Raw genomic sequence first — 72,089 nt, 5'->3', positions numbered from 1 at the left:
TAGACATCTCGAACTTTTGTGTCATGATCCTACTAAACTCTTCACATGTAGACTCGTTAGTAGACCCAAATATAATATCATCAACATAAATTTGGCATACAAACAAGTCATTTTCAAGAGTTTTAGTGAAGAGTGTAGGATCGGCTTTTCCGACTTTGAAGCCATTAGCAATAAGGAAATCTCTAAGGCATTCATACCATGCTCTTGGGGCTTGCTTGAGCCCATAAAGCGCCTTAGAGAGCTTATAGACATGGTTAGGATACTCACTGTCTTCAAAGCCGGGAGGTTGCTCAACATAGACCTCTTCCTTGATTGGTCCATTGAGGAAGGCACTTTTCACGTCCATTTGATAAAGCTTAAAGCCATGGTAAGTAGCATAGGCCAATAATATACGAATTGACTCAAGCCTAGCTACGGGTGCATAGGTTTCACCGAAATCCAAACCTTCGACTTGGGAGTATCCCTTGGCCACAAGTCGAGCTTTGTTCCTTGTCACCACACCATGCTCATCTTGCTTGTTGCGGAAGACCCATTTGGTTCCTACAACATTTTGGTTAGGACGTGGAACTAAATGCCATACCTCATTTCTAGTGAAATTGTTGAGCTCCTCTTGCATCGCCACCACCCAATCCGAATCTTGGAGTGCTTCCTCTACCTTGTGTGGCTCAATAGAGGAAACAAACGAGTAATGTTCACAAAAATGTGCAACACGAGATCTAGTGGTTACCCCCTTATGAATGTCGCCGAGGATGGTGTCGACGGGGTGATCTCGTTGGATTGCTTGGTGGACTCTTGGGTGTGGCGGCCTTGGTTCTTGCTCATCCTCCTTTTCTTGATCATTTGCATCTCCCTCTTGATCTATGCCATCATCTTGAGGTGGCTCATTTGATTGATCTTCTACTTCATCAACTTGAGCCTCATCCTCATTTTGAGTTGGTGGAGATGCTTGCGTGGAGGAGGATGGTTGATCTTGTGCATTTGGAGGCTCTTCGGATTCCTTAGGACACACATCCCCAATGGACATGTTCCTTAGCGCGATGCACGGAGCCTCTTCAATACCTATCTCATCAAGATCAACTTGCTCTACTTGAGAGCCGTTAGTCTCATCAAACACAACGTCACAAGAAACTTCAACTTGTCCAGTGGACTTGTTAAAGACTCTATATGCCCTTGTGTTTGAATCATATCCTAGTAAAAAGCCTTCTACAGTCTTAGGAGCAAATTTAGATTTTCTACCTCTTTTAACAAGAATAAAGCATTTGCTACCAAAGACTCTAAAATATGAAATGTTGGGCTTTTTACCGGTTAGGAGTTCATAGGATGTCTTCTTGAGGATTCGGTGTAGATACAACCGGTTGATGGCGTAGCAGGCGGTGTTGACCGCCTCGGCCCAAAACCGATCCGAAGTCTTGTACTCATCAAGCATGGTCCTTGCCATGTCCAATAGAGTTCTATTCTTCCTCTCCACTACACCATTTTGTTGTGGTGTGTAGGGAGAAGAGAACTCATGCTTGATGCCCTCCTCCTCAAGGAAGCCTTCAATTTGAGAGTTCTTGAACTCCGTCCCGTTGTCGCTTCTTATTTTCTTGATCCTTAAGGCGAACTCATTTTGAGCCCGTCTCAAGAATCCCTTTAAGATTTCTTGGGTTTGAGATTTTTCCTGCAAGAAGAATACCCAAGTGAAGCGAGAATAATCATCCACAATAACTAGACAGTACTTACTCCCGCCGATGCTTATGTAAGCGATCGGGCCGAATAGATCCATGTGTAGGAGCTCCAGTGGCCTGCCGGTCGTCATTATGTTCTTATGCGGATGATAGGCACCAACTTGCTTTCCTGCCTGACATGCGCTACAAATCCTGTCTTTCTCAAAATGAACATTGGTTAGTCCTAAAATGTGTTCTCCCTTTAGAAGCTTATGAAGATTCTTCATCCCAACATGAGCTAGTCGGCGGTGCCAGAGCCAACCCATGTTAGTCTTAGCAATTAAGCAAGTGTCGAGTTCAGCTCTATCAAAATCTACCAAGTATAGCTGACCCTCTAACACTCCCTTAAATGCTATTGAATCATCACTTCTTCTAAAGACAGTGACACCTATATCAGTGAATAGACAGTTGTAGCCCATTTGACATAATTGAGATACGGAAAGCAAATTGTAATCTAAAGAATCTACAAGAAAAACATTAGAAATAGAATGGTCAGGAGATATAGCTATTTTACCAAGACCTTTGACCAAACCTTGATTTCCATCCCCGAATGTGATAGCTCGTTGGGAATCTTTGTTTTTCTCATAGAAGGAGAACATCCTTTTCTCCCCTGTCATATGGTTTGTGCACCCGCTATCGAGTATCCAACTTGAGCCCCCGGATGCATAAACCTACAAAACAATTTTAGTTCTTGACTTTAGGTACCCAAATGGTTTTGGGTCTTTTGGCATTAGACACAAGAACTTTGGGTACCCAAACACAAGTCTTGGAGCCCTTGTGCTTGCCCCCAACATATTTGGCAACTACCTTGCCGGATTTGTTAGTCAACACATAAGATGCATCAAAAGTTTTAAATGAAAGACTATGTTCATTTGATGCACTAGGAGTTTTCTTAGGCAACTTAGCATGGGTTGGTTGCCTAGAACTAGATGTCTCACCCTTATACATAAAAGCATGATTAGGGCCAGAGTGAGACTTCCTAGAATGAATTCTCCTAATTTTGCTCTCGGGATAACCGGCAGGGTATAAAATGTAACCCTCGTTATCCTGAGGCATGGAAGCCTTGCCCTTAACAAAGTTAGACAATCTTTTAGGAGGGGCACTAAGTTTGACATTGTCTCTCCTTTGGAAGCCAATGCCATCCTTGATGCCCGGGCGTCTCCCACCATAGAGCATACTTCTAGCAAATTTAAATTTTTCATTTTCTAAGTTATGCTCGGAAATTTTAGCATCTAATTTTGCTATATGATCATTTTGTTGTTTAATTAAAGTCATATGATCATGAATAGCATCAATGTTAACATCTCTACATCTAGTGCAAATAGATACATGCTCAACGATAGATGTAGAGGGTTTGCAAGATTTTAATTCTACAACCTTAGCTTGTAACATGTCATTCTTAGTTCTAAGGTCAGAAATAGTAACATTGCAAATATCAAAATCTTTAGCCTTAGCAAGCAATTTTTCATTTTCATTTCTAAGGCTAGCAAGAGAAATGTTCAATTCTTCAATCCTAGCAAGCAAATCATCATTAACATTTCTAGGATTGGAAGTTGAAACATTACAAACATGAGAATCAACCTTAGCTAATAAATTGGCATTTTCATTTCTAAGGTTGTCTATAGTCTCATGGCAAGAGCTTAGCTCACTAGATAATTTTTCACATTTCTCAATTTCTAGAGCATAAGCATTTTTTACTTTGACATGCTTCTTATTTTCTTTAATAAGGAAGTCCTCTTGAGTGTCCAAGAGATCATCCTTTTCATGAATGGCACTAATCAATTCATTAAGTTTTTCTTTTTGTTGCATGTTTAGGTTAGCAAAAAGGTTGCGCAAGTTATCCTCCTCACTTTTAGCATCATCCTCATCACTAGAGGTTTCATATTTGGTGGAGGATCTTGATTTTACCTTCTTTTTGCCGTCCTTGGCCATGAGACATTTGTGGCCTACGTTGGGGAAGAGGAGTCCCTTGGTGACGGCGATGTTGGCGGCGTCCTCGTCGTCGGAGGAGTCGCTTGAGCTTTCGTCGGAGTCCCACTCCCGACAGACATGGGCATCGCCGCCCTTCCTTTTGTAGTACCTTTTCTTTTCCTTCCTTCTCCCCTTCTTGTCGTCGCCCCTATCACTATCACTTGATAATGGACATTTAGCTATAAAGTGACCGGGCTTTCCACACTTGTAGCAAACCTTCTTGGAGCGGGACTTGTAGTCTTTCCCTCTCCTTTGCTTGAGGATTTGGCGGAAGCTCTTGATGACAAGCGCCATTTCCTCATTGTCGAGCTTGGAGGCGTCTATTGGTTGTCGACTTGGTGTAGCCTCCTCCTTCTTCTCCTTCGTCGCCTTGAATGCAACGGGTTGAGCTTCGGATGTGGATGGATCATCAAGCTCGTTGATCTTCCTCGAGCCTTCGATCATGCACTCAAAACTTACAAAATTCCCGATAACTTCCTCGGGGGTCATTTTAGTATATTTAGGATTACCACGAATTAATTGAACTTGAGTGGGGTTAAGAAAAATGAGTGATCTTAGAATAACCTTAACCACCTCGTGGTCGTCCCACTTTATGCTCCCGAGGTTGCGCACTTGGTTCACCAAGGTCTTGAGCCGGTTGTACATGTGTTGTGGCTCTTCCCCTTTGCGAAGCCGGAACCGACCGAGCTCCCCCTCAATCGTTTCCCGCTTGGTGATCTTTGTGAGCTCATCTCCTTCATGCGCGGTTTTGAGCACATCCCAAACCTCTTTGGCGCTCCTTAACCCTTGAACTTTGTTATATTCCTCTCTACTTAAAGAGGCGAGGAGTATTGTTGTTGCTTGAGAGTTGAAGTGCTCGATTTGGGCCACCTCATCCTCATCATAATCTTTATCCCCTACCGACGGTACCTGTGCACCAAACTCAACAACATCCCATATACTTTTGTGGAGTGAGGTTAGATGAAATCGCATTAAATCACTCCACCTAGCATAATCTTCACCATCAAAAGTTGGTGGTTTGCCTAATGGGACGGAAAGTAAAGGTGCATGTTTAGAAATGCGAGGGTAGTGTAGGGGGATCTTACTAAACTTCTTACGCTCTTGGCGTTTAGAAGTTACGGAGGGCGCGTCGGAGCCGGATGTCGATGAAGTGTCGGTCTCGTAGTAGACCACTTTCCTCATCCTCTTTTGCTTGTCCCCACTCCGATGCGGCTTGGGGGAAGAAGATTTTTCCTTCTTCTCTTTGTGGTGAGAAGAAGATTTCTTCTCCTTTCCTTTGTTGGAGGAGCTCTTCTTCTTCTCCCTCCTTTTGGTGCGGGACTCTTCCGATGAAGTGCTCCCGTGGCTTGTAGTGGGCTTTTCGCCGGTCTCCATCTCCTTCTTGGCGTGATCTCCCGACATCACTTCGAGCGGTTAGGCTCTAATGAAGCACCGAGTTCTGATACCAATTGAAAGTCGCCTAGAGGGGGGGGTGAATAGGGCGAAACTGAAATTTACAAATATAAACACAACTACAAGCCGGGTTAGCGTTAGTAATAAAGAAACGAGTCCGCGAGAGAGGGTGCAAAACAAATCGCAACCAAATAAAGAGTGTGACACACGGATTTGTTTTACCGAGGTTCGGTTCTTGCAAACCTACTCCCCGTTGAGGAGGCCACAAAGGCCGGGTCTCTTTCAACCCTTCCCTCTCTCAAACGATCCCACGGATCGAGTGAGCTTTCTCTTCTCAATCACTTGGAACACAAAGTTCCTACAAGGACCACCACAAGTTTGGTGTCTCTTGCCTCAATTACAAGTGAGTTGATCGCAATGAAAGAATCAAGAACAAAGAAAGCAATCCAAGCGCAAGAGCTCGAAAGAACACAAGCAAATCACTCTCTCTAGTCACTATCGTGTTGTGTGGAATTTGGAGAGGATTTGATCTCTTTGGTGTGTCTAGAATTGAATGCTAGAGCTCTTGTAGTAGTTGGGAAGTGGAAAACTTGGATGCAATGAATGGTGGGGTGGTTGGGGTATTTATAGCCCCAACCACCAAAAGTGGCCGTTGGGAGGCTGTCTGTTCGATGGCGCACCGGACAGTCCGGTGCACACCGGACATGTCCGGTGCCCCCGCCATGTCATCACTGCCATTGGATTCTGACCGTTGGAGCTTCTGACTTGTGGGCCCGCCTGGATGTCCGGTGCACACCGGACACGTACTGTTTAATGTCCGGTGTGCCAGTATGGGCATGCCTGACTTCTGCGCGCGCTGCGCGCGCATTTAATGCACCGCAGAGAGCCGTTGGCGCGGAGATAGCCGTTGCTCCGGAGTTGCACCGGACAGTCCGGTGCACACCGGACAGTCCGGTGATTTATAGCGGACTAGCCGTTAGAGTTTCCCGAAGCTGGCGAGTTCCTGAGGCCTCTCCTTCTTGGCGCACCGGACACTGTCCGGTGTACACCGGACAGTCCGGTGAATTATAGCGGAGTCGCCTCTGGAAATTCCCGAAGCTGGCGAGTTTGAGTTGGAGTCCTCTGGTGCACCGGACATGTCCGGTGGTGCACCGGACACTGTCCGGTGGCACACCGGACAGTCCGGTGCGCCAGACCAGAGGTGCCTTTGGTTGCCTCTTTGCTCCTTTGTTGAATCCAAACTTTGATCTTTTTATTGGCTGAGTGTGAACCATTTACACCTGTATAATCTATACACTTGGGTAAACTAGTTAGTCCAATAATTTGTGTTGGGCAATTCAACCACCAAAATTAATTAGGGACTAGGTGTAAGCCTAATTCCCTTTCAGGTGGCCTTTTCCCCCTTTTGCCCCTGCTTGGCCGCCAACCCTTTCCCCCCCTCCAACACTTGGCCGCCCCTCTCTCCTTTTCCCTTGGGCTGGCTGCCCTCTCCTCCCATGGCAGCCCCTCTCCACGGCTTCCTCCTCCCTCTAGATCTCCCCCCGCGCAGCAAGGATCGAGAAGAGGAGGAGCACATTGAGTTGAAGGGGAAGAGAGGATCAAGGAGATGTTCTTCCCCATCTCTTCTTGCAGAATTTCTTGGGGAAACCCTAGGTATGGATGAGATCCTTGTTCCTCCCTGTAATTATGTGCTTTTGGAGGTTGTGGGTCATGGGAATTAAAGGATTAGAGGTTGGATTAGATGTGGGGTTAGGTTTTGATCTCGAATTTAGTTTTCTGCAGAATGGCAGATTCGACAGTTTCTGTTAATCCCAGTTTTCCGTGGTCTTAGAGGCCTCAAAAAAATAAAAAGTCTATATATAAGTCGTAGATAATTTGTAGATCTTTCCGTGGCCGCGAAGAACACCTCAATCGGACATCAGATCAGAGAGTTATTGCAGTTTGATTATAGTAGTTTTTCAGTCTCTTAATTCTGTACAGAATCTGTTCTCTTAAGATTTAGGCAATTTTATCAACAGAATTAAACCTTAGGTTTGTAAGAAAAGATGTAGATAATTTCATAAGCTTTCCAGATTGTTAAATAGTGCATTCATATGAATTATGAAACTCCAGTTATGTTTGTTTTACTGTGGCTGTTTCTGTTAGCCTGACAGAAATGAGTGGGTCTGTTCACTGGTAGGTTTAATCAAGTAAATGGCCGAATTGGCTCTCCCAGCTATGGAGACTTTTGTAGAGGGATAAAAGTTCTTACTTTCAGCAGAATTTCATGATTTTTGGTTGAGTAGTTTGTGAGATATCGAATTTTGAAAGTTAACTATGATGCTGTCTAAAACAGATTCAGTCAGTTATCTTGTTAGATGTTTTAGAACTTATAGATGGCAGAATTTAATTATCCATCGAATACCGAAGTTGTAGAATATTTTGTGTAGATACTAAGGGAGTATTTGTTTGATATCACCACTGTTATAATTTTAAAGATACAAAATTAACAAACAACATTGCTGTTGTATGGCATGTGGTTCAGAGTGGGAGGTTTTCCACCAGGTCTTGGTTTCAGGTGTAGGATCGATTTGTTGATTGTTGGCAAATGTTTGTGAAATATTTGTACTAAGTTTATGCCCGCTAGCAGGTGGCTACACTCCAGATCATGCCTAGTACATTTTTCTTCTTCGATGAAGGCAAGTGAATGTAGCGGTGGTTGCTTCCGTTCTGACCTGTTATTTCTATTGCCTACACTCTAATATTCATAAGTATTGGATTCTTTCATAATTGGACTCTATGGTGATGCTTTACTTGCTTGCATTATACTGATGCTCAATCATATATTGATGATTATGATTCGAGTATGACTCATGAGATTAATTCACACCCCTGAAGGTAAATGAAGTATTATTTGAGGTTGGTATAGTATCTGAAGGTAAATGAAGTATTATTTGGGGTTGTATTGTATGTGAAGGAAGTGAAGTATATTGATAAATGCAGCATGCCATATACATTGCATGATTCACTTGCATCTGAAGTTGGGTCGTGACCTATGGTCCGACCGTACCGGTACAACTTAGCATCGTACGTTGCCCGAGGAGGGGTACGATGCGGCTTCATACCCTTAGAGGTATGAAGGCAGAGGACATATGCATTCATTGAAGTTATATTTGCATATGATGTGGTTTTATACCCTCAAAGGTATGAAGACAGAGTACCTACACTTTGTGTTCCTATGCATACATTGAAGTGATATTTGCAGGTATTGTTGACGCATGGAAGTGTTATACAAACTATTGTGGTTGTTTAAGGAAATGAGATGGTATTGGTTATATTGAGACTACTGAGTTCTATATCTACAATAATTTCTGATCTTAATTGTGATTCTTTTAAAATGTTGATTAATTCAATTTGTGGTTTAAATATCTTGTCAAAACAATTCGCTTGCTGAGATGTTTCATCTCACTCTTGCATTACTCAATGCAGGTGCTTGTTGCTCATCAAGGGAAGTGGGAAGTAGCAGCACATCCACCTTCACTCTCATAATAACGCTGCTTAGGCGCAGTCAGGATTTAATTAGAAACTTCTTGTCAAAGGATGTTGTTTCTAACTAGTTGTGCGCACTTGTTGATTTAGTTCATGTCGTTATGGTTGTCTTTCCATTGCTAGCAGATTATTAATGTCTATTATGTTCTCTTATCATGATATCTATTTATATTTTGTTGCTTCCCCGTTTATGCAATTTTCAAAGGGGATGCTGTCGAAATTTTATATATGAATGTTAGATGTGTAGTTTAGTAGCATTCTGGGTGTTTGAGGATCCCGGGGTGTTACAGGTATGAGGTATACTAACCTTAAACACTATACCTAAAACTAGAGCAAGCATATAAGAGATGATCTAACTAGTCTAAACACTTCGTAAAGCATCTACACTAATAAATATGTGTATCATTAAGCACTATGTAAGTGGAAAGAACTAGAATAGAGCATTGACTCATTTGGTTTGTTTCTCAACTCTCGTACGCTTTACATGGCCGATTAGGGTAATATTTATAGGCCCCAAGTCTAAAACTAGTCGCTGCCAAAAGGTACAACAATCTGCATATGCATCAGGCATGTCTGATGATACACAGGACATCACATCATTTTTAACACTTGACAGTTCAAATTTAATTCTTGCAATGTTTTTTGAGCACCAGGCATCTACATCAAATAGGAGTACCGGACATGTCATGTGTGCATCGAATATGATCATTGGACATGCCCGGTGTTATTTTTTCTAGCCTGGTACAGTTTCATATTTGGACCATACCTTTTAACTCTGAATTCTAATTTTGATGATCTTGGAGTTTTGAAAGCTAATGAAAGGCTCTATAACTTAGAGCTGAAATCATGTCAATTTGACCAGGTCCGAAATCATGAGATAATTTCAATTCATCTAGATTTGTCTGAATTTTGGTGGTTGCACTTTTGTCTATGTCTGTGCGTATGGTCTTCTACTTCTTAGTATCTGACCCTTAGTATGTACTGCAGATTTTTAACATGGTTTATAATGTCTTGCTTGAGATGTTGATCATTTGGATCATCGCTTTGTTTAAGTCCAAATCCACATTGTATTCATTTGAGCAAACAACATTAGATAAAATGGTCATATTGTTCATTAAACACCATTATTCAAATTTAATGGGCCATAGGGTCCATTTTTCTTATAGTGCCCGCTAAAAATGAAAAATATTTTCCCAAAAAATATGATATCCAAAATTTGAAAATGTCCTCTACTTTACTAGAGTGACTACAAGATAATTGCTGAGTTTTTCTAGAGCAAATAGGTACGGGCAATTAAAACATCCCCACGTCAAGGGCATTGTGCAGGACATTTTCTAGTCACGAGCTCTTCTGTAATTGCTATTATAAATTTGTGTATGAGCAACTTTTTTTCATTGGAGTCTTGGGATGGAATATTTCCTTTGCACTACAATTCTACTTAAGAGTTTTAGTAAGATTAATGTTTACAAAACCTAGCCTGAAGTGGAGGGGTCAGAAGGGAATAATTGTCAGGTACTGAAATCTCTACTACTTATTAAGGCTATAAGAATAGTCTGTCATTTCGTATTCTGTCACCATTCGAACTCATGACCTCTCAATCAAATGTGAGCAATAACTACCGCTACACCACATGTGTGTTTATGTCTACATCTATGACAGGAAAAACATCTACTACATCTCTCTCCAAGTCCATCTGCTACCCTTACACAATGCGTAGTAGTAGATAAGTATCAACGAGATTCTTGAATTATATTTTTTGATGAAAGGAGTAGTATTTAAAGAAGAGCCTTGCATGCAATTCTTTTGTTTGAATAATGTTTTCAACTTAAATTCCTTTTTTGAATGTGTGACATTTATTCTACATAATATTTTTTCATGAATCTGACTTATGAGTCATTTTCATAAACCAACGCCAAGGATGAATATATGTTTCTTGCTTGGAAACCCCGAACAAACACCACTAGCAGGAGGCGCTCACGTTGGTGTCGCTCATCGATGATGAGAAGAAGCTTGACGACTGTCAGTTCAACCTCTGGAAGCAGTCCTACGTGGCCGCATGAGCCGCTGTGTATGACAAGCTCCGCCGCAGCCGCCGCTTGGACGTGGTCCAGAGCAGCTGCACTGCGTTGTCCATCATCAAGCAGGGGGACCTCATAGTCGTTGCCAACGTCGGCGACTCTCGGGTTGGTCTGGGCATCGCATCCAACGACGACATCATCACGCTGTCCAGCTCATCGTCCATCTGAAGCCCAACCTGTCATATAAGTCGCTACTGACCGACCATGAATTCTTGTGTGCTGGGATGACGGTCGTTGCTGACGTTGTGTGAGTGTCCTCGAACATGATGTATATAAAGAAGTAGCGCATCCGGTGGTGCAACGGTCAGATGTACTACCTTGCTGATGAACCCAAGGTACACTTCGTCTGGCAGTTCAGCCAAGAGTCATTAGTACTCGCTATGTCACGCGCGTTTGACGACTACTATATCATGGACTGTGACATCATCTCGGTGTCGGAGGTGACGCAAAGGAGGACCGACAGCAATGATCAGTCCGTCATTCTCCTCGTCGTCGGGATAGTTTTTTGTGCTGGTCTGCCTTTAATTCTCTTTGCAAACACACAAACTTGTTTTTTTGTTTGAACAAGAGCGTATGGTGGTTTGTGCCTGATGACTGACGATGTATGAGAGAACTTCCGACAGGCGTGGGACATGCTCTCCAATGATGAGATCATGGAAATCGTGGCATATATCGAAGTCTGCATGATACTGATGGTTGCAATGTAGTGGTGAAACAATTAGATTAAAATAACAAAATTTATGTATGACCAGGATCACAAATGGATTATGAAACATTTTCTTATAACACAGATTTTGTATATAAGTTACCGTGGTATTATATGTTCTTGTTGCAACATACAGACACTCACTAGTCTTAGATGAAGTTTCAGCCATTCACGTCCCATGATAAGCAAGGGTACCCATCAATTGTCACTAGGTTCAAAAGCGACAGCATAAAACGCTGAAGAATAATAAAGGTGCTAGTACGAAAGAACCGCAGAAATTTCGTGTGCTCGCTCACCTATACTGTGAAATTTCGTCAACTTGAGATGAAGCAGAGGAGGCCAAGTCGGAATATTTTAAGAACATTCAGCTATACACCAGAATATCCGGGCAAATGCTGCCGCGGGAAGACCAACCAGCAGCCAAAATCAGGCGAAACCGGCCCGCGGTTTCATTGGCGCTCCCGTCCCCGTCCCCGTCACCGACGTCGAGATCGCTGGAGGAACATCCAACCGGAATATGCCAAGGCTGGGCAGCAGCCGTCCCGTTTGGGAGGCGTCTGCATGCATATTTTCTTACCGGTTGCCACTACGAGATCATCGATCCTTTCCTTCAACGTTCGAACTCTTTGACACACTGGATTACACTCTCGATTAGGCTGGATCGAGTGTTTAGGTCATTACCGAGAACAGCTGATTTTAATACGAAGGGAACAGTCTTTAGATTAGGTGAGATGTAGGACCATCTTCAATAGACCATGTAAATGGATGTGTAAATTACTGTTTTGTACTGTAAATTATACTGTTTATAAAGTTAAATTTAAAATATAGAGTGAAATAAGGAGTCTTCTAGAGATAGTCTAATTATCCGATCCATTGGTAGCTACATAGCTACTGACCACCCTACCCAACCATTAAATGGTCTTTATTATCGATCTATAACATATAACTAGCTCAATGTCACATCACTTTTTTACGAAGTTTTAAGTGAAATTAAACATATTGTTATATTAAAATGAAAATTCATCCGAGTACATAATTAAACAAATAAAAACTATATAATTCAAAAAAAATAAAATTATAAAATTCATAAACATAAATAAAAATTACATGATTTATAAAATAAATTTTACATTATTTATAAATATATAAATAAAAATTACATAATTTCTAAAGCTTAGAAAATTATGTCATGCATACTTTTTTGGAGGGTTTAGCTTTGATTTTTTTTACTTTAAATGGTTAAAAAATAGGTATCCAATTTATAATTCATTTGACTTTTTTATCCCTAATTTGACCAGCACATCTTATTCAAAAAATCATAATTATTGTTAATTTTTACTATAATATCGTACTATATAGTATATGTTGGAGACTTGTTCTCAAACGCTATGAATTAGGAACAAGGCAACATAAAATGTTAAATGTTAACGCCCTTCGTCCATGAAACAATATTCCCATGAGGATAATGAACCATGGACGAAGGTTGATGAGAATATAATTACGAAGGTTAAGTCTTCGTAATTAAATTCTGATAGATGATATTAGATAACATAAAATAAAGGGTATAAAGAGATAAATGAATTACAAACGAATTAAATTATATTTACGTAATATCTTGAATTATTGAATACAATTATACCTCTGCCTTGGCAAAGTTAGATTCCCGAAAAATGCGATTACAATTGTCCGAATCCGTGAACAGTAAAGGAATACTGTTCACTATTTATAGGCACAGGACACAGCCTGTGAGGAATTACAATTATGCCCCTTATAAAAGTTTACAACATTGACCCAGACCTTTATGGACTAAAAAGTCATTCTATCTTTAAGTCGGTTTGTAATCCCGAAGCTTTATGAAGAGGAACCTTCGGCTATCTCACACAAGCAGCTTCAGCCGAAAGCCGCTTCTTCCTAGAAGACCTTCGGCGACGAAGCATAGACCCAACAGTAGCCCTTTTCGCGGTGCTAGATCGTTTTTCGTAACGAGCTTGATCCGTGAAAAAAGTCTCTTAAGCTTGGGGGAGCCGAAGGTCCAAAAAACACCTTCCCTGAGCTCGTTGTCGAGAAACGATTCAGTTTCCCAGCGCGCAACGGTCCCACCTTGCAGAGTTACTGTTTGATCTCTGCGGTCCACCTTGCAGCGAGTGCGAGCGGGTGCCCGCCTGGTGTAAAAATCCTGGCGCTTCGCCTTCTTACCTGCAGTACTATATAAACAAACGAGTAGGTGTGAAGTTACCACAGCATTCATTGCTATTTGCACTGTTTTGCTGCCAAAATTTTTAACCATCGCCGAAGCTTAACTCTCAGAATCGAACGAAGCTCCAGTTTGAAGCCTGCTTCGTCAGAAGAAAAAACTTGGGAAGAAAAAAGTATTTAATTTTTACAAATTCAGAATTAAATGGCCAGAGTTCGTTCTACCGCTAGGGTTGAGCGTGAGGGGGTCGAAGCTGAAGGTTCGGAGACTGTTCCCATCTCCGAAGCGATGCAGAGGTCTGGACTGGTAACTTCGGAAAAGATCCCCAGTGATGATGCGGAACAAGCAGAACAAGCAATTGCCGAAGCAGAAGAAGAAGATATTGAGGAAACTGATCCGGAAGATGATTATCGCATTGCCATGCCAAGCAAGCCCAGCCACTTGGACTTCGGAAAGTCTACTGTTTCGAAGGCTGATCTCTCCAAGATGGTAAAGTCGGGCTTTTTTTAATGAAAATCAGAAGAAGCTTTTACGCTTCGGGGGAGAAGAGACTACCCCAAAGCCGGAGAAGGATGAAATTGTCATTTTCAAGAGATTTCTAAAGGCTGGATTAAGATTCCCCCTACATGGGATTATTGCAGAGGTACTGAAGAGGTTTGGTATCTACTTTCATCAGCTGACCCCTAACGCTATTGTTAGGCTTAGCGTTTATATCTGGGCCCTCCGAAGCCAAGCGGTGGAGCCGTTTGCGGACAGCTTTTGCCGAGTTCACGAACTGCACTATCAGACGAAGGCTAGAAAAGATGGATTGCATGACAATTTTGGTTGCTATAATTTTGCTTACCGGAAAACCACAAAGTTTCCTGTAATCAGCTACCGGAGCAAATGGGCAGCAGGCTGGAAGTCGGAGTGGTTCTATGTCAAGGTTGATGATGACAAGGAGAAGCTTGTGCAAAGTCCACTCGAACTAATCTTCGGAGAAACCCGACCTCGCTGCAACATGACACCAGAAGGTCCAACACAACAAGCATTGAATGAATTCAGAATTATTGCAGAGCATATCAGTACAAGAGACCTGGTTCAGGAGTTTTTGGCTTTCAAAGTTTTTCCTAGTTTGAAAGAATGGGAAATGCCGAAGCTAAAGGGGGAGAAGAAAGAAGGTGAACTTGTGCGTTTACCTTACTATTTCAAGTTTAAGAAATACTTTAAAACACCTTGCCAAGAGTGGCTGGATACAATTGAAGTAATGTGCAATGAAATACTCGGCAATTATTCTAAAAAAGAAGATCAGTTAATGACCGCGGCCTTCGGCACCCGTCCGAAGCGAAGACTGAATCGGGTGCTGGACGCCCTGGGTTTCGAATACCCTGACTATGAAAATCTGAACAAAGGTGCTGGGGCCAGAAAAGGAAAAGGATAACTAAGGCCTTAAATGAAGATGAGAAAGAACCATCAAAGAAGAAAATTCCGAAGAAGAGGAAAGCGTCTTCTCCGAAGCAAAAAGTGTCCGACGAAGAAGAAACCCCCGCATCACCCTCTGCCGCTGACGTGGAGGAAATTCTGAAGGTAATGACTGAATCCTTGCCTGCGAAGCTAAGTCCATTGAGGCCTCAACTGACAAAGTTTTTTCAGAAGGAAAAGGAGCCCGAAAAAATGAAGAAAACAACTAAAGTAAAGAGACAGAGGATCATCGGTGTGACAGAGGTAATTGACAAGACACCACCAAGAGCTTCAGCTCAGAAGACACCAGCGACTGAGGAAGGGACAGATATTGAAATCACACCTTCGGAGGTCGCGGCTGCCGAAGCTGCTTCAGCTGAAGATTTGAACCTGGAGAGCACAATCGAACACATTGACAAAATACTGCTAGACATGGCTACAGAAGAAGCTACCACCGCCGCCGAAGAGGCCGCAGTCGCAGCGTCGGGGAAAGGGAAGGAAATTGCTGATGAAGCTTCAGAAAACGAAACCTTCATGTTTCAAAATTTAGTTGGAGAAAAATTGTCAGAACCCGAAATAGAAGAGCTTAAAGAGTATGCCAAATCTTGCGGGTACAAGCTAGGAGCACTCCTCTTCGGAGGTATTGATGATGAGAAATTAGATTGTATCCGAAACCAAACTGGAGCCAAAGTTGTCGGTACTCTGTCAAAGTGTATCGGTTTTCCGAAGCTAGAGACGGACATTAGCCGCTACCGACGACAACATATCGTTGGTAGTTTATTTTATTCCAATTTCAAGGTGAACTACTTTTCCCTTAACTTTTATTGTTTTTAATAATGAAAACATGTCTAACGAAGGTTGTTTTCGTGCAGAGTATGCTGTTGAGCAAAGCCTTAAAAATGCAGCAAGATTTTGAAGACAAGAAACACGAAGTTATAATTGAAAATTTAGAAAGCAAAATAAAGGAGCAAACAGCTGCTGTTGAGAAGAAGAACTTTGAGCTCCAAGCAGCTGAAGGTTTATTGGCGGAGGCCGAAGCTAAAATAACAGAACTGAACACCAAGCTTCTCCGCCAATCTGAGCAGTTCGAACAAGAAAAGCAAGATCTTAATGCAAAACTTGAAGCCGAAGCTCAACAAAATTCAGATTTGAGAAAACTATTGACGAGCCTTCAAGAAAAATGTTTGGAATTTAGCAACAAATGCATTCAACGATTAAGAAAAATTTTCCACTCAGTTGGAGCCAGCAGTGAGAAATTCAGCCCCTCAGCTGAAGATTTACCGAAGTCCTTCGAACATATTGAGGGTGAAATTGACGAGCTCGACGAAGTTATAGCCGGGCACGGTGACTTCTGTGCCTGGGTAGCTTCTCGGGGCACTGCTGCAGCTTTCCTAAAAGCTGGCTGCGATCATGGAAAGATTGTCAATAGGCCAAATTTCACTTTATCACCATCAATCCTAGATGACATTCCTGATCTCGCCCGAAGTATTTCCAATAGATTTGTAAAAATGATATGGACAAAAGGTGGGCGAGAAAAGGCTGGAGACGAAGCTCGAAGTCATCTTGAACCAGTAAGAAATCATACCTTGTGCTTACCTCTTCCTTCAAGCTCGATTTTGACTTACAACAACTTAATTTATGTAGGATGACGAAGCCGAAGTCGACGATTAAAAGAATGACGCCGAAGCTAAAATCCCTCGAACATTAAATAGGAGTAGACTGTAGACAGACTCAGGAAACTTTTGAGATAACTTTTTATAAATGTAACTAAATTTGCCTTTAATTAATGTATGTGAAATGCTTTGTTGTGAACGAAATTATCTTTTTTGAGCCGAAGGCGAAAAAACACCTTCCCTTCTTTTCGTACACAGCGAAGCATAGAAAACAACATTTCTCTTTCTTCCGAAGCTCTCCTTTTTGCACGCGAAGAAGCTCTTCTCTTATGCCGAAGCAACCGCTTATGCCATGATGATGATTATCCTACATATGTCTGGATGAATGTTTATGAATGCAAATGCTATGATGTAATGTGATGTGCAAATGAATGTCCAAACATATATCTGAAGCCATACTCTTAGCCATTATTTCCTTAGAAACAATCACACATCAGCTCTGCATTCCCTTAGGAACGACTTTGGAGCTTCTTCGCCTTTTACTTTCGGCGGAATCAGCGTTGACTTTCCGCTGTAAGCTCTGCATTCCCTTAGGAACGACTTTGGAGCTTCTTCGCCTTTTACTTTTGGCGGAATCAGCGTTTACTTTTCGCTGTAAGCTCTGCATTCCCTTAGGAACGACTTTGGAGCTTCTTCGCTTTTTACTTTTCGGCACTCGATGGTGCGTTCTCAGCTTTTACATTTACACTCCTTGGGGGATTTTGCTCTTATAGAACTAAAAAAGGAAATTACATATGATGGCCCCATTAAAAACCTTTCTCCCCCTTTAGAAAGGAAAAGAGTGCCATAAAAAAGAAAAAAACATAAAAGATTACATCAAATTACACATAATATCGCCGAAGCTCATCCGCATTCCAAGATCTAGGAATGTCGTTGCCGTCCATATCCTTCAATCTGTATGAGCCGGGTCTTGACGAAGATGCTACTAAAAAAGGTCCCTCCCATTTCAACTGCAACTTGCCCACTGTGTCTGGGTTGGCCACCCTCCGAAGCACCAAATGTCCTGGCTCAATATTCTTTAGCCGAACCTTTCTATCTCGCCATCTGATTGTTTCGGCTTGATATTTATTGATATTCTCCACAGCTTGAAGCCTGATCCCTTCTAAAGCATCTTTTTCCACAGAATAAGCATCTTCAGAACCTGATTCTGCCGAGGCTACTACTCTTATTGATCCAGTTTTAGCTTCCTCCGGAGTTATTGCTTCATCACCGAATAATAACTTGAATGGAGTAAAGCCTGTAGACCTTGATGTTGTTGTGTTGTGGCTCCACACCACTTTGGTTAACTGATCTGGCCACTTTCCTCTGGGTTGATTGAAGATTAACTTCATTATTCCTGTCATTATAATGTCATTGGCTCTTTCAACGAGCCCATTTGACTCCGGATGCCTGACTGATGCAAAATGGATCTTCGTACCAATTTGATCACAGAAATCCCTAAAAGCTTCGGAGTCGAACTGTGTTCCATTATCCACAGTGATGGCCTTTGGTACCCCGAATCGACAAACAATATTCTGCCAGAAAAACTTTTGAATGGTGGCCGAAGTTATTGTGGCTAAAGGCTTTGCCTCAATCCATTTGGAAAAATATTCCACAGCCACTACAACATATCTTAGGTTCCCTTGGGCCGGTGGTAATGGACCCAACAAGTCAAGGCCCCATCTTTGCAATGGCCAGATGGGTTGTATGAGCTGTGTTAAGGACGAAGGTTGTTTTTTGATCTCTTGCACATTTCTGACAACCTTCGCACTTTTGAACTAATTCCGCTGCATCCGAAGCTGCCTTCGGCCAATAAAATCCTTGACGGAAAACTTTTCCAAGTAGCGGCCTAGATCCAATGTGAGATCCACACAGGCCTGCATGTATTTCTTTCATCAACTCTATGCCTTCGGTTCTAGATAAACACTTAAGCAACGGAGCACAAACTCCATGCTTGTACAACTCCCCTTCTATCATGACATATGGACGAGCTCTTGCCTCTATCCTCCTGTTATAAGTTTCGTCATCTGAAAGGAATTTACCCTGAAGGTAAGAAATGATTTCAGTTCTCCAATCTTCGCTATAAACAGGAGATATATTGAGGACTGCTCTTTCAAGGAGTTCCACTGAAGGTGCCTTTATTGTTTCGAAGAACACATCCGAAGGTAAAGGCAGCCCCTGTGCTGCTGACTTAGCTAGCAAATCAGCATGCTCATTTTGTCCTCGAGGGATATTTTTGACAGAAAACCCTTCGAAGGAAGCTTCGACTCTTCGAACCATATCCAGATATTTTTCAAGCTTCGGGTCTTTAGCCTTGCAACTCTTGTCGATATGACCCGAAACAACCTGGGAATCAGTTTTAAGAATGGCCCTTCTGATTCCCATTGCTTTTAGCTTCCGAAGACCCAAAAGCAGGGCTTCGTACTCAGTAATATTGTTTGTACAACTGAAATCGAGTCTTGCCGCATAACAAGTTTTAACTTTGGATGGCGAGACCAACACAGCAGCTGCTCCTGCCCCGAAGGTTCCCCAAGACCCATCGCAAAACACTGTCCATACTTCGGCATCTTTATTTGTTTCTTCATCCTGAGCCCCTGGCGTCCAGTCAGCAATGAAGTCTGCTAACGCCTGGGACTGGATCGAAGATCTATGCACATAATCAATGCAAAATTCATTGAGCTCTGCAGCCCATTTTCCAATCCGCCCAGTAGCTTCTCTATTTCTCATAATATCCTTCAACGGCTGCGAAGAAAGAACAACAATATTGTATGCTTGAAAGTAGTGCCGAAGCTTCCTGGATGCCATCAAAACAGCATATAATACCTTCTCTAATTCTGTGTAGTTTTTCTTTGATATACTAAGAACTTCAGATACAAAATACACTGGGACCTGCTTCTTGACTTGGCCATCAAGCTTCTCCTGAACAAGTGCTGCACTTACCGCTGAGTGCGAAGCTGCCACATATAATAACAAAGAAGCCCCTGGCGTTGGTGGAGTTAATGTTGTTAAATCTATTAGATATTGCTTCAGTTCCTCGAAGGCTTTTTGTTGGCTTGGTCCCCATTGAAAGACTTCGGCTGATTTCAGCACTTCGAAGAATGGTAAATTTCTTTCTGCTGATCTGGATATAAATCTATTAAGAGATGCCAACCTCCCTGTTAATCTTTGGGCCCCCTTTTTTGTGGTTGGTGGCTCCATTCGAAGTATGGCTTCAATTTTACTTGGATTAGCTTCAATTCCCTTTGTTGAAACCAAGCATCCAAGAAATTTCCCCTTCTTTACACCGAAGACACATTTTTCTGGATTCAACTTTAAGCCAGCTTGTCTGAAACTAGCGAAGGTCTCCTGCAAATCAGCAATATGATTTTCCTGTTTCGTGCTTTTTACAATGATGTCATCAACATAAGTTAACACATTTCTGCCTATCTGAGACTGGAGAACCTTCGCAGTCATTCTGCTGAAACTTCCTCCAGCGTTTTTGAGCCCCTCAGGCATCCGAAGATAGCAATATGTGCCACTTGGAGTTATGAAGCTAGTCTTCGGCTCATCTTCCTTCTTCATCCAGATTTGGTGGTAGCCTGAGTAACAGTCTAGCAAACTCATGAGCTCTGAAGAAGCTGCTGCATCAACTAAAGAGTCTATCCTTGGCAATGGGAATTCGTCCTTCGGACAAGCCTTGTTGAGATCTGTAAAATCGATACACATTCGCCACTTGCCATTGGCCTTTTTTACCATAACTGTGTTAGCTAGCCATTCTGGGTACTTTACTTCTCTGATCACCCCTGCACTGAGGAGTCTTTTGACTTCATTACGAGCACCTTCGGCCTTATCATCAGACATTTTCCGAAGCCTCTGCTTTCTGGGTCTAAAGGATGGATCAACATTGAGCGAGTGTTCAATAACATCCCTATTAACTCCGCAGAGATCATTGGCTGACCACGCAAAAACATCTTTGTTGTTGAACAAAAACCTTATCAAGGTTTTCTCCTGTTCTTCGGATAATTGAGAGCCCAACAGCACCTTCTGCTCTGCTATGTCCTCACATAAGAGCATGGGCTTCGGCTGATCTGCTGAAGCTGCTTTCTCCCTTCTGAATTTGTATTGTTCACAAGCTTCAGCTCCATCTATGTTATGGATTGCTTTTGAGTCAGTCCAATTTCCTTCGGCCCTTCTGGCAGCTTCCTGACTTCCATGAATAGCGATGGGTCCTTGATCCGAAGGTATCTTCATGCAAAGATAAGCAGGATGAAGAATTGCTTCGAAAGCATTGAGGGTGCCACGACCAATAATTGCATTGTAAGGGTATTCCATGTCAACAATGTCAAACACAACTTGCTCAGTTCTAGTGTTGTTGATGAACCCGAAGGTCACTGACATGGTGATCTTGCCCAGTGCTACAATCCGTCTTCCTCCGAAGCCACAGAGAGGATGCGTAGCATCATGAATCTTATCTTCTGGCTCTTGCATTTGTCTGAAGGCCTTAGCAAATATGATATCAGCTGCACTGCCTGTGTCAACCAAGACATTGTGGACCAGAAATCCTTTGATAACACAAGAGATAACCATGGCATCGTTGTGTGGATAATCCTTGAGTTGAAGGTCCTCTTGGGAGAAGGTAATAGGAATGTGAGACCATCTTGACTTGATGAAGGGTCCTTGCACCCCAACATGCTGTACCCTTCTCTGTGCTTCCTTCTTCTGTTTCTTGTTGGCTGGCTCTGAGGACGAACCGCCTGTAATTGGGAGCACCAGCTTCGTGTCCGAAGCAGCTCCAGCTTGATCGTTGAACGAAGCCATCAGCTCAAAAAGTGGAAGTGAGTTCACCGGAGGTGGGCGCCAATGTTGGAGACTTGTTCTCAAATGCTATGAATTAGGAACAAGGCAACATAAAATGTTAAATGTTAACGCCCTTCGTCCATGAAACAATATTCCCATGAGGATAATGAACCATGGACGAAAGTTGATGAGAATATAATTACGAAGGTTAAGTCTTCGTAATTAAATTCTGATAGATGATATTAGATAACATAAAATAAAGGGTATAAAGAGATAAATGAATTACAAACGAATTAAATTATATTTACGTAATATCTTGAATTATTGAATATAATTATACCTCTGCCTTGGCAAAGTTAGATTCCCGAAAAATACGATTACAATTGTCCGAATCCGTGAACAGTAAAGGAATAATGTTCACTATTTATAGGCACAAGACACAGCCTGTGAGGAATTACAATTATGCCTCTTATAAAAGTTTACAACATTGACCCAGACCTTTATGGACTAAAAAGTCATTCTATCTTTAAGTCGGTTTGTAATCCCGAAGCTTTATGAAGAGGAACCTTCGGCTATCTCACACAAGCAGCTTCAGCCGAAAGCCGCTTCTTCCTAGAAGACCTTCGGCGACGAAGCATAAACCCAACAGTATAGTTTAAGTATAGCTTTGAATTTTTTAGTTTTCAAAAAAAAACTTGAATAAGATGAGGCGATCAAACTTGGCACAACACTACGTACGTTCATTATTACTAATCAGTTTAGGTCGATATCAACTAAACCATCCAATGCAGCGTCGTTATCAACTAGTCGGTATCGACCGGATTGATGGATCAACAGGCCTACGGACCGAAGTGATTTGGTACCGACTCTTGATTTTTCGACCGCCTGTGCCGCCATGGATATAGCCCAGGTTGAACCCAGTCTTGACTGTAACCGAATACAGGACAGAATATGCATGTTTTAGTTTAGTTGAGGGCCGTTTGGTTCCATGAAGAGTCGTGTATCTTCCTGTATAACCACCAGCTTACTAGCGTCCACCAGCGTTGTGTATGGCTGGATTATGTAGAAAGGTGTTGCTGCTGCCATCTGCCGTGTTATCTTCACCCTTTTGAAGGTAGCATCCAGGAATATCTTTTTGTTTCCAGACGAGAACCGGATGCGTCACTGCTACTGTGTTGTTTATTTTGTAGGCAGACCCAGAATATGGTTCTGTGCAATGATGAAAAGCCGCCGAACGCGATTTTGTACTCTTGTTTTTCTCTCAGGCTCTCCGCTCCACCTCTAGTGGCAAAGTCAGATGTGTAGCTCAGAACCAGAGGCGCCAAAATATTTGCAAAATAATAATCCAACCACTACCTTCACGGCATCACAACAAAATGTTGTCGTTTATTTCTTCACTGTTATGTGGGAAGGAGAATTTGGTGCATGCATTACAAACTAGACAGCCACTAGGGCGATTTCACAGCAACGGTAAATCCACTCCCACAGTAGACGGCAAATGAACCGGACATGCCCTGCCCATTGTCACCTACGTTTACTCTCTGAGGAGCTACATGATCCGAAGTGTCACCCAAACCAAGCTGTCCATGCTCTCCCCAGCCCCAGGTGAAGACTGTTCCTTTATCTGATAACAAAACAAGCAAGATCAAGTTAGCCGGTTACATCGAGAATTTATCTCTTTTTCATCTGAAGCCTTTGGAAGAAACTTTTACCTGTTACCAAAGCAGAGTGCTCAGTTCCACTTGCTATTTGCGCCACCTGTTCTCCATCAAGGAATGGAACCGTCTCCAACACTGACAAAGAGGATGAACAATCATGAGAACTGCTTGTTGCCCTTGTGTCCGATTGCTGCCCCAATACATTTCCTAACCCAGGGAGATCACATTTCTGGTGGCGGTAAACACCAAGTGTGTACAATTCTCCAGCTGTGATACAAAATGGCAATAAATGTGAGAGCTTATCCAGAAAGTGTAGTTTGAATGAAACACGTCGCAGACGCACCAGATAAAACTAAAGCATGGTGCCATCCTAGTGCCACTTGAGAAACACTCAAGGAGGGCAAAATTTCCGAAGGTTGATCATCATCATGTTGTCCAATTAATGCTCTTCCCCAGACATACAGATGACCAGATTCTGTCACATCAAATGGAAGAGGGATTATGGTAGACTGAAGAGATGATTGTCAACAAGTACAAAACTACAAAGCTTACCGTCCAATGCAGCACTGTGATCGCCATTGGCATATATATTTACTATCTTACAATTTGGAAAACCATCAATCAGTCTAGGAACATTATATGATTTTTGGATCCTAGAAGCACATTTACCAACTTGTCCTCGTCTTGCTGAGCCAAATCCATACACTGAATTGTCTGAGAAAAAAGTACAGTGTCATCTGTTGGTAAAGCATATGGATTTTGTTAAGTATTTCAATGTACCAAGCAGGAAAGATGGTTCAATTCAATGGCAGAGCTACGTGTGGGCCATGCCCCCCCATCCCCTGCTTTTGTAGTTCTCCTGAACTCGATAGGCTATTCAGACCAACTCCGCCTATGTTGTCTCAACATAGCAGGTCCCAAGCTCTGGTAAAGTAGGGCTGTCATAGCCTTGACGAGACAACGTTAAACCTAGCCATTCTAAGGGAGACAAAACCGAACAAAATATGTTGGGTGTGACTCGCTTAGCGATGCGCCATATTGGAACCTGGGTATGGTGTTAAACAGACAAGGGTCGGGTCAACCCCCCTTGGTGACACACCATGTCGTGATCTGGGCATTATGTCAAGTGAGCAAGGATCAGGTCGCTTCTTCCGGCACGCTACATAGGCGATCACGTGTAGTGAAAAATATGTGAGGGTCTTCACATCATTGACGGGTGTGAAGGGTAAATAAGCTAGTTGAACCAACTAGAATATGTTTAGGTAGTTGAATTGTAGGGTCACTTATAGGTAAGATAAGGGAGTCAGTTGAGACAACAACTAGGAGACATGTAAGTATCTTATGTGTTCATCGCCCCCACTGCCGCCACCATCAGCACCAAGCGTCCCACCAATTTATGATCCTGATCGCCATCCACAAGATCCAATAAACAGAATTCCCATTTCAAGTTATTCTATCAATGATCAAGATATAGTTCGTAGAGCATGCATTGTTAAAGGTACATTCAAGCCTTTTACATCAATTTAAGAAAAAGAAAATTGAAATTAGAGATCAGGCTTTTAATCCTTTATGGCTTTGTGAATATAAGTGGCTTGAATATAGTATCAACAATAAAAAAGGGTGTACCCAGTGCCATAGGCTTCCCGCACTGTGCGGAGTCTATGGAAGGGTATCTTTAAGCGCCAAACCTTACCCGCATAATATGCAGAGGCTGGGGCTCGAACCTGGGACCTTCCGGTTACATATGGTAGGCTCTACCGCTACACCAAGCCCACCCTTCTATATAGTATCAACAATGAAACTGCATTTTGCTTTGTATGCTACTTTTTCAGAAACAAGAAAGACAAGGGGAAGGGGACATTTACTAGCGGTGGATGGAGAAATTAGAACAGAGATGATACACTTCAAAAACGCAAGGGTGATGTAAGAAGCATACACAATGCAGTCCAAAAGAGATATAACTTATACATGAATCCTACTGCAAGAATTGATAAACAAATGCGAAAGATGAATAGTGAAGAATTAAAACTTTACAAGATTAGATGGACTTATTCAGTTAGATGTTTGAAGTTTCTTTTGCATCAAGGTTTGTCATTCCGTGATAATGATAAAAGTGAACGCTATAGCAATAGAGAAAACTTTCTTGAACTTTTGAAAATAGCTTGCATCAAACAGTCAAGATGTGGATAAGCATGTTGTTTTGAATAATGCTTCAGGTAATTGCACATCGATTTGCCTAGATATACAGAAGCAAATTATTCAATGTTGTGCCATAGAAACTAAAAATAAAATTATTAAAGAACTTGGTGATGACAATTATGCAATTCTAGCTGATGAGTGAAGTGAACTATCACACAAAAAACCATTAGTTGTTTGCTTGTGTTATGTTGATAAACTGGGAAGGCCTTGTGAACATTTTCTTAGTGGTGTGCATGTACATGATACTAATTCTTTAACATTTAAGTAATCAATTCAAGATTTAATTGTTAGACATCATTTGACTATAAGACAAATCCATGGTCAAGGATATGATGGGGATAGCAACATGAAAGAAGAGATTAAAGGGCTCAAAAACATTGATCATGAAAGAGTCACCTTCAACTTGTTATGTCCATTGTTTTGCACATCAACTCCAACTACTTGTTATTGTCTAGGGAAATAATAATTGTGTGTGATTTTTTGATCAAGTATCTCTCTTGCTAAATATTGTTGAGGTTTCTTGTAAACCTCATGACATGATTCAAAATGTTAATCTTCAAAATGCGAAAAAAACAATTGAATGTGATGAACTAGACAGTGGAAGGGGATTAAAACAATTGAATGTGATGAACTAAATAATGCATTCCTTCGAGGGCCACTTTTTGCAATAAATATGGCGTCCAAGTTCTTGCAACGAAGGATAATTATGTGCCTTATGGAAGATCAAAATGTTTTGTTACAAACCAAACAAATGATGATCACTTTAGAAGAAAAGTATATATTGACATCATTGATCAAATTAGCCAAGATCTTGATGCTCGGTTTGATGTGGTTAATCTGGAGTTGATTTCTTGTATGGCGGCCTTGAGTCCGACCAATTCATTTGCTTCTTTTGATCCCACTAAGGTATGTAGATTGTTTCAATTTATTTGTTTCTTTTGATTCTCATATGGCTTAGGATTTCAATGCAAACTTATTTACTTATTTTGATGTCCACAAGGTACTTAGACTTGTGGAGTTTTACCCTAATGATCTTTCAAGAAATGGCATGCTAAGATTTGAAACAGAACTTGATAACTATATTGATGACTTAAGAAAAGATGATAGCTTTAAAGGCAATCTTGTTGATCTCTCATGTAAGCTCATTGAAATAGAGAGGGACAAAGTTTATGGTTTGGTATAGTCGCTTTGCAAGTTGGTATTGATTTTACCGGTGGCAACAACAAGTATCGAAAGAGCATTTTCAGCAATGAAATTTGTCAAGAACGTCAAGAAATAGGATGAGTGATACTCTTTTGGATGATTGTCTATTCACTTTCATTGAGCGAGATATTTTCCTTGATGTGAAGGAAGATGATATAATAGACTTTTATGGCCATTAGAAAGTGTAGGCCAGATAAGAAGAAATAGCATTCTAATCTTATTGAACTATCTATCTACTATGTAAGCTTCTTTGAGACAATTTTCTTATTTATGGATTTGAAGACATTTGTAAGACTATTAAGCTTTTGTATTTGTTTTTTATAAATTGGTGATTGTTATTTATGATATTAAAAAATTGACTAATTGGACCCCCTAGCTTCAAATCCTAGATTTGCCACTGCCTACAGTTGTGAACAACAAACGCCTACAACATCTCCCTCATGTGCATCACCAAAGCAGAATGCTGAACCATTGATCCTACGATCTAACAACTCTAACATCTACATATGCATCGTTTACTACTGTGCTGCATGAAAAGAACAACTAACAGCTTCGATTCATGCCACTGCTTTATGTGGCCTTTGGCAGGCATAGCATTAGCTCACTTCCACCTTGATGAGCTCATTGAGATCTTTTATTCGCAAGGAGGGACGACACCCATATAATGTAGTGCACCTCCCAATGGATGCCAAAGAGCTTCCACTTCCTTCGATCTAATGTAACGTGAAAGATAATACCAATGTGGGGTTGGGAATAATTTCTCTCAACTCTCAAGAACAATAGAACTCTAGATATGCTTTATGATTGAAACAGTGTAGATCTATGGCATTATCATGGATTTGAGGAAATGCTGAAATGAGTATTTCTTACTTTTGGAAGGATAAGTGGATTCATGGATATTCTATTATGGATATAGCTCCCCTTATCGCTGCTGCAGTTCCGAAGAAAATTAAAGATGTAAGGACTGTGCAACAGGCCCTTACCTCTCACTTCTGGGTTCATGATATCCAGAGGAATCTCTCTCTGGCTGAGATTGAGCAATATTTACAATTATGGGAGGTAATTGATTCTTTTCAGCTTCAAAATTCAAATGATCAACATGTGTGGAATTTTAGCAGCAATGGACTGTATACCTCCAAATCTGCCTATAGAGCTTTTTTCATTGGAGCGGAATCTTTTGAGCCCTGGAAAAGAATTTGGAAGAGCTGGGCAGCCCCTAAGTGTAAGGTCTTTGTTTGGCTGGCTATAAACAATAAATGTTGGACAGCGGACAGACTCAAAAAAAGAGGGCTTGATCATCCTGAAAATTGTGTTTTATGTGACCAAGAGGATGAAACTGTGCAGCATATTTTATCTAATTGCGTCTTCACAAGACAGTTTTGGCATAGTATCTTAACTCCAATTGGTCTCACTTATGTGGGTCCTAAAAGAAGAGATTCAGACTTTGCTGAATGGTGGAGAAAGGCTTCATCCAGGATTCCTAAGAGCAAAAGAAAGGGATTTAATAGTATGGTAATACTTGGGGCTTGGAATATTTGGAAGCAGCGAAACAGGTGTGTTTTTGATGGTGCTCGACCCTGCCTTTCAACCTTAGAAGACGGATTTAAGGACGAGATGAGATTGTGGGTTGCTGCTGGAGCCAGGAACCTGCACTCTCTTTTCAACCCTGGATAAAGGAGAGTCTTGAAGCCTATTGAAAGACTGGGGTGTTTGTGGGTTGTATGTGTCTGTATTGTGTGTGTGTTTTGTGGGTGTGAGTGTGTGTTTTTGTTTTGTGTGTGTTCTGTTTGTCCTGGGCCTCAGGCCGTTTTTCCTCTATTTTAATTCAATGATACGCAGCTCTCCTGCGTATTCGGAAAAAAAATAACTAATGAACTATGTGGCTGATTTTCACCATAACCACTGGGCCCATGGTTTTACTTACCTTTCAGTAGTACAAGAGAATGGCGCATACCAAAAGCAAGCTTCTCAATATGTGTTGCATTAAAGTATGCCACTTCAAAAGGAAAGTTCCTTGAGAGGTTATCACCAGTGCCCAGTTGTCCAAATGAGCCATCTCCACACATGAAGAGTTGCCCAGAATCTGAAAATAAGAACTAGAAACGACACAGTAAAGCTCATCAGCAATTGTTCATTTTTCAAATAAACACTGGTAATACCAAAGAAATATTGAACTCTTCATTAAAAAAATGAACATATGAACATATAATACATAAACTTATAGAACATTTCAAACACAAAATTGATTCTATATACAAATAAACACAATAAGAAATGAATAGTTTTAATTCCTTGCGCTGCAACAGGATGACTCCTTTGAGTGGTGGAGGTTAAGGAGTTCCCACCTCGATGGGTTGATTCAAAAGGGTTTAATTCCTTAGTGATCTTGGTGCTTGGGTTCTTTGGAAGCATAGAAATAAGTGTGTGTTCCAGGGTGCCTCCATTAAGTTTCGCTGAGGCTCTCCTCACTGCTAGGGAGGAGGTTTGGGCTTGGTGTTTGGCTAGAGCGAAGGGTCTGTCCTTCTTTCAGGCATTTGATCCGGGTTACTGGGTTAGTGTGGTGTATCTGTAAGACTTTCTCATGGGTTTCCCCCCTCCCCTTTTTCCCTCTTTAATTTAATGATATACTGCGTGTTCGAGAAAAAGAAATGAATAGGTTAGAACTGGGGACCTGTAGCGAATCCAGAATGGTTCCATCCAGCAGACACACAGGTTACAGTATGATTTTCAAGGAACTTAACCAACTTCGGATGAGGCATGTTGTCCAAGTTCCCATGGCCAAGTTGGCCATGTGTACCTCTGCCCCAAGTAAATACTTCACCATCACCTGAAATATTGAGTTGCAAGCACATAAAAATAGTAAAACTGTAAGGTGCATCAAAGAACTAACACATGTCAGCTATTTTGTTTGGAAAAATCTAATTAACCCCCTAACCTATTGATAGTTGTCTACTTCACCTCCTCACCTATAAAATCATGTATCCTACCCCTTAAACTATTGAAACCCGTCTAAATAACCCCCTAAGATGGTTTTAAAAGTGGTTTTGCTCAAGTGGCATATTAAAAAGTCTAAATAACCCGCTAACATTTCAAGAGTTGACTATATAACACCCTCAACTATAAAACCTGATATGAGGAAAAAGTCTACCTAACCCCCTCAACTATTGGTAGTTGTCTACTTTACCCCCTCACCTATAAAACCAAATATTCTACCGCTCAAACTATTGAAAATCATCTAAATAACCCTCTGAGGTGGTTTTGAATGTTTGTTGATGTGCATTTTTGAAGTTTGTATAACCCCCTAAGGCCCTAACATATCAAGAGTTGACTGCATAACTCTCTCAACTATAAAATGTGATATTGTAGCCCTTAAAATATTTAATAATATTTAAAAGATCTCTTAGATGGTCATGTTGGGAAAACACAAGCCTATAAACACTAAACAATATGCTAGTGTGTGGGATAGTGTCCAAACGGCCTAACACGACCATACAGGAGGTCATTTGAATACTATTAGATATTTTAAGTGCTACAATATCTCATTTTATAGTTGAGAGGGTCATGCAATCAACCTTTGATACGTTAGGGGGTTATACAGCCTTCTAAAAATAACACATCACCAAAATCACCTTCAAAATCACCTTAGGGGTTATTTAAACGGTTTTCAATAATTTGAGGGGTAGAATACCTGGTTTTATAGGTGAGGGGGTGAAATAGACAAACATCCATAGTTGGAGGGTAAGTAGACTTTTTTTCCTATGATGATAACCCTTAAAACATCTAATAATGTTCAAATGATACATCAGATGGTCTTGTAGGGACGTTTGGATATCATATCCCACCACAACAGCCTAAGCATCCATGCTTGCACACTAACCTATTAGCTACCTCCCTCTCCCTAATCTTTCTAGGCTTGTGCCATCGATCCGATGAGCATCACACTGTTTCCTACTCCACCTCACGACACAACTCGAGGGCATATTCAGCTCTTGCACTGTGTTTGCGACCTTGTCATCCAGCTCCTCCAACATCATCAGCCCTCTCGCTTTCTCCTTATAATGCTACCTAAAAAACTAAAGGATAGCTAGATAGAGGATGTGGGACAGGCAAGATGACGAGGGTGTAGGTGTGGTGGTTGAGCTTAATGTCGTTTATGAGTGCCAAGAGGTGGCACAAGAGACAAGATGTCGCATGTTGTTCGTTGGGCGGTCCGGCGGTGGGTATAGCGGGATACGGTGTCCAACAGCCCTACAAGATCATAGGGGAGCATTTGAACATAATTAGATACTTAAGCGCTATAGCATCAGCTTCCATAGTTGAGGGGTTATATAGTCATCTGTCCCTTGTTATGTTAGGGGGATTGTGTAGACTTTTTAATATGACATGTCAGTGAAACCACTTTCAAAAACGCCTTAGGGGTTATTTATACAGTTTTCAATAGTTTAACAGGTAGAATACATGGTTTTATAGGTGGTGGGTAAAGTAGACAACTAGTAATAGGCTAAGGGGTTAAGTAGACTTTGTCCATTTTCTTTAGAGACTGATCAACAATATACAGTTGGCTTCCAAGTAAACAGTCAACCTTGAACAAACAGCATCACTTGATACTTAAACTGTTTTATTGAAGTTGCTATGGTTTATGCTCTTGTCTACGGGTTTCATCTCTAGCCTACCCCAACTTACTAGGGACTAGTAAAAGATTATGTTGTTGTGGTAGCTGAATTTGCCACAGATAGAAACATGGCGAAGTGTTTAATAATTGTTTTCTTTCCTCTGAATGCTTAATTAATGATTACTCCACAAAATGCGGTGCATGAAATTAAGTGGTAGTTTTATTACGGTAGTAAGGTATGGAGATGCATTTAGTCTTTTCTTAAATTACATATTCAGATTCCATAAAAAGCGACTATGATAGTGTCGAAGTGTCAGTGGTGATGTGTCTACCAAGTTACTTCTAGAATTGTACCAAGTTGGGTTAATGTTGGCTTGATATACATTGGATAGCTGAGCATGGTAGGAGGTCAATCTGCCCCCAACTTGGTTGCCAAGACTATCCTATCATTGGCAACTCAAAATTTCAACTTTTAGCATAACTACTATCATCACACTACTATTTCTAGTTTTCTACAACAGTGGTCAAAACATCAAACATGGAGAAACCACTGCGAGAGTTCACTTGATCAACCCCTATATTATTACAGCCTCTTATGGTGGCAGCTCAAATAGGTGGCCAGGCTTACTTGTGAGGGCGATAGCGTGGGCGCCGCCACCAGCGACGAAAGAGACACGGCTGCGGCATCGAGTCGGGAGAAGCAGCGGCTGCGGAAGGTGGTGGTCGTCGAATCCGCCGTTCCCCAGCTGCCCGTCCGTGCCCGCGCCCCAGCTCCACGTCCACTCCACCGGCGCTTCCTCCTCTGGCTCCCGCCACCATATCTCATCTAGCGCAGCCACAGCCATCGCCTCTTTCATGTCTGTTCCCGTTCGGCTAGGGCATACACGGTCGACCTTGGAGCCGACCCTAGCGGAAAAAGCTTAAGGTCCGAGGCCACCAAAAATTGTTCGGCGTGCGCGGGTGGCGGAGGAATCGGCGGGGTGAGCGTAGCACAGCGACACCGACAGCGACAGCAGCCGCTGCCGCGCAACGCACAGCACGGCGAGCTTGAGGTAGCCTCCCACGACGAGCTCTAGGAAGGGGAGGAGGTGGAGGCTTTGCGTGGGCGGATGACCGCGGCGGCTTCGAGTGGCTCTCGCGCGGCGGACGTGACGGGTACAGGGACGGAGGCGGCGATGCGGATGGGAGCGGAGGCGGAAGAGGGGAAACAAAGATTTGACCTTTCAAAAAAAAATCTTTGGCTTCGCACCCCTTTGCCGATCTCTAGCGAGATATTTCCTCACTTCTAAATTAAACTAGGTATATAACTGTGCATTGCAACGGATAAAATACTAATGCAAGCATAGGTCATTGTTTAATGAGGTAATCAATCGGCAGAGTGACACTTGTGTATGTATAGATCATTGTTTAGTGATGTTATCAACCAAACTTCATGCGTCGGGTCGACATGCGAGGGAGGTGACATTGGGAGGCAGGCTCGGGGGAGGGGGGGCGTCGAGTGTGTGGGACCGCGAATTGCGTCGGGAGGCAGATTGGAGGGCGTTAGGTGGATGGAGGCTGCGACATGTGGAACGTGGCGCGGTTAGAGCGAGAGGCGGGAAGAGGTGGAGGAGGCTGGGTGCGGACAGTTCTGCCAAAGTGGCCTTAGGCGAGTCATGACTACGTCTGCTACCCGAGCTTGGCCTCGGATGAGTCGTGATTGCGTCTGCTGCCCGGGCTTGGCCTCGGATGAGTCGTGACTGCCTGTCCCGCCCGAGCTTGGCCTCAGACGAGTCGTGATTATGTCTCCCGCTCGAGGGTGTCCTCAGGCGAGTCGTGACTGCGTCTCCCGCCGGGCTTGGCCTTGGGCGATTCTTGACAGCCTCTCCCGCCCGAGAGTGGTCTCGAGCGAGTCATGACTGCGTATCCCACCTGAGGATGGCCTTGGGCGAGTTGTGACTACTTGTCTTGCCGGAGGTTGGCCTTGGGCCAGTCGTGACTATCTATCCCACTCGCAGATGGCCTCGAGCGAGTCATTACTGCCTGTCCCGCCCGCGGATGGCCTCAGGCGAGTTGTGACTATCTTTCCCACCTGAGGATGCCCACGGACGAGTCGTGACTACGTCTCCCGCCAGGGGTTGCCCTTGGGCGAGTCATGACTGCATGTCCCACCCGAGGGTGGCCTCAGGCGAGTCGTGACTGACTGTCTAGCCAGGGCTTGGCCTCGGTTGAGTCGTGAGTGCGTCTCCCGTTGGGGGTTGGCCTCGGGCGAGTCGTGACTGCCTATCTCACCCGAGAATGGCCTCAGGCGAGTCATGGTTGCCTATCTCGCTCAGGCTTGGCCTCGGACGAGTCGTGATTGTGTCTCCTGCCTGAGGGTGGCCTCGGGCGAGTCATGACTGCCTCTCCCCCCAGGATGGCCTCGAGTGAATCGTGACTGCCTCTCCCACCCAGGGTTACCCTCGGGCGAATCATTACTGCCTTTCTCGCCCGGGGTTGCCTCGGGCGAGTCATTACTGCCAGTACCGCACGGGGTTGTCCTCGGGCGAGTCGTGTCTGCTTGTCCCGCCCGAGGGTGGCCACGGGAGAGTCGTGGCTGCTTGTCCCACCTGGGCATGGCCTCGGGTGACTCGTGCCTATGTCTCCTGCCCAAGTGTGTCCTAGGACAAGTCGTGACTGTTTGTCCCGTGTAGGCTTGGCCTCAAGCGAGTTGTCACTGTCTCTCCCACCCGAGAGTGGCCTCGGCCAAGTCGTGATTGTGTCTCTCGCTTGGGCTTGGTCTCGGGCGACTCGTGACTGCCTATCCCATCTGGGCATGGCCTTGAGCGAGTCATGATTGCGTCTCACGCCCAAAGGTGGCCTCGGGCGAGTCGTGACTGCGTCTCCTGCCCGGGCTTGGCCTCGGACGAGTCATGATTATGTCTCCGCCCGAGGTTGGCCTCGGGCGAGTCATGACTGCATCTCCCATCCGGGCTTGGCCTTGGGCGATTCTTGACAGCCTCTCCCGCCCGAGAATGGCCTCGAGCGAGTCGTGACTACGTATCCCGCCGGGGGTTGGCCTCGGGCGAGTGGTGACTACCTGTCCCACCTGATGATGGCCACGGGCGAGTCGTGACTACTTCTCCCACCCCGGGTTGTCCTCGGGCGAGTCGTGACTGCCTATCCCACCCGATGATGGCCTCAGGTGAGTCGTGGCTAACTGTCCAGCCAGGGCTTGGTCTTGGGTGAGTCATGACTGTGTCTCCCATCGGGGGTTGGCTTCTGGTGAGTCGTGACTACCTGTCTCGCCATAGGATGGCCTCGGGCTAGTCGTGGCTGCCTGTCCTGCCTGGGCTTGGCCTCGGGCGAGTCGTGACTGCCTCTCCCACCCGAGGGTTGCCTCGGGTGGACTGTCTGTTCTGTCTTGCCTTGGCCTCGGGCGAGTTGTAACTTTGTATCCCACTGGGGTTGGCCTCAGGCGAGCTGTAACTGTGTATCCCACCCGGGGGGTTGGCGTTGAGCGAGTCGTGACTGTCTATCCCGCCCGCGGATGACCTCAGGCGAGTCGTTACTGCCTGTCCCTGTCCCGCCTAGGCTTGGCCTCGGACGAGTCGTGACTGTGTCTCCCGCCCGAGAGTCGTCTAGGAAGAGTCGTGACTGCCTGTCCTATTTTGGCTTTGCCTCGGGCAAGTCATAACTGCCCCTCCCACAGAGGGTTGGCCTCGGGCGAGTCATTACTACCTCTCCCACCCGATGGTGGTGGTGCACGCGGGGACGGTGGAGGTAGGCCGCGTGGTGGCGGTGCGCTCATCTCCTCGAGGAAGCTATCACCGCAGGAGGAGAGGGAGACAAGGAGGCACAACATATTTGTGGCATGTCTTTAATTAGATACACCTACAAAACAATTATAAATATTGCATAAAAAATAAAATACAGGCAAACAATAATCGTGTAGATTTCAAACTCATATTTACCATGTCATGGTCTAGGTAAAGTAAAACCCTTCATTCAGCACTACATATTTGTGACATGTCTTTAATTGGATATAGTTCGTCTGTTTTAGTTTCAACATCACCGTCTCGCTTTAGAAAGTTGAACTGAAAAGCATTTTCTATGTGGACACGACCTTCAAATTGACACTTTAGATGATCTTGAGATTTTATTAAATTTATGCAATAGTCTATCACTTGCAAGTGTGTAAGTTGTTGTTAAAAATACCTATCACAATTATGAGACATATATCACATCATATACTATGACCCTAATGTTGCAATACAACTCAAGCTTTTCCTCGACTGTTGTGAATGGCAAGTAAAAAACATGCCCTCCATTATTGACTATAGATAACAAAGGACGCAGTCCTCCAAGTAGATGATTTCAGACAATTTTTGATAAAATGCAGAAAATTAAGCTTCAATGGGGTATCTTTTTGGCTTCATCATAAATCGATTTTTTCTCTCTAAAATTTCTGCATTTCGAAGGAGGCTAAACATATAAAACTACCATGTAATTAATCCACATTTTCCCTCCTGCGTTTTTTTTCATGTGAACTAAACCACCTTTTCGAGTAAAATTTCCATGTGAACTAATCCACGTTTTTTTCCTGCCGCGCAAGTTTGTCATGTGAACTATTTTTTATAATGCTCAATTTTCCATGTGAACTATGCCCCCTGATGCGTATTTTTTGAGATTTTATTAAATTTATGCAATAGTCTATCACCTGCAAGTGTGTAAGTTGTTGTTAAAAATATCAGAGTGGGTAAAAAATTATACATACCAGGGTCACCAAATGAAAAACTAAGCATGAATTATCTCATCACTTAGATATCGTAGTTGAGGTTGAATATAAACCAACATGGGTCGAGTTGGCTAGTGGGTGGAAGCTTAGGCATTCTGCTCAAGGCATCCAGTGTTTTTTTGCTGCGACAATAACGGACGGGGGAGGGCAGAACGAGGGAGGGACAGAACGGGGTGGCAGCCTACCCCCTTACATTCTTCATAGTAGTAGAGACTAGATGTATACCCGTGCGTTGCTACGGACTCAACATGTTATCATACTCTTAATTTCATGTTAATGGTTTTCAAGCTCTCCAGTTTTTTTAAGAGAAAAAGAGAGATATGGATGAGCTATCTCAAATATGCTAAAACCAAAATTCAGATTTTGCTTAGTGGACAGTTTCAGGAACGAAGTCAAACTAATCCTCAGCTCAAATTGTAAAGCTATGTATAAAACAGGGAATGTGCAATATATATTTCTATGATTGGGCTGAAAAATATTGTTGGATTAAACAAAATCACACGAGTTACAAAAAGAAATTTTGAAGAAAAAAACCTAGTTGAGTAAATTGCTACTGTATCTCCACTTAGGAAATTATCGATGCAATGGCAGTGACTAATCCTATGTGCATATATAGAGATGATCCGAGGAGGCTACCTGTCTGTGCTAAAAGAAATAGGAGTGCCGAGAAAGAAAGATGCTAGGGTAAGATGGATACCTAATGCTATGCATTCTAAACTGCTTAAGTATCTGGACAACGTGACTCATCTCTGGGCTCTTGTCAGGACCAACACAATCCTATATGTTGGATAAACAAACTGCACTACTGCATGCATATGCGACATGTATGAGAGAAATGTTGTCCAAACAAAAGAGACATGTCACTCATACACCAGTGCCCCTCGAGAAAAAATACACCAGTGCCCTCACCTGGTTTATTCACAGGCTACGCTGCAGTAGTAGCTACAGGGAACAAGCAAGCCAACAACCAAGCAGCTTTTGCACCTTTTAAGACCGGCCAATCGGCGTCAAATATATCGCAATAACATTAAATACGGAGATAAGTCGATACACACCTCCTCTGCAAGGTATACAGCTCACACATCTCGTCAGGCTCCCTCCCAGCACCATCGTTAGCCGACGCCTTGGTAACTGCCTTGGGTGCTGGCCGTCGCCGGCGAGAGCCCCGTGGTGCGCTCTGGGTTCTACGCCTTCATCAGGGCCTTCCTCGTCGTCTCCCTGCTCCTGCTGGTCGTCAAGGTCGCGGCGTACATCAACGGCTGGGACCTCGCCGCCTCCGCGCTCGCCCTCCCCGCCCTCGGCCTCGAGTCGCTGTACGCCTCCTGGCTGCGCTTCCACGCCGCCTACGTTGCGCCGGGGATACAGTTCCTCACCGATGCATGCGTCGTGCTCTTCCTCGTCCAGAGCGCCGACCGCCTCATCCTGTGCCTTGGCTGCTTCTACATCCGCGTCAAGCGCATCAAGCCCGAGCCAAAATCCCCGGCATTGCCGGATGCGGAGCGCACCACGGGGCTCTTGCAGAGGTCGAAGAGACGACGATCCTGATCCTTGCTCGGTGGCGCACCTTTCTTGACCGCTTTGGCGTACCAGCTCTGCAAACTCCTCACCTTCCTCTTGAGATCGGATAGGCTGCAACTACTATTGTCGAGCTAGCCAGCGAGAGCGTCGGCCAGCAAGTCCGTTTGAGGCAGCGTGCCGTGCTCCAGGCGTTGTGCAGTCGTCGTCAATCGACCAGCTCACACATCTCGTCAGGCTCCCTCCCTTCTTTAATCTTCTGCTTCGGCTCCTTGGACTTCTTGCCGTCGCCGGCGTCGGCGGCTCCATTCGTTGTTACGCAGCAGTTGCCCATCCCCAGCCGCCGCGGAGATCTGGCAGCCCCGGAGAAGGTGAATCGATGAACCTCACGTCCAGCAGAGATCTCTGGGGGGAAAAGGACGTGGCTAGGGAGAGCGGCCGAGGAACGAACATCGCGTGCACGTTGTAGGGAACCGGAGGCTACGAGCGAGGCGAGGGGTTAAATCGCGCGGGGGGGAACTCGGTGTAGACGGGGACAGCGCGGCGGAGGCGGCGCCCGTGAGCTTCCCCGCGGCGCGGTGCGCCTTGAGCAGAAGCACCCACGTGATCTGGCGAGCGTTCTTGCCGCGGTCGGCCTTCCCCTCGCCGCCTCTGGCTCCCGGACGGCCCAGTCCGGGCTCTCCATCTTCACCACCACCGACGTGTTGTCACCGCCACCCCGCGCTTCTTGGCCCCACCACTGCGGCATTGGCACCGCTACGGTGGGGGTGGAGCTCAGACGAGGGGGCGGTAGCGAAGGGAGGTGGGGTATGAGGATAAAAACGAAGGAGGGGATGCGGGGTAGGGGGGAGCGTGCGTGGCGGACGCGGATGCAGCGCGAGCATCGCGGAGGGCAGGGGAGCATGGGTTGCGGACGCGGAGCGGAGACTGTTGCGTGGAGGGGAGCCAGGCGGGGGCAGTCTACACTGATGGCTTAATAGTTAGTAGAGAATTCGTTTTTATTAATTAATAGGTTCATATAACATTTGAGATATATGTTTTGTATATGTGTCTAGTTTTATCTTCATCCATGTGAATATATATAGACATAAAAATCAAGAGCTAAAATGATCGAGGGAGTATTTGCAAAGAGCATCTCCAAAAGTACACTAAAACCAATCTCAAAATGTGTTTTAGATAGAAAAGCAAAAAAATCCTTGTCTAACAGTTCCCTTTTGCTTCCTCTAAATTATAGGGTCCCCTATGCGAGCTCCACTCTCCAACAAATATTCATGAGTGGAGGTCTTCCCCAATCCATATTTTCTCACGAGATGACATGTCACGTAACTCGATGGTCTGCTTAGTCTGGGGTGTCAAATCCGATAAACCCATTGCCCATTCGCCCCGGGGCCCTGATCAGCAGAATTCTAGATTCCCACACACCGGCAAGGAGTCGGTGGCCTTCCCTTCGTCTCGCTGCCAATGATTCTAACCAAAGAGGCAAAAACTTACAGGCTACAAGACTTAGAAACTACAAGAAAACAAGATATTCTGCATACAATCTGAAAGTTGATGAGCCTCTTAAAAGTTTTAGGGACTAGTTATTAGCATTCTGATGTAGGCTTTTTAGGGGTTTTTCAGCAGCGGGAATGCATCTCATGGTCCCTCGTCTATGATATTTCGTACTTTTGATGCATCCTATGTGCTTTATTGTAAGAATGATAGAATTGTTGCGTCTAATGTGGGACCCAAAATCAAGAAGGGTAAGACTTGTATTTGGATTCCAAAATCTTATGTAAGTAACCTAACAGGACCCAACACGAGTTGGGGACCTAAACCCCAAGCCTAAAATCCTTGCAGGTTTATGCATCCGGAGGCTCAAGCTAGATTATTGTAGCATCCCAAAAATTCAAATCTCAAAATTTTCTCAAACTCCCTCTAAATTCAAAATGAATTTCAAATTTCATTTCAAAATGTTTGTTTGCGAGTTGATATCAGCAAATAAAATATAGTGGTCTATGTTCTCTCCAAAATCCTCCTCAAAATATTCTACAAATATTTCCCCAGTGATCACCCTCAAACTCTTTCCAGAAATACTGCCCAGATATTTCCCCAGTGATCCCCTCAAATTCTTTCCAGAAATACTGCCCTGATATTTCCCCAGTGACCCCCCTCAAATTCTTTCCAGGAATATTGCCCGAATATTCCACTGATAATTCTCCAAGTATTTTCTTCCTCAGAAATACCTTCCGAATCATTTTTGAAGTCCCCACAAATATTTTCTTCATAACTTTCCTCATGCTCATACGTATACGTATGCCTCCAGTGTCATACGATGAGCTCTACAAGCTAATTACACTTATACAAGACAAATACATGCTAACCTCCCACTAATCATCTCATCCTCCCACTAATCCTCTCATCCCTCCCCCTAATCCCCCCACCATGGCTATAAATAGAGGGGCAAGGGCCTCCTCTCATCCCACCCCAAGCCATTTCATGGCAACTCTCTTCCCCCCCACACACCCACTCCATGTTCCACACAAGCACACACTAGCACAAGGATCGTTCGATCGTTCTTCGATCGTTCGTCCCCTGTTCTTAGTTTGTTCGTTCGTTCGTCCGATCGTTCGTCCGATCGTTCATGGTTCGTTCGTCCGTTCGTCCGATCGTTCGATCGTTCGTCCGTTCGTTCGTCCAAATAATCTTTTTCCTACCGTTATGCTGCCGAAATTCCGATCGTTCGTTCGTTCGATCATTCGATCGTTCATCGTTCGTTCATAGTTCCTATTCATCGTTCATCGTTCGTTCATAGTTCCTATTCATCGTTCATCGTTCGTTCATGGTCCCTATTCATCGTTCTTCCAGATAATCTTTGTCCTGCCGTTATGCTGCCGAAATTCCGATCGTTCGTTCGTTCGATCATTCGATCGTTCGTCCGTTCCTTCATAGTTCCTATTCATCGTTCATCGTTCGTTCATAGTCCCTATTCATCGTTCATCGTTCGTTCAATACGACTATTCACCATCACTATTCACCGTTACTATTCATCATTACTATTTACTGACACTATTCACCATTGTTACTATTCAGTGTTACTATTCATCATCGTTACTATTCACCATCGTTACTGCTCATCGATGATATCTAGTAACTTTTTCGTCGTCACTATTCATCGTTACTATTCATCGATTAGCCGATCACCCCAAATTTCAACTACTCATACATCATGCTGTCCAGTCCACCTAAGACCAGCCAGACCCATATTCCAGTCATACGAACTCCGGTGACTGTGATTTTCCTTCCAGTGGGAACTTCCCATCTGGTCACCCATCTCAGGTTTCTCCAAGTTGAGCACGCTTAACTTTGAGATTCCTTCGAACCAGGCTCCCAAACTCATATTCCAATAATTCTCGTTTCTAAATTCTTATCAAACTATTCTCTATCCAACCATGTCATCCCTTAAGCATGGTTCATGTTCCAGAAGACTCCCAAAATACTCTCGTCCCATATTCTGCATATGACTCTCCTGTTCATACTAAGTCAGACGATTCATTCGTCACTATTCTCACCTACAGTGAACTTCACTGTGCTACACCACATACACCCAGCTATAAATACACCCAGCTACCCTCTCCCTCTCCACACACACTCCATACCCTCAGCCAAGGAAAACTCCCACCCACTCAGTTACTCCGCTCTGCCGACTACACGCGTAGTGTCGCTTCGCCTTCAGTCCACCCTCCTGGTAAGCACCTCCGCTCCACCACTAGTAGTATCTCAACACCACATGACACAGATTCTACTCAAGACTCTACCCATCCATATATCGCTATTCTGACCACTATACTAAATATTTGTTGCTATACTTGTTGGTTTGTATGTTGCTTGTTCATGTTGCATAGTTATCGGAGCGTTCGTGCCGTCTCGTGGAGGCCAGATCTGCAAGTCTACGCCAGGCAGTGGAGCTAGAAGCCAGTTCCGCGAGCTCCCCTTCCCCCTTCGCCGAATAAGCACGGCAAGCTCACTGGATCCCTTTGATGCATAAATTACCTATGATTTTTCAACCACAACCCTCAGCCTGTTATTTTATGCATGATATGATTTTGAGATAAGTTATTATGGCCACCCAGCCGCTTGCCGCAATCAATCCCTGATATATATGATCCAAATGATTTGAGAACAGGTGTGAGTTTTCAAAAGAAAATGCTTTTCAAAATGTGTGTGATGAAGGGTTTTCACCCTTATCACCTTGTGAGTGGGATAATCAGGGACTCCCTGGTTTAGGGGAGGGCCTAAGGTGTTGGCTCAGCTAGTTTAGGCGTGAGCAGAAGGATTGTCCCCTCATATAAGGATCGGTTTGTCATTTTCACTACCTGTTCTCTTTAATAGTACAACCACTCGAGACTGTGTGGGCAGTCACTCAATCTGAACTCGTACGGTCCAACCCCAGGGTTATGAAGGCTGGGGAGCACCGGGAGGATAAGGAGGGGGAAAGTTTTGTCCGGTTTGGACATGGTGGTGGCCTGACTCCTTCCGGATAACCGTTAAGGTTAGGACGTGCGGGGAAAGAAAGAGAGTCGGATTCGGGTCTCATTGGCCATGGGATCGCAGAGCCGAACTAGTGGGTAAAGTGTACACCTCTGCGCAGAGTTTGAAAACCTATTCGAATAGTCTGTGTCCACAGGAATGGACGAGTCTGGTATGGTATGGCAATTAATGTTTTGTTTTCCAAAAAAAAAGAGATGGTTTTGAGAAAAGTGGGTTTTAAAAGGTTCGGCGGTTGAGCCGTGAGCTATGGTGGACGGGAAGTCCAGTAGCTGTTTTTGAAAAGGAAAACCAGTGGGAAACTGCTGAGATACCTGAATGGTTTAGTCCAGGGGATTTTGTTATAATACTGAAAAACTTCTTGCTCCTTTTGGAGAGGATGCGCTTTGCAAAAATACAAAATGTTTTTCAAAACAACTCTGCATAAAATATTGTTGTTTCTGCAAAATATCCTGAGCTCCACATATTCCATGCATTATATCTGATTTCCCCATTCCGCGGGTGAAGGTGGGCTGCTGAGTACGTTTGTACTCACCCTTGCTTATTTGTTGTTTTTCAGAAAAAGGAGATCGGGTAAGAGTTACGACTGTTCCCAACCTTGCCTGTGGCTGTTGGACCGCTGAATTGCTTCACTGCGTATATCGGGCTGCTTCAGCCCCACTCTGATGATATGTCCCGAGTTGTGGACCAACTCTTAAAGTTGTTCGCCACCTTTATAGGTTTGTCTCATTTAAGCAGATCTGGAATCATCTGATGTATAAATGTGTTTACTAGCCTCCTGGGACTAGTAATTGTATCACATTTGAGTCCCAGAGGATTGGGGACGCTTCAGGTGGTATCAGAGCTGTTAGGTTGGCCGCAGGACGTAACCCTTAGCCTGATCAAAAGTTTTTGAGTCAAAACTATTTTCTTAAAAAAATTCTTGCTCTCATCCCTTCATTTCAAAAATGTTTTCCCCCTTTCCTTCTCTCAGAAGTCAGATGGAGGTTCGCTGCCAAACCAGCTTTTGCCAGAATGAAGATGGTTTCCCCAAGTTGCTGAGAGCATGCATAGTTCGCCTCGGAATCAGGAGCCAGCCAGAGTATGATGGTCGTGAATTCGTCGAGCATGGCACAGAGAAGTGTGTCGTGACTGTATACATTGGATCCAGTCCACACCATGTGGAATGGAGTGTCACTGCTGCTGGGCACAGATTCAAAGACACATGCCAAGTCGTCGCTCGCAAGGCATTGAGGGCCCTGTGTCAGATCTATGAAGAAGAAGTGGCCGACACCCCGCTCAGATTCTTTCCGCCCTTTCAGAGAAACCGCCCCGTTTGGATGGCCAGGATGCGTGCATTGGAAGAGCAGCAGCTGCTTGAGGATGACCCCATAGTCGTGTACCTCACTGCATACCTGCTCACCCTGGATGCCCAGTATGATTTCTTGGCCCGGCACCACCGTCAGATGATTGCCCGAGCAGAAGATGCAGAGAAGCTCAACCGTAAGCTCCATGTGGATCTCACCGCAGCTCAAGCCCGTGTAGCTGCCTTAGAAAGTCGTGAAGTCATTGCTGTTGAAGCCCTGAAGCAAGCCAAGGATGAGCATGTCCAGAAGCTGATGGAGGCCTACTTGGTAACCCATAACCAACGTAGAGCCCTGCGGATCCAAGAGCCCGCTTCATCCAACCCAGTTCAACCCAGGAGAGTAGAAGACCCCCAGATTCTTGAAGGTCACCCGGTCTCTACCAGAGGAGAAAAGAAGGCTTGGGAACCCCCGGAAGAAGCCATAGTCTTGGAAGGAATTCCAGTCTTCCCTCAGGCTATGGATAAGCAAGAGCACCCCGAGTCCTCCCAATATCCCCCGCCAGAATTGTTTGAGCCCCTCACCATGAAGAAGATTCTAGCATCATCCCTTGAGGTCAAGGAAGAAGCTGCAAGCACCCCGCCAGCACCACCACCCTCTGAGGAGCTACAAGAGCCAGTCCCGCTTGAAGAAGAGTTCGACCCCGTGCTGCCATCTCAGTCGCTGCCAGAAGAAGTCATCAACATCAGCTCCCTCTTGACCCATCCAGGAGATGTCTCAGATTGAAGTTGTGTGCTAGCCCTGCCAGAAGAGAAGCTGCCTGGTCTGAAGTTAGTTATGCCCAGTCCTCTGCATGCATTGGGTAGTGAAGTTTTTCTTCACTTTGGCTAGATCCCTGCATGTATGAGAGGTAATCGTGTAGACTCGTGTTTTGCAAAACTCTAATTGTGTGGCCCCCTAGGGCATTTCAAAATAAATTTCGCATGATGTTTTCTCCCCTTTTGAGTGCATATGTGATGTTTTAACGTTAGTGCTCATAAGTTGCATTTAGCATAGTTCTCAATTCAGGAGCTGAGCAATAATAGTTATGCTTAGCCCCCGAATCTGAGTAGTCCGTGCTTTGGAAAAACTCTATCATTCCCTTATTCAAAACATTCGATTTGTTTGTGCTTATCATTGCTGAGCTTGTGTGTTTTCTTTTTTTAAGAAAGGTTTTCTCTAAAAACATAGATCACAAAATAGAGCTAATCCTTACCTTATGAAGCGTCCCGATCCTTTGGGACTCAAATGTGAAACAATTACTAGTCCCAGGAGGCTAGTAAACACATTCCTTACTTCAAATAGTACAGAGTTTAGATAAATTTATTACAATACCGGGGTACAAGCTCGAGAGAGCCAAATAGAGAAGCGCAGGAGGAAAATACACTAGCCCAAGCCACAGGCAGAACTGGGTGCAGACACAGCCCTCTTAATCAAGCATAGCAGAAAAGAAGTCCTCGGCTGCTGAAAAACATAAATAAATCTGGATGAATACACTAGGTATTCCGCAAGCCCACCCCGCTCCCGTAGAGAGAAAGAGACCTATGATGTACATGCTCAATTTGGTGGAGTTGTAGTCACTCATCATTTTCTTAGAGAGAGGCAGTTGCTTGAAGGTTTTCCCATGGTATTACAAGTAACCAAAAACTCAACCACCACTGAGCTTCCCGCTCCCGTGGCTTTATTTTCTTTTTCAACACCCATTGAAACACACCTCTTTCCTTGTTAAGAAACTTTAGTGCAAAAGCTCTAATTGCCATACCATACCAGACTCATCCATACCAGTGGACACGGACTATTCGAATAGGTTTTGACTCTGCGCAGAGGGGTACACTTTACCCACTAGCCCGGTTTCTGCGATCTCACCGTCGCGAGACCCGAATGCCGGATCTCTTTCCTTACTCGTGCATCCTAACCTTAACGGTTATCCGGAAGGAGTCAGGCCACCACCATGCCCAAACCGGACAAAACTTTCCCCCTCCTTATCCTCCCGGTGCTCCCCAGCCTTCTTAACCCTGGGGTTGGACCGCACGAGTTCGGATTGAGTGACTGCCCACACAGTCTCGAGTGGTTGTACGACAAAGGAGTGCAGGTAGTGAAAATGACAAACCGGTCCTTATATGAGGGGACAATCCTTCTGCTCACGCCTAAACCAGCTGAGCCAACACCTTAGGCCCTCCCCTAAACCAGGGAGTCCCTGATCATCCCACTCCCAGGGTGATGAGGGTGAGTACCCTTCATCGCAAAACTTTTCAAGAAGAGACTTTATTAGGGGAAACACTTTGCCCTTCTTTCCAAACCACATTACGTATCCAGAAAGTATATATTAATGCGGGCCATCTCTCACTCACAATGCAATATTCCCCCGTGATTCCCGGCCTAGGCAGTAGTAGAGAGAATAGGTAATTTATGCATCAAGGGAAGGATGGACTTGCCTTCGTCGAAGCTTTCCTGGCACAGAAGACCTACTTCCGGAAGTTCGGGCTCTGGTCCCTCTTCCGGGGCTACGGGTTCCGGATCAACGATCTCCGCTTCTTCTAGGAAAACAGGCAATAAAACAATACATCAACAGGGATTTACAAATTATAGTGTGTCATTTTCTAACATCATTGTTGTATGAGATCTTTAGAAATTATTTGGATAATTTTTGGTGCATAAAATATTGAAGAATACTAATTAAATGGGAAAAAGGGGTGGAAAAGAAAAAGAGAAAGGAATTCCTCTTATCTGGGCCGGGGGCATGAATTTTGGCCCACCCCGGGCGCGAGCGCGCGCCGAGGTGCTTTCGGCCCACCGGCGGCCCATGAGCGGGGGGGGGGGGGGGGGGGGGGGGAGAACGGCGCGGCCGTGGGGGGTGACGGCGTCGCAAAGGGCCCACTTGCCAGCGAGAGAGGGGGGGGGGAAAGGGACGGCGTTACGGTTGACGGGGGGGGGGGGGGGGTGAACCGGTCGTCCGCGGGGAGGACTCGGCCGCCGGTGAGCTCGGCGGCGGTTCGCCGCCGGTGGCCCGGTTCTTGGGCAATGTGTAGGTGCCTTAGCATGGGGAGGGGATGGCGGACCTCGAGGTGGGCTCAATTTGGTCAGAGGAGGTCAGGAGGGGGCTGTCCGCGGGGAGGTGGCGGAGCTTCGCGGCGGGGTTGCCGTCGGTGAGCTCTGGGCGAGCAATCGGGGTGGGGGAGTGGTGTATTGTGTTTGCGGCAAAGTGAGGAAGCTGCTAGGCTAACTTAATCGCTTGCTGGGCCAACAGAGAGGGAGAGAGAAGAGGGGGAGGGACTCACCGGAGAGGGGGGGAGACGGCGGTGCTTCGCGAATTGGGCTCGGGCGAGGGGAGGAGGGTAGTGGTCGAGGCCGGTGCGAGGAAGAAGGAGCTCGGGGCGAGCTTTTTATAGGCGCGCGGGGGCAAGGGGAGCGGTGGAGCTCCCTGACTCCAGCGAGCTTCCCGGTGCCGCCATTAATGGCGCACAGCGCCGCCGAGGGGACGCTACGGCGGGGCGGTACTGGCGAGGACGCTGGTCAAGGGGAGGAGGACGGAGCGGTGCCAAACTTTCCTGTGCGGCGAGGAGACGGCGGTGAAGAGACGGTGGTGAAGGGACGGCGGTGAAGGGACGGCGGGGCGTCGTATGCGGGGAGGACGACGAAGCGGCTGACCGGTGGGGCCGGTCTGCCAGCGGGAGTGAGCGCGCGAGAGAGAGCGACTGGCAGGTGGGGTCGGCCTGTCAGCGAGAGAGAGAGAGGGAGCGCGGAGCAGCTGCGCGCGCGCGGGAGCAGGCCGGTAATGGGCCGAAGGGGGGGGGAGAGCGCGGGCGCGAGGGAGGAAAGGCGGCCGCGGCATGGGCTGGATTCAGCCCAGCTAGGAGGGGGTTTTCTCTTTTTCTTTTTATTTTCTAATTCCTATATCCAATTTTTTTTTATATTCTTTTCTTTTGAACAATTAATTTAATAGATAATCTAGGTGCTGGAAAATAAAATCTAAGTGAGGTGCTCATATTCAAACAAGGTGTATGCATATGTTGGGAAGAATCTAAGGGAGTTTTGGGATAGATAATAAGAAGGGGGGGTTAGATTAGGGTTTCAAACCTGGGTTAGAAATTGGGATGTTACAAACCTACCCCACTTAAAGGAATCTCGCCCTCGAGATTCAGACGGGGTTCGAGAAAAGGTAAGGGTATTCCTTCCTCAGAGAGTCCTCACTTTCCCAGGTGGCTTCCTCTTCCCCATCTCTGCTCCACTGAACCTTACAGAGCTTCACTTCTAAATTGCGGGTCCTTCTGACTGCTGAGTCGAGAATCTTCACTGGCTTTTCCCGGTACTGGAGATCTTTTTGAATCTGGATTGCTTCTGCCTCGATACGGGTTTCTGGTACTTTTAGACATTTGCGGAGTTGAGACACATGGAACACATTGTGAATATCTGACATGGATTCTGGTAGCTCAAGACGGTATGCCACAGGTCCTATTCGGGAAATGACAGGGTAAGGACCGACGAAACGGGGTGCTAGCTTTCCTTTCATCTGGAACCTTTTGACACCACGCATTGGGGAAACCTTGAGATAAACAAAATCTCCTTCCTCAAATCTGAGTTCCCTTCGTCTGTTGTCTGCGTAACTCTTCTGTCGACTCTGGGCTTCAAGTAACCTTCTGCGGATCAAAGCAACTTTTTCTTCGGCTTCTTTAACAAAGTCGGGTCCTTCTAGTGTCCTCTCCCCCACATTGGACCACATTAGGGGAGTCTGGCATTTTCTTCCATATAGTGCTTCGAATGGTGACATTTTGATGCTGGCTTGATGGCTGTTGTTGTATGAGAATTCGACGTACGGTAAACTAGACTCCCAATCTCTATCGAAAGCCAACACGCAGGCTCTGAGTAAATCTTCAAGGATTTTGTTGACTCTTTCTGTTTGACCATCTGACTGGGGGTGATAAGCAGTGCTGAAATCTAGCTTGGTGCCCATTGCTTGTTGAAGGCCTTTCCAAAATTTTGAAGTGAACTGCGTTCCTCTATCTGATACTATCTTCCGTGGGATGCCATGTAGCCTGACTATCTCTTTAAGGTATAATCGGGCAAGGGCTGCTCCTCCAAAAGTGGTCTTTACTGGAATGAAATGGGCCACCTTGGTGAGACGATCGATGATTACCCATATGGAGTCATTTCCTCTTTGTGATCTGGGCAGTCCGGTGACGAAATCCATGCCTATTTCTTCCCACTTCCATTCGGGTATTGGGAGGGGTTGAAGCAGGCCTGCAGGCTTCTGATGTTCGGCCTTTGTTCGCTGACAGGTGTCACATCGGGCCACATACTGTGCTATTTCCCTCTTCATCCCTTTCCACCAATATCTGGTCTTAAGGTCTAAGTACATCTTGGTGGTCCCTGGGTGGATAGAGTAAGCTGAGTTGTGGGCTTCATCGAGCAGGGTTTCTCGTGTTTCTCCCACTGGCACGCACAGGCGATCCTTGAACCAGAGGGCTCCTTGATTATCTGTCCTGAGGTCCGGAAGTTGCTCCTTTCGTGCTCTTTCCATAAGCTTGGTCGTTTCTGCGTCCAGGCGTTGGGCCTTGCGTATGAGATCTTCTAGATTTGGCTTGACTTCCAGGCCACCGCTGTCTCCCAGACATGCATTTACCTGAGCTGATTCTTTCTTCCAATCTTCCAGAAAGTTTGCTCCCTTAACCCCGAAGGGTTTTCTGCTGAGGGCGTCTGCTACCACGTTGGCCTTTCCGGGGTGGTAGTGGATTTCGAGGTCATAATCTTTGATCAATTCGAGCCACCTTCTTTGACGGAGGTTGAGGTCCGGTTGCGTGAAGATGTACTTTAGACTCTTGTGATCCGTGAAGATGTGGCATTTGTTTCCAATCAGATAATGCCTCCAAATTTTTAGGGCGTGCACTATGGCTGCCAATTCCAGATCGTGGGTAGGATAGTTCTGCTCGTGCGGCTTGAGCAAACGGGATGCATAAGCAATGACTTTCTCATTTTGCATTAAGACACACCCTAAGCCTTGCTTGGAAGCATCACAAAAGATGACGAAATCCTGGTGTATGTCTGGTAGGGTCAGGACTGGTGCAGTTGTAAGTTTCTCCTTGATGATTTGGAAACTTCCTTCACATTTGGGAGTCCATACAAACTTATTATCCTTTTTGAGAAGTTCCGTCATGGGCTTTGCTATGCTGGAGAATCCCTTGATAAAGCAGCGATAATACCCTGCCATTCCCAGAAAGCTTCGAACTTCACTGACGTTGGATGGTTGCTTCCAATTTGAAACAGCTTCTACCTTAGATGGGTCCACTTCTATCCCTTCAGCAGTCAAGATATGCCCTAGGAAGGCTATCTTCTCTAACCAGAACTCACACTTGCTGAGCTTAGCATAAAGTTGATGTGCTCTGAGTCTTCCGAGGACGGTTCGAAGGTGCTGCTCATGGTCCTTGCGACTCTTGGAATAGATGAGGATGTCGTCGATAAAAACCACGACAAACTTATCCAATTCTTCCATAAATACCTTATTCATGAGGTTCATGAAAAAGGCGGGTGCGTTGGTTAGTCCAAAAGGCATCACTGTGAATTCATATTGCCCGTATCTGGTGACGAATGCAGTTTTCTGAATGTCTGCTTCCTTAATCCTGAGTTGGTGATACCCTGACCTGAGATCTATCTTGGAGAAGTACTTGGCTCCTTGCAGTTGGTCGAATAGGTCATCGATCCGGGGAAGAGGGTACTTATTCTTGATTGTAACCTCGTTCAAGGATCGATAATCAATACACATTCTCATACTCCCATCCTTTTTGGTAACGAAAAGAACGGGTGCTCCCCAGGGAGACGAACTGGGACAGATGTACCCTTTTTGTTGTAGTTCCGAAATCTGAAGCTTCAATTCTGCCAACTCAGTGGGGGCCATGCGGTATGGTCTCTTTTGCGATGGGTGCGGTGCCGGGAATGAGATCTATATAGAACTCTACTTCTCTTTCTGGTGGCATCCCGGGCAACTCTTCTGGGAATACATCTTCAAACTCCTTGATTACAGACATGCTCTCTACTGCCAGATTAAATATCATTGGATCAATTGCGGGCGGTTGGGCTTGACAGGAAACTGCCTTTCCTTGGTGATCTATGAGAAGAACAGTCTTGCTTGCGCAGCTGATAACACCCTTGTGCTTAGCTAGCCAATCCATTCCTAGGATTACATCAATTCCTTGGGATGGCAAGATGGTTAAGTCTACCAGGAATACTACCCCACTTAAAAGAATTCTGACTTGGGAACACCTGAGTTTGCACAGGAGGTCTGATCCCGGGGTTCGGGTGACCAAGGGGATAGCTAGAGGTGTAGAGGGTATGCCATGCTTTTTCACAAACTCAGCGGCTATAAATGAATGGGATGCTCCTGAATCAAAAAGCACAGAAGCGGGAGTAAATTCAACTAGGAACTCACCGAGCACTACTCCCGGGGCTTGCTGGGCTTCCTGAGCGTCGACGTGGTTGACCCGGGCCCTGCCCTGGTACTGAGCCCTGCTCTGCTGGCTGCTGGAAGGAAACGCCTTGGGGGTGGGTGCTGATGGAACCTTGGGGCCATTCACCGAGTTGGAGTAGGTTGGTCCTGGTGCCTTCAACTGGGGGCAGTTGTTCTTGAAGTGATTGGGGTCCCCGCAGTGCCAACAGGCGTTTGCTGGCGGCTGGTTGCTTGCAACGGAGGGTGCCTGATGGGAGCTCTGACTCTGTTGACTGTAGCGTGATGGAGAGGGTCCAGATTGTTTATGAAAGCTTGGACCCCTGGGTGGGAGCCCAAAGGGTCGAGCTCTCTGGTGACGTTCTTGCTGTTGTGCTCGGAGGACCTGGAACTTTCTCTTGATGTGCCCTTTTTCTTCCTCTTTTGCTCTTTCCACTTGAATAGCTTTGTTGGAAAGGTGAGAGAAGCTGTGAAAGTCCTGGCTGGCGAGGATGGTCTTAAGCTCGGGTCTTAACCCTCTCAGAAAACGAGCCATCTTTCTGGCCTCGGTGCTGACATCCTCAGGAGCGTAGCGGGCCAGCTCTGTGAACTTGTGCACATACTCACTGACTGTCCTCCCGCCTTGAGTTAGCTCTCGGAACTCATCCTCCTTGAGTTGAACTATCCCCTGGGGTACGTGGTGCTCACGGAAGGCTGCTTCAAATTCTGCCCATGTAGCGTCTCTGATGGCTTCACTGAACGTGTCCCACCATGCTAAAGCCATTCCTGAAAGCTGATGAGCTGCCAGCTGAATACGTTGATTCTCAGGACAAGCGATGGCTTCCAACTTCCTCTTGATTGTGCGAAGCCAGTCATCTGCATCGAGGGGATTGCTGGACCCCGCGAACGTGGGCGGCTTCAGTCTCAGGAATTCTCCCATCCTGTCCTGGGGCCTTCCACCGCCTGGGCGCTGGTTCTCCAGACTTCGAGTGAGGACTTCAATGAGTCTGGTTTGATTGGCCAGAATTTGGGCTAGGTCTAGTGGTAGTTCTGGAGGTGCGGGGAGGTGGGTCTCACCCCCTTCTCCGCCAGCCTCTCCCTCAGCTCCTAGAGGAAGTCTTGCTCCAATCCCGGAGGCGGTAGGCGTGGTTCTATCTGAAGCCATCTGCCATGGGAAGAGAGTCGCTATTATGCACATGCCATTTTTTTAACTAGTTATTTTATTCATTACATCAAGCCATTACATTACATAGCATACCACTACCACAAGCTTATTACATACGAGTGCTACCTAAGGTACCCCCGAACTCTTTCTCTAAAGTGTCCCCAAATTCCTTGAGAAGGTCATCAAGGCTGGCCAGGGACATGTCCTCGGTGTCGGACTGGTTTCTAGGAGGGTTCTCTTCCTGCTGCTCAGTTTGGCATCCTTGGTTTCTGGTCTTCTTGCGGATTTTCCTTGCGGGGGCGAGCTTCTTCAGTACCTTGTCATAGTCCATTTTGAGGGTGCGGTAAGCTTCACGGGTGTTGGTCTCTTCGCCTTCGGCTAACGAGAGGCTCTCTTGAAGGGACGCCTTTTCTTCTGAAAGTTCCCTGACTTTCTGCTCCAGGCTTTCCACCCGGGAGGTTAGGGAGGTGCAGTGGAGGGCGAGGTCATCATATTGGTTATCAAGGGTATGAAGGTATCCAGCCATGTAGACAATGGTGGGATCATTCTCAATAGGATCCCCTCCTGATAGGGCCTGAAGTCTTTTCCTCCAGGTGGGGGTATTCTTGTTGCTGGGTGGAAAGTAGCGAAGGGGGGTTTCAATGATTACTTTGTTGTAGTTTTGGCATAGCTGTCGGAGGGCTTTTCGGGCGACATTTTGGCAAGCATCTAGGAAATGGACTCTGGTAAAAGTGACTTGGAAGGAACGTTGGTTGGGATAGCTTTGGCTTTCCCCCAGGTAGACTACCATAGAGCATCTTATCATTCCGCCCTCGAAATGTTCCGTCCAGACGTATTCCGGCTTCTTGCGGATTCCCATGCGGAGCGCACAGCTTCGCAAGAGGCGTGGGAACCCTTCCACTTCTGAGCAGTAGGATGACTTAATGGCCAGAGAGTCTTCCATCTGGAATAGGAAAAGAAGGGTCTTGTTAAAACCGGGGAAGGGAAGAGAAAACTTTTCTTGAGGTAAGGGGTATTTTCTTTCTAAGGTATGTTTTAGGGTCAGGGCTGCGACCTACGGCCAGTCCTAGGGGCTCCGATACCACCTGAAGCGTCCCGATCCTTTGGGACTCAAATGTGAAACAATTACTAGTCCCAGGAGGCTAGTAAACACATTCCTTACTTCAAATAGTACAGAGTTTAGATAAATTTATTACAATACCGGGGTACAAGCTCGAGAGAGCCAAATAGAGAAGCGCAGGAGGAAAATACACTAGCCCAAGCCACAGGCAGAACTGGGTGCAGACACAGCCCTCTTAATCAAGCATAGCAGAAAAGAATTCCTCGGCTGCTGAAAAACATAAATAAATCTGGATGAATACACTAGGTATTCCGCAAGCCCACCCCGCTCCCGTAGAGAGAAAGAGACCTATGATGTACATGCTCAATTTGGTGGAGTTGTAGTCACTCATCATTTTCTTAGAGAGAGGCAGTTGCTTGAAGGTTTTCCCATGGTATTACAAGTAACCAAAAACTCAACCACCACTGAGCTTCCCGCTCCCGTGGCTTTATTTTCTTTTTCAACACCCATTGAAACACACCTCTTTCCTTGTTAAGAAACTTTAGTGCAAAAGCTCTAATTGCCATACCATACCAGACTCATCCATACCAGTGGACACGGACTATTCGAATAGGTTTTGACTCTGCGCAGAGGGGTACACTTTACCCACTAGCCCGGTTTCTGCGATCTCACCGTCGCGAGACCCGAATGCCGGATCTCTTTCCTTACTCGTGCATCCTAACCTTAACGGTTATCCGGAATGAGTCAGGCCACCACCATGCCCAAACCGGACAAAACTTTCCCCCTCCTTATCCTCCCGGTGCTCCCCAGCCTTCTTAACCCTGGGGTTGGACCGCACGAGTTCGGATTGAGTGACTGCCCACACAGTCTCGAGTGGTTGTACGACAAAGGAGTGCAGGTAGTGAAAATGACAAACCGGTCCTTATATGAGAGGACAATCCTTCTGCTCACGCCTAAACCAGCTGAGCCAACACCTTAGGCCCTCCCCTAAACCAGGGAGTCCCTGATCATCCCACTCCTAGGGTGATGAGGGTGAGTACCCTTCATCGCAAAACTTTTCAAGAAGAGACTTTATTAGGGGAAACACTTTGCCCTTCTTTCCAAACCACATTACGTATCCAGAAAGTATATATTAATGCGGGCCATCTCTCACTCACAATGCAATATTCCCCCGTGATTCCCGGCCTAGGCAGTAGTAGAGAGAATAGGTAATTTATGCATCAAGGGAAGGATGGACTTGCCTTCGTCGAAGCTTTCCTGGCACAGAAGACCTACTTCCGGAAGTTCGGGCTCTGGTCCCTCTTCCGGGGCTACGGGTTCCGGATCAACGATCCCCGCTTCTTCTAGGAAAACAGGCAATAAAACAATACATCAACAGGGATTTACAAATTATAGTGTGTCATTTTCTAACATCATTGTTGTATGAGATCTTTAGAAATTATTTGGATAATTTTTGGTGCATAAAATATTGAAGAATACTAATTAAATGGGAAAAAGGGGTGGAAAAGAAAAAGAGAAAGGAATTCCTCTTATCTGGGCCGGGGGCATGAATTTTGGCCCACCCCGGGCGCGAGCGCGCGCCGAGGTGCTTTCGGCCCAGCGGCGGCCCACGAGCGGGGGGGGGGGGGGGGGGGGGGGGGGGGGGGGAGAACGGCGCGGCCGTGGGGGGTGACGGCGTCGCAAAGGGTTCACTTGCCAGCGAGAGAGGGGGGGAAAGGGACGGCGTTACGGTTGAGGGGGGGGGGGTGAACCGGCCGTCCGCGGGGAGGACTCGGCCGCCGGTGAGCTCGGCGGCGGTTCGCCGCCGGTGGCCCGGTTCTTGGGCAATGTGTAGGTGCCTTAGCATGGGGAGGGGATGGCGGACCTCAAGGTGGGCTCAATTTGGTCAGAGGAGGTCAGGAGGGGGCTGTCCGCGGGGAGGTGGCGGAGCTTCGCAGCGGGGTTGCCGTCGGTGAGCTCTGGGCGAGCAATCGGGGTGGGGGAGTGGTGTATTGTGTTTGCGGCAAAGTGAGGAAGCTGCTAGGCTAACTTAATCGCTTGCTGGGCCAACAGAGAGGGAGAGAGAAGAGGGGGAGGGACTCACCGGAGAGGGGGGGAGACGGCGGTGCTTCGCAAATTGGGCTCGGGCGAGGAGAGGAGGGTAGTGGTCGAGGCCGGTGCGAGGAAGAAGGAGCTCGGGGCGAGCTTTTTATAGGCGCGCGGGGGCAAGGGGAGCGGTGGAGCTCCCTGACTCCGGCGAGCTTCCCGGTGCCGCCATTAATGGCGCACAGCGCCGCCGAGGGGACGCTACGGCGGGGCGGTACTGGCGAGGACGCTGGTCAAGGGGAGGAGGACGGAGCGGTGCCAAACTTTCCTGTGCGGCGAGGAGACGGCGGTGAAGAGACGGCGGTGAAGGGACGGCGGTGAAGGGGCGGCGGGGCGTCGTATGCGGGGAGGACGACGAAGCGGCTGACCGGTGGGGCCGGTCTGCCAGCGGGAGTGAGCGCGCGAGAGAGAGCGACTGGCAGGTGGGGTCGGCCTGTCAGCGAGAGAGAGAGAGGGAGCGCGGAGCAGCTGCGCGCGCGCGGGAGCAGGCCGGTAATGGGCCGAAGGGGGGGAGAGCGCGGGCGCGAGGGAGGAAAGGCGGCCGCGGCATGGGCTGGATTCAGCCCAGCTAGGAGGGGGTTTTCTCTTTTTCTTTTTATTTTCTAATTCCTATATCCAAATTTTTTTTATATTCTTTTCTTTTGAACAATTAATTTAATAGATAATATAGGTGCTGGAAAATAAAATCTAAGTGAGGTGCTCATATTCAAACAAGGTGTATGCATATGTTGGGAAGAATCTAAGGGAGTTTTGGGATAGATAATAAGAAGGGGGGGTTAGATTAGGGTTTCAAACCTGGGTTAGAAATTGGGATGTTACACCTTATGCTTCCATTCTCATCTTAACCCATCTGAAGAGAAAAGTGCCTTACCCAAGAAGATACCGAGAAGCTTACCCTTGAAGCCTGGAATAAGCTACAGAAGAAACCTGTCCAGCTGCTCAGTCAAAAGGACCGACCGTGAGAATCAAAGCACTGCCCCTTAGTCAAAGTAAACAGAAAAAGAGGACAGAAGGAGTTATTACCATACAGAGAGGCAAAGATTCTTAGAACCAGAGACCACAAACATCAGGGTCATTGACCCCACCACTCACCCGTGCCCCCCCCCCCGCACTCATGCCTCGCCTCCATGCGCACTACCACCGCCACCCACCACCCCCTTTGCAGCGCACTACCGCCACCCACCGCCCCCTTTGCAGCGCACTACCGCCGCCCACGCCCCCTTTGCAGCGCACCCACCGTCGCCATCATCGCCGGCAACACCGCCCCCCTTCCCCTTGTCGCGTCTGCTGCCGCATGGCACTTGCTCCATCACCACCACTCCAACCCCCCCCCCTCGAGCACCACCTCGCATGTCGCTCGCCTATAAACCCCCCCCACCAGCTCCCTCAACTCCCATCTCGCACAAAGCAAAAACAACCCCGATAAAATCCCCTCTGCCAAATTGCAAGCAACTCCATTTTCCCATTCCCTCGCCCCTAAGATCACAATGCTTGGTGATTCTTGGGTTGAAGACTGTTGTACATGGTTCATAGTCTTTGGTTTCCTCCTCTGTATGATGGTAATACTCATCGATAGACTCCTCCAGTGGGAAGAGCAAAGAGAAAGAAAGAGGCAGTGAAAAGTGAAAAGTGAAAAGAGAAAAGAAGATAGTGAAGAGAATATAAGAAGAAGCTTCTCCCAGAATCAACCCTGTGCCAGTCATCCCTCCGCAGCCAGCTCAAGCAGCAACAGCAGCAGAAGGACCCGTAACACCCTTGTTATGTGGTACTTCAAGGAGTTCAAATCCCTAAGATTCAAGAGTTCTACCCTCATTCTTTTTAAGTGGGGTAGTATTCCAGTAAGGTTCCTGCTGTGGAGAAAAAGGAGAAGACTTGTAGCAAGCTTGTGGAGGACTAGATCATCAAAGCATATAAGTTTCTGGATGAGAAGTGGTCACCCAAGTTTTGTTGATGAAGCACTAGAAGAGCAATCAAGGAAGGGACCCATGGATAAGTTCGCAAGAAGAAGGTTTGTGTGTTGGCATCAATGCTTCTTCAATAAGCTAGCTGCCAAGCAAAAGCTAGAAGCCTGAAGATGATCTTTGAGTAGCCAGAATCAGCGTTTGCAATCAGCAGCCGGATGCTCCGCAAGGGCCAGATTTTGTTGAAGTTCCATCTCCTCGAAGAGTTGCAAAGTGAAGATATGTAGCTGAAGTAAAGCTATACCCATAACCCTTCTGAGCCGAATCTCGAGGACGAGATTCCTTTTAAGTGGGGTAGATTTGTAGCATCCCAAAAATTCAAATCTCGAAATTTTCTCAAACTCCCTCTAAATTCAAAATGAATTTCAAATTTCATTTCAAAATGTTTGTTTGCGAGTTGATATCAGCAAATAAAATATAGTGGTCTATGTTCTCTCCAAAATCCTCCTCAAAATATTCTACAAATATTTCCCCAGTGATCACCCTCAAACTCTTTCCAGAAATACTGCCCAGATATTTCCCCAGTGATCCCCCTCAAATTCTTTCCAGAAATACTGCCCTGATATTTCCCCAGTGACCCCCCTCAAATTCTTTCCAGGAATATTGCCCGAATATTCCACTGATAATTCTCCAAGTATTTTCTTCCTCAGAAATACCTTCCGAATCATTTTTGAAGTCCCCACAAATATTTTCTTCATAACTTTCCTCATGCTCATACGTATACGTATGCCTCCAGTGTCATACGGTGAGCTCTACAAGCTAATTACACTTATACAAGACAAATACATGCTAACCTCCCACTAATCATCTCATCCTCCCACTAATCCTCTCATCCCTCCCCCTAATCCCCCCACCATGGCTATAAATAGAGGGTCAAGGGCCTCCTCTCATCCCACCCCAAGCCATTTCATGGCAACTCTCTTCCCCCCCCCACACACACCCACTCCATGTTCCACACAAGCACACACTAGCACAAGGATCGTTCGATCGTTCTTCGATCGTTCGTCCCCTGTTCTTAGTTTGTTCGTTTGTTCGTCCGTTCGTTCGTCCAAATAATCTTTTTCCTACCGTTATGCTGCCAAAATTCCGATCGTTCGTTCGTTCGATCATTCGATCGTTCATCGTTCGTTCATAGTTCCTATTCATCGTTCATCGTTCGTTCATAGTTCCTATTCATCGTTCATCGTTCGTTCATGGTCCCTATTCATCGTTCTTCCAGATAATCTTTGTCCTGCCGTTATGCTGCCGAAATTCCGATCGTTCGTTCGTTCGATCATTCGATCGTTCGTCCGTTCGTTCATAGTTCCTATTCATCATTCATCGTCCCTATTCACCGTTCATCGTTCGTTCATACGACTATTCACCATCACTATTCACCGTTACTATTCATCATTACTATTCACTGACACTATTCACCATTGTTACTATTCAGTGTTACTATTCATCATCGTTACTATTCACCATCGTTACTACTCATCGATGATATCTAGTAACTTTTTCGTCGTCACTATTCATCGTTACTATTCATCGATTAGCCGATCACCCCAAATTTCAACTACTCATACATCATGCTGTCCAGTCCACCTAAGACCAGCCAGACCCATATTCCAGTCATACGAACTCCGGTGACTGTGATTTTCCTTCCAGTGGGAACTTCCCATCTGGTCACCCATCTCAGGTTTCTCCAAGTTGAGCACGCTTAACTTTGAGATTCCTTCGAACCAGGCTCCCAAACTCAGATTCCAATAATTCTCGTTTCTAAATTCTTATCAAACTATTCCCTATCCAACCATGTCATCCCTTAAGCATGGTTCATGTTCCAGAAGACTCCCAAAATACTCTCGTCCCATATTCTGCATATGACTCTCCTGTTCATACTAAGTCAGACGATTCATTCGTCACTATTCTCACCTACAGTGAACTTCACTGTGCTACACCACATACACCCAGCTATAAATACACCCAGCTACCCTCTCCCTCTCCACACACACTCCATACCCTCAGCCAAGGAAAACTCCCACCCACTCAGTTACTCCGCTCTGCCGACTACACGCGTAGTGTCGCTTCGCCTTCAGTCCACCCTCCTGGTAAGCACCTCCGCTCCACCACTAGTAGTATCTCAACACCACATGACACAGATTCTACTCAAGACTCTACCCATCCATATATCGCTATTCTGACCACTATACTAAATATTTGTTGCTATACTTGTTGGTTTGTATGTTGCTTGTTCATGTTGCATAGTTATCGGAGCATTCGTGCCGTCTCGTGGAGGCCAGATCTGCAAGTCTACGCCAGGCAGCGGAGCTAGAAGCCAGTTCCGCGAGCTCCCCTTCCCCCTTCGCCGAATAAGCACGACAAGCTCACTGGATCCCTTTGATGCATAAATTACCTATGATTTTTCAACCACAACCCTCAACCTGTTATTTTATGCATGATATGATTTTGAGACAAGTTATTATGGCCACCCAGCCGCTTGCCGCAATCAATCCCTGATATATATGTTCCAAATGATTTGAGAACAGGTGTGAGTTTTCAAAAGAAAATGTTTTTCAAAATGTGTGTGATGAAGGGTTTTCACCCTTATCACCTTGTGAGTGGGATAATCAGGGACTCCCTGGTTTAGGGGAGGGCCTAAGGTGTTGGCTCAGCTGGTTTAGGCGTGAGCAGAAGGATTGTCCCCTCATATAAGGACCGGTTTGTCATTTTCACTACCTGTACTCTTTAATAGTACAACCACTCGAGACTGTGTGGGCAGTCACTCAATCTGAACTCGTACGGTCCAACCCCAGGGTTATGAAGGCTGGGGAGCACCGGGAGGATAAGGAGGGGGAAAGTTTTGTCCGGTTTGGACATGGTGGTGGCCTGACTCCTTCCGGATAACCGTTAAGGTTAGGACGTGCGGGGAAAGAAAGAGAGTCAGATTCGGGTCTCATTGGCCATGGGATCGCAGAGCCGAACTAGTGGGTAAAGTGTACACCTCTGCGCAGAGTTTGAAAACCTATTCGAATAGTCTGTGTCCACAGGAATGGACGAGTCTGGTATGGTATGGCAATTAATGTTTTGTTTTCCAAAAAAAAGAGATGGTTTTGAGAAAAGTGATTTTTAAAAGGTTCGGCGGTTGAGCCGTGAGCTATGGTGGACGGGAAGTCCAGTAGCTGTTTTTGAAAAGGAAAACCAGTGGGAAACTGCTGAGATACCTGGATGGTTTAGTCCAGGGGATTTTGTTATAATACTGAAAAACTTCCTGCTCCTTTTGGAGAGGATGCGCTTTGCAAAAATACAAAATGTTTTTCAAAACAACTCTGCATAAAATATTGTTGTTTCTGCAAAATATCCTGAGCTCCACATATTCCATGCATTATATCTGATTTCCCCATTCCGTGGGTGAAGGTGGGCTGCTGAGTACGTTTGTACTCACCCTTGCTTATTTGTTGTTTTTCAGAAAAAGGAGATCGGGTAAGAGTTACGACTGTTCCCAACCTTGCCTGTGGCTGTTGGACCGCTGAATTGCTTCACTGCGTATATCGGGCTGCTTCAGCCCCACTCTGATGATATGTCCCGAGTTGTGGACCAACTCTTAAAGTTGTTCGCCACCTTTATAGGTTTGTCTCGTTTAAGCAGATCTGGAATCATCTGATGTATAAATGTGTTTATTAGCCTCCTGGGACTAGTAATTGTATCACATTTGAGTCCCAGAGGATTGGGGACGCTTCAATTATTAATAGCGGGTGCACAAACCATATGACGTGGAGAAGAAGATGTACACTTCCTACGTCAAAAATAAGGATTCCCATGGCACAATCATCTTTGAAGATGGGAACCAAGGCAAGGTAAAGGAGATAGGTAAAATAGTAATTAATACCGAGCACTCGATTTCTAATGTATTTTTGGTAGAATCGCTTGGTTATACTTTGCTTTTTGTCAGCCAGTTATGTCATATAGGATATAATTGTTTATTTATAAATGGTGATGTAACTATCTTTAGAAGAAGTGATGGTTCATTTCCATTTAAAGGCGTATCTGACGGCACACTTTACTTGGTTGATTTTACTAAAGAGAATGTTGATCTAGATGCATGTATGCTTGCTAAGACTAACATGGGCTGGTTGTGGCATCGTCGTCTAGCACATGTTGGGATGAATAACCTTCATAAGCTTATAAAGGGAGAACATTTGATAGGACTATCTGATGTCTGTTTCGAGAAATACAGACCTTGTGTTGCGTGTCAAGTAGGGAAATAGGTGGGAACAAGTTATCCGAGCAAAAATATAACGACGACATCAAGACCACTAGAGCTTCTATATGGATCTCTTCGGACCCATTGCGTATCTTAGCATCGGGGGAAGTAAGTATGGTCTCGTTATTGTTGATGACTATTCCCGCTTCACTTGGATATTATTTTTGAGATTAAGAAGAAGCACTCAACCGATCTAAGTGGTCGATTGAGAGAGGGAAAGGGTTGCAAAAGACCCAGCCTGTATGGCCTCCTCGACGGGGAGTAGGTTCACTAGAACCGAACCTCGAAAACAAATCATTGTGTTCATTTGTGTTGATCATTAACTTACGATTTGATTCTTCCTCTCCCCTCTCTCTAAAGTTCTCTTGCTCGCAATCTTTTGAGTTTGCTCCCAAAGTTATCCGCATTGATTGAGGAACTCATAGCAAGAAGAACACTCTTCCACACTATGATTTTATTATCACTCTTTCTAATCCTAACCCCGGGTGAAGTTCGTGTTCAAAGTTTATAATTTATAGGTTTTGCCAATTCATCCCCCCTCTAGGCGACTTTCACTAATAAGTGACCCATGGGTATAATATTTAGCCCATATACATAGCCTAATAGAGTAAATACCCATCGAGTATCGGGTCGCGGGTACCCATTGCCATCGCGATAGCAAGGTTCGAGGTGTTACTGCAAGCCTTGGATCGCCGCTCAAGCCGAACCAGGGGAAGCACTTCTTCCTCCTCATCATCCCCTTCCTCTACCACGTATCTAGTTGTCCTCACATCACTCCCATCTTCCATGACACCCTCTAGACCATCACCCACCTTCCACGACAATCTATATGGACAACTTTCTAGTTCCTGTCTACCTTGAATTTGGCCAAGTACTTCACCCTGGCCTCCTTGATTAGTTGCTCCATGTACTCCTCGAATTCATGTTATTCTTCAAGCGACAGTGCCTCCATAGTCGGCTCAGTGATATTGCTGGGGGAAATATCGGAGTGGTCCTTGGGACCAGCCATTAGGGGTCGGTTCAATGGATCCAACCAACTTGTCCTCGATGGAGTCGCCAAAAAGTGTGTTGGTGAAAGTCGCCTAGAGGGGGGTGAATAGGCAAATCTAAAATTTATAGAGTTTAAGCACAACTACAAGTCAGAGTTAGCGTTAGAAATATAATCGAGTCCGAAAGAGAGGGCGAAAACAAATCTCAAGCAAATAAGGCGGATGACACGGTGATTTGTTTTACCGAGGTTCGGTTCTTGCAAACCTACTCCCCGTTGAGGTGGTCACAAAGACTGGGTCTCTTTCAACCCTTTCCCTCTCTCAAACGGTCACCTAGACCGAGTGAGCTTCTGTCACACCCGGTTTTAGAAGGCAAACTGAATGCGAACCATGTACGTGCCAGGATCAACAATTCACGTACATAGCAGTTACATAACATGGACATCATCACACAATGCTCAAATAGTATTAAAAAGGAAAATAGTAGTCGATTACATCATATGTATGAGACATCCACATAGTCTTTACAATAAATCAAAGTGCGGAAAAGAAACGTAGATAAGCGCGGCCTTCACAGGCAGCCGACTGGGGGTTGCCGCTAACCCACGCCTAGAACTCGTCATAGTCTTGGAACTCCTGGAAGTCTCCTTCCACGACTTCATCTTCTCCTGAGCAGTGGTTGCAATGCTGACAACCTGGGGATGGGGGGGGGGGTTGGTGTGTAGAGCAAGGGTGAGTACACATCAACATACTCAGCAAGTATCCTGTTTGGCTGTAGTGGACTAGCTTTATATGGGGGTAAGTCAAGCAGTTGCTTTTAGTTGGTCAGATTATTATTTACTAGTAGAAAGCCAGGTTTTAGCATTAACCCAAGTTATTAGCCCGATGTACTCTTTCCAAACGGAAAGAATACCACTTACCAGTACCATAGTCATAACCAGAACCATCAATCTCATTGCCACCTGTAAACCAAAATGTCTCTGATCAAGTACCACTAATCACTGGAGCTCCCTTGGCCGCTCATAACCGCGAGCACGGCTGATATATCAGTTTTCAAACACTCTGCAGAGGTTGTGCACTTTACCCACAAGCCGTGATTCCCTTTCTGCCCGGAGAGAGCTACTCCTCATTGACCACTACCTAGGTGGCCTAGCAGGGCATCACTACGTAGCCTTTACAAAGATCCCCCGGGGCTGTAGTCACCCGTTAGGTTTCCTAAATGTACCGCACTCCTCCCCAAGGGGCGAACCCAAACTTGGCAGAGCGAACCGCATACACCGAGCCCCATTGACGGCACAACGGCTAAGCGAACTACACCCCGGATCCTCTAATTATTCAGCTAAGGGCATCCCATTCCACCCTCATGGTTGCACTGTTTTCCCGGGCGATCATCCATAGAACAGGTCCTTACGGAGAGGCACTCGAGAAACCGCTCGAGCCCCCTTAAAGGCCACAAGTACAACATCATAATAAGAGAAGGGAAAATAGCGTATCATAGATAATCTCATCATGTTCATTGATTAGAGTTTGAGCAATAGCATAAAGCTAAACAATAATAATCCAACCCAAATAGGTAAACAAGGACATGGACAACAAAACTAGTCAATCCTTAGGCATAAATGTGTAAAGCGGGAGGTGAATTAAAGAATGAATAGGACAGAGATAGGTCAAGGGACACTTGCCTCCACCAACCGACTGCTGCTCAGGGGCTTCTCCTGCGAGTTCCTCGAGCTCTTCAACCGGATCGTTCTCTATGCGATTGCAAGCATACATACATCCATCCATTCAAATTAGGAAACAAACAGTACACCATACAAGGGAACAAATAAAGTAAATATGCATAGAATATCACATACGATAATGAATTTACCTTGGTTAGAAAGAAATGGGGAAAGGTCTCGCGAGAGTTAAAGCTTATGCTCGAGGCGCATTACGGGTAGGCGAATAACTAGACGTTACGTGCTCTAGTTCCAATTGGTTCTAACAAAAGGATTAGCTACATGCACTAATGTAAACGTGACCACTTTTAGTAGATTAACATTGAATAAGATAGATGATTAGCTATACAAATTAACTAACGTAACCAATTTCCAAATTGAGACTCCTATCTTATTAATATAAACACGTGATTAGCGCGCATAGGACACGGGGGGTAGACGGGGCGTCTAGGGGTAGATGGGGGCACGACGGGTCGTGCCAAGGCACGCGCGCGAGGCCGCACGCACACGCCACGAACTAGCCGTGCGCACATCGGGGCCGCGCGCTAGCCGAGCTCAAGGCCGCGCGCCATAGGCACGCTGGGCCGAACTCGAGGCCACGCCGAGGCCGTCACGACGCGAGCAAGGCACGACGGGGCGAGCGGGCAAGCACGCCGGGGCAAGCGAGCACGGGCGAGCGAGGACGCGGCCGGGCGAGGACACGACCGGGCGAGGACACGGCCGAACGCGGGGGCGGCCGAGCCGGGGCGGGGCTCGCCGGGGACGGGCGCGGCGGGGGCGGCCGAGCCGGGCACGGGACGGGGCGGGCTCACCAGAGGGGGGGTGGGCGCGGGCGCGGGCTCGCCCGGGGCGGGGCCGGGCGCGGCCGGGCACGACGGCTCGCCGGAGCGCCGAGCGGACGGGGCCGGGCGGGCGCGCCATGGGCGCGGGGGAGGGCGCCGACGAGAGGGGGAAGGAGGAGGGAGGGGAGGGAGAAGGGGGGAGGAGGGGGGGAAGCCTCACCGGGGGCGGGGGAGGGCGCGGCGGCGGCGCTAGGGCGGCAGCGGCTAGGGTTAGGGGAGAGGGAGTTGGGGGAGGGGATGACGGGCGGGGCCCGCGGGGAGGGAGGTTTTGGAAAAAAAGAAAGGGGAGGGGGGCCGGCTGGGCCCAAATGGGAGAGGGGGCGGGCGCCGGGTGGGACGGCCGGGACGGCCCACGGCGGGGGGGGGGGGGGGTGGCTGGGCCGCCGCGGGGCCCACACGGGAAGGGGGGGAAGGGGGGCGACTGGGCCGCCAGCTGGGCCGGCGCGAAGGGGGAGGGGGCGGCTGGGCCAAAAGGGAGAAGGGGGAGCTTTTCTTTTTCTAATTCCATATTTTCTTATATGCCTAATTCTTATATGCCTAATTCTCCAATTCACTCAACCACAAACAAAAGAGTACATAATCTGGCATGATGCAACAACCAAAAAATAGTTCTAGGTTTTGCTTACACAAGATGTCGAGCTAATTCTCGCTATAACTTTTGGAAAAGATCAAGGCTTAGCGAGAAGAAAAGGGAAAAGGAAAGAGTAATGCCTGAATTTGGTGAGAGAAAAGAAGAAAAGAAAAAAAAATTCTACCCCCAAATTCAGGGCGTTATAGCTTCTCTTCTCAATCAATCGGGACACTAAGTCCCCACAAGGACCACCACACAATTGGTGTCTCTTGCCTTGATTACAATTGAGTTGGAAACAAGAAAGAATGAATAAGAAAAGCAATCCAAGTGCAAGAACTCAAATGAACACAATTGTCTCTCTCACTAGTCACTATTTGATTGGAATGATCTTTGGACTTGGGAGAGGATTTGATCTCTTTGTTTGTGTCTTTGAATGAAGTCTAGAGCTCTTGTATGAGGTTTGACGACTGAAAACTTGGATGTATTTAAGTGTGGTGGTTGGGGGGTATTTATAGCCCCAACCACCAAAAGAACCGTTGGTGGAGGCTGCAGTCGTATGGCGCACCGGACAGTCCGGTGCGCCACCGGACACTGTCCGGTGCGCCAGCCACGTCACCAGGCCGTTGGGTTCCGACCGTTGGAGCTTCTGATAACTGGGCCACCGGACTGTCCGGTGGTGCACCGGACATTCACTATTCACTGGCCGGTGCGCCTTCTGCGCTTGCTCTGACTTCTGCGCGCGCAGTCGCGCACTGTAGCGTTTTACTGTTCCTCTGCAGACGACCGTTGGCGCTGTAGAGCCGTTACTCCGCTGGCACACCGGACAGTCCGATGAATTATAGCGGAGTGACTCCCAAAATTCCCGAAGGTGGCAAGCTCGGAGTTGGGTTCCCTGGTGCACCGGACACTATCCGGTGGCACACCGGATAGTCCGGTGCGCCAGACCAGGGCTGCCTTTGGGTTGTCTTTTGCTCTCTTTGTTTGAACCCTTTCTTGGTCTTTTTATTGGTTTGTTGTGAACCTTTGGCACCTGTATAACTTATAATCTAGAGCAAACTAGTTAGTCCAATTATTTGTGTTGGGCAATTCAACCACCAAAATCAATTAGGAAAAGGTGTGAGCCTATTTCCCTTTCAATCTCCCCCCTTTTGGTGATTGATGCCAACACAAACCAAAGCAAATATAAAAGTGCAGAATTGAACTAATTTGCATAAGATAAGTGCAAAGGTTGCTTGGAATGGAACCAATAATTATTTCTACTAGATATGCATGGATGACTTTCTTCTTATTTAAAATTTTGGACCACGCTTGCACCAATTGTTTTGTTTTGCAAATGTTTTGGAAATTCTTTTCAAAGTCTTTTGCAAATAGTCAAAGGTATATGAATAAGATTTTGCGAAGCATTTTCAAGATATATAAAAATTTTCTCCCCCTGTTTCAAATGCTTTTCCTTTGACTAAACAAAACTCCCCCTTAATGAAATCCTCCTCTTAGTGTTCAAGAGGGTTTTAGCGGGTATATTAATTTGAAATTATATCAAAAATAAGATACCAATTTGAAAATCAAAAACTTCTTTAATAATTGAAAGACTACAAATTTTTGAAATTGGTGGTGGTGCGGTCCTTTTGCTTTGGGCTAATACTTTTCTCCCCCTTTGGCATGAATTACCAAAAACGGATACATGTGAGTGAAATATAAGCCCATTTTCAAACTTTTCTCCCCTTTTGGTAAATAATATAGGAGTGAAGATTATACCAAATTGGAGAGTGGAGCGGAGTGACGACGAAGGATGAGTAATTCGATGGAGTGGAGTGGAAGCCTTGTCTTCGCCGAAGAACTCCATTTCCCTTTCAATCTAAGACTTATTATGAATTACACTTAAAAACCATATTAGTCATAGCACATGAAAGAGATGATCAAAGGTATATATAAATGAGCTATGTGTGCAAAATATCAATCAAAATTCCTAGAATCAAGAATATTTAGCTCATGCCTAAGTTTGGTAAATGTTTTCTCATCTAGTGGCTTGGTAAAGATATCGGCTAATTGTTCTTTGGTGTTAATATAAGCAATCTCGATATCCCCCTTTGTTGGTGATCCCTCAAAAAGTGATACTGAATGGCTATGTGCTTAGTGTGGTTGTGCTCAACGGGATTATCCGTCACGCGGATTGCACTCTCATTATCACATAGGAGAGGAACTTTGGTTAATTTGTAACAATAGTCCCTAAGGGTTTGCCTCATCCAAAGCAATTGCGTGCAACAATGGCCTGCGGCAATATACTCGGCTTCGACGGTAGAAAGAGCTACAGAATTTTGTTTCTTAGAAGCCCAAGACACCAGAGATCTTCCCAAGAACTGGCAAGTTCCTGATGTGCTCTTTCTATCAATCTTACACCCTGCCCAATCAGTATCTGAATAACCAATTAAATCAAAAGTGGATCCCCTGGGGTACCAAAGGCCAAACTTAGGAGTAAAAACTAAATATCTCAAGATTCGTTCCATGGCCCTAAGGTGAACTTCCTTAGGATCAACTTGAAATCTTGCACACATGCACACGGAAAGCATAATATCCGGTCGTGAAGCACATAAATAGAGTAAATAACCTATCATTGATCGGTATACCTTTTGATCTACAGATTTACCTCCCGTGTCGAGGTCGAGATGCCCATTAGTTCTCATGGGTGTCTTGATGGGCTTGGCATCCTTCATCCCAAACTTTGCAAGAATGTCTTGAATGTACTTTGTTTGGCTAATGAAGGTGCCCTCTTGGAGTTGCTTGACTTGAAAGCCTAGAAAATACTTCAACTCCCCCATCATTGACATCTCGAATTTTTGAATCATGATCCTACTAAATTCTTCACAAGTAGATTTGTTAGTAGACCCAAATATGATACCATCAACATAAATTTGGCATACAAACAAATCATTTGCAATAGTTTTAGTGAATAAAGTAGGATCGACTTTTCCGACTTTGAAGCCATTTGCGATAAGAAAATCTCTTAGGCATTCATACCAAGCTCTTGGGGCTTGCTTGAGCCCATAAAGCGCCTTAGAGAGTTTATAGACATGGTTAGGATACTCACTATCTTCAAAGCTGGGAGGTTGCTCAACATAGACCTCATCCTTGATTGGTCCATTGAGGAAGGCACTTTTCACGTCCATTTGATAAAGTTTGAAGCCATGGTAAGTAGCATAGGCAAGTAAAATGCGAATTAACTCAAGCCTAGCTACGGGTGCATAGGTTTCACCGAAATCCAAACCTTCAACTTGTGAATATCCCTTGGACACAAGTCGGGCTTTGTTCCTTATCACCACACCATGCTCATCTTGCTTGTTGCAAAAGACCCATTTGGTTCCTACAACATTTTGGTTAGGACGTGGAACTAAATGCCATACCTCATTCCTCGTGAAGTTGTTGAGCTCCTCTTGCATCGCCAACATCCAATCTGAATCCCTTAATGCATCTTCTACCCTATATGGCTCAATAGAAGACACAAAGGAGTAATGTTCACAAAAATGAGCAACACGAGATCGAGTGGTTACCCCCTTATGAATATCGCCGAGGATGGAGTTCACGGGGTGATCTCGTTGTATTGCTTGGTGGACTCTTGGGTGTGGTGGCCTTGGACCCTCGTCATCTTCCTTGTCTTGATCATTGGCATCTCCCCCTTGATCATTGTCCTCCTCTTGAGGTGGCTCCTCTTGATCTTCATCATCATCATCTTGAGCTTGATCCTCATCTTGAGTTGGTGGAGATGCTTGTTTTGAGGAAGATGGTTGATCTTGTGCATGTGGAGGCTCTTCGGATTCCTTAGGACACACATCCCCAATGGACATGTTCCTTAGCGCGACGCACGGAGCCTCTTCATCATCTAGCTCATCAAGATCAACTTGCTCTACTTGAGAGCTGTTAGTCTCATCAAACACATTGTCACAAGAAACTTCAACTAGTCCAGTGGACTTGTTAAAGACTCTATATGCCCTTGTGTTTGAATCATAACCAAGTAAAAAGCCTTCTACAGCCTTAGGAGCAAATTTAGATTTTCTACCTCTTTTAACAAGAATAAAGCATTTGCTACCAAAGACTCTAAAATATGAAACATTGGGCTTTTTACCGGTGAGGAGTTCATAAGATGTCTTCTTGAGGATTCGGTGAAGATATAACCGGTTGATGGCGTAGCAAGCGGTGTTGACCGCCTCGGCCCAAAATTGATCCGAAGTCTTGTACTCATCAAGCATGGTCCTTGCCATGTACAATAGAGTTCTATTCTTTCTCTCCACTACACCATTTTGTTGTGGCGTGTAGGGAGAAGAGAACTCATGCTTGATGCCCTCTTCCTCGAGAAAGCCTTCAATTTGTGAATTCTTGAACTCCGTTCCGTTGTCGCTTCTTATTTTCTTGATCCTCAAGCCGAACTCATTTTGAGACCGTCTCAAGAATCCTTTCAAAGTCTCTTGGGTTTGTGATTTTTCCTGCAAAAAGAATACCCAAGTGAAGCGAGAATAACCATCCACAATAACTAGACAGTACTTACTGCCGTCAATGCTTATGTAAGCGATCGGGCCGAATAGGTCCATGTGGAGTAGCTCAAGCGGCCTGTCAGTCGTCATGATGTTCTTGTGTGGATGATGAACATCAACTTGCTTCCCTGCTTGACATGCGCTACAAACCCTGTCTTTCTCAAAATGAACATTGGTTAGTCCCAAAATGTGATCTCCCTTTAGAAGCTTATGAAGATTCTTCATCCCAACATGGGCTAGTCGGCGGTGTCAGAGCCAACCCATGTTAGTCTTAGCAATTAAGCAAGTGTCGAGTTCAGCTCTATTAAAATCAACTAAGTATAGCTGACCCTCTAACACTCCCTTAAATGCTACTGAATCATCACTTCTTCTAAAGACAGTAACACCTATATCCATAAAAAGACAGTTGTAGCCCATTTTACATAATTGAGAAACGGAAAGCAAATTGTAATCTAAAGAATCTACAAGAAAAACATTGGAAATAGAATGGTCAGGTGATATTGCGATTTTACCAAGTCCTTTGACCAAACCTTGATTTCCATCCCGAATGTGATAGCTCGTTGGGGATCTTGGTTTTTCTCATAGGAGGAGAACATCTTTTTCTCCCCTGTCATGTGGTTTGTGCATCCGCTATCGATGATCCAACTTGAGCCCCCGGATGCATAAACCTACAAAACAAATTTAGGCCTTGTTCTTAGGTACCCAAATGGTCTTGGGTCCTTTGACATTAGAAACAAGCACCTTGGGTACCCAAACACAAGTCTTTGATCCCTTGTGTTTGCCCCCAACATATTTGGCAACTACTTTGCCTGATTTGTTAGTGAGCACGTAAGAAGCATCAAAAGTTTTAAATGAAATATTAGGTTCATTTGATGCAATAGGAGTTTTCTTCTTAGGCAATTTAGCATGAGTTGATTGCCTAGAGCTAGATGCCTCACTCTTATACATGAAAGCATGATGAGAGCCAGAGTGAGACTTCCTAGAGTGAATTCTCCTAATTATGTGTTCGGGATAACCGACAGGGTATAAAATGTAACCCTCGTTATCCTGAACCATTTGAGCCTTGCCCTTAACAAAGTTGGACAATTTCTTAGGGGCATTGAGTTTGACATTGCCTCCCTGTTGGAAGCCAATGCCATCCTTAATGCCAAGGCGTCTCCCACTATAGAGCATGCTTCTAGCAAATTTAAAATTTTCATTTTCTAAGTCATTCTCATTAATTTTGGCACTAAGTTGAGCTATGTGATCATTTTGTTGTTTAATTAAAGCTAGGTGATCATGAATAGCATCAACATTAATGTCTCTACATCTAGTGCAAATAATAACATGCTCAACGGTAGATGTAGAGTGTTTGCAAGTATTTAATTCAACAATCTTAGCATGTAAAATAGCATTCTCATCTCTAAGATTGGAAATAGAAGCATTGCAAACATTTAAATCTTTAGCCTTAGCAATTAATTTTTCATTCTCAATTTTAAGGCTAGAGAGGGATGCATTCAATTTGTCAATCTTAGCAATCAAATTAGCATTATCATTTCTAAGATTAACAATCGAATCATCACAAACATTTGATTTCTCAACCTTAGCAATTAATTTGGCATTTTCATTTCTAAGGCTAGAAATAGTGTAATGGCAAGCGCTTAGCTCACTAGTTATTTTTTCACATTTTTCTACCTCTAGAGCATAAGCATTTTTAACCTTAATATGCTTTTTGTTTTCCTTAATAAGGAAGTCCTCTTGGCTATCCAAGAGTTCATCCTTCTCATGAATAGCACTAATCAATTCATTTAATTTCTCCTTTTGTTGCATGTTAAGATTGGCAAAAAGAGTGAGCAAGTTATCCTCATCATCACTAGAATTATCCTTATCACTAGAGGTTGCATACTTAGTGGAGGATCTTGATTTTACCTTCTTCTTCTTGTCGTCCTTTGCCATGAGGCACTTGTGGTCGACGTTGGGGAAGAGAAGGCCTTTGGTGACGGCGATGTTTGCGGCGTCCTCGTCGGAGGAGGAGTCGATGGAGCTCTCGTCGGAGTCCCACTCCCGGCAAACATGGGCATCGCCGCCCTTCTTCTTGTAGTATCTCTTATTTTCTCTTCTCTTTCCCTTCTTATCGTCGCCCCTGTCACTATCACTAGACAAAGGACATTTAGCGATAAAATGACTGGTCTTACCATATTTGTAGCAAACCTTCTTGGAGCGAGGTTTGTAATCCTTCCCCCTCCTTTGCTTGAGGATTTGGCGGAAGCTCTTGATGATGAGTGCCATTTCCTCGTTGTCGAGCTT

General features: G+C 45.4%; 1 protein-coding gene across 2 annotated transcripts; it reads right to left on the bottom strand.

Moving 5' to 3' along the window:
- Positions 1-22,772: 22,772 nt before the first annotated feature.
- Positions 22,773-32,361, bottom strand: LOC100191830 (uncharacterized). 2 transcript variants are annotated; one of them, NM_001360687.1, is made up of 7 exons: positions 31,744-32,295; positions 29,175-29,330; positions 28,428-28,586; positions 23,654-23,815; positions 23,445-23,576; positions 23,156-23,368; positions 22,811-23,067 (listed from the first exon to the last, which is right to left on the bottom strand). In NM_001360687.1, exons 1-7 carry the CDS (start codon positions 31,970-31,972, stop codon positions 22,892-22,894), a joined length of 1,227 nt encoding a protein of 408 aa, NP_001347616.1. In that variant the 5' UTR covers positions 31,973-32,295; the 3' UTR covers positions 22,811-22,891. The 2 variants fall into 2 exon arrangements, with proteins under 2 accessions (XP_008672048.1, NP_001347616.1); XM_008673826.4 differs by lacking the exon at positions 29,175-29,330 and having other exon boundaries at positions 22,773-23,067; positions 28,428-28,599; positions 31,744-32,361.
- Between the last annotated feature and the right edge of the window lie 39,728 nt (positions 32,362-72,089).

Source organism: Zea mays, chromosome 3 (genome assembly GCF_902167145.1).
Source record: "Zea mays cultivar B73 chromosome 3, Zm-B73-REFERENCE-NAM-5.0, whole genome shotgun sequence".
Taxonomy (NCBI): Eukaryota; Viridiplantae; Streptophyta; class Magnoliopsida; order Poales; family Poaceae; genus Zea; species Zea mays.
Note: the sequence above shows the minus strand (reverse complement) of the source record. Positions and strands in the feature narration are given on the sequence as shown.

What these genes read in the sequence shown, in the direction of transcription:
- LOC100191830 (NM_001360687.1), bottom strand. Translation starts at nt 31,972, where the DNA reads ATGAAAGAGGCGATGGCTGTGGCTGCGCTAGATGAGATATGGTGGCGG. An exon ending in TTCTCTTGTACTACTGAAAG is followed by an intron (nt 23,816 to 28,427) that starts GTAAGTAAAACC and finishes CTTTTTTCTCAG; the next exon opens with ACAATTCAGTGTATGGATTT. An exon ending in CCATGCTTTAGTTTTATCTG is followed by an intron (nt 23,369 to 23,444) that starts GTGCGTCTGCGA and finishes TTTGTATCACAG; the next exon opens with CTGGAGAATTGTACACACTT.